Source organism: Colletotrichum tamarilloi (assembly GCF_030869305.1).
Source record: "Colletotrichum tamarilloi strain Tom-12 chromosome Unknown Scaffold_115.1, whole genome shotgun sequence".
NCBI classification, from domain to species: Eukaryota; Fungi; Ascomycota; class Sordariomycetes; order Glomerellales; family Glomerellaceae; genus Colletotrichum; species Colletotrichum tamarilloi.
Window position 1 is genome coordinate 1 of NW_026849498.1, and position 65893 is coordinate 65893.

At 50.9% G+C, this 65893-nt stretch overlaps 29 protein-coding genes across 29 annotated transcripts in view; 14 read left to right on the top strand and 15 right to left on the bottom strand.

The window, feature by feature from the left end:
* Nucleotides 1-446: 446 nt before the first annotated feature.
* Nucleotides 447-2015, top strand: CTAM01_14160 (uncharacterized protein; the record flags this gene model as incomplete). Its single annotated transcript, XM_060530161.1, has 4 exons — nt 447-655; nt 712-832; nt 892-1057; nt 1108-2015. The coding sequence occupies 4 exons, from the start codon at nt 447-449 to the stop codon at nt 2013-2015; spliced, it is 1404 nt and encodes a 467-aa protein (XP_060375218.1).
* A 1167-nt stretch (nt 2016-3182) lies between these two features.
* Nucleotides 3183-4865, bottom strand: CTAM01_14161 (NmrA-like family protein; the record flags this gene model as incomplete). The annotated part of the gene is made up of 5 exons (XM_060530162.1): nt 3183-3475; nt 3563-3854; nt 3928-4009; nt 4063-4272; nt 4831-4865. 5 exons carry the CDS (start codon nt 4863-4865, stop codon nt 3183-3185), a joined length of 912 nt encoding a protein of 303 aa, XP_060375219.1.
* Nucleotides 4866-5033: 168 nt separating this feature from the next.
* Nucleotides 5034-7296, top strand: CTAM01_14162 (uncharacterized protein; the record flags this gene model as incomplete). The annotated part of the gene is made up of 3 exons (XM_060530163.1): nt 5034-5309; nt 5476-5513; nt 5580-7296. The coding sequence occupies 3 exons, from the start codon at nt 5034-5036 to the stop codon at nt 7294-7296; spliced, it is 2031 nt and encodes a 676-aa protein (XP_060375220.1).
* A 181-nt stretch (nt 7297-7477) lies between these two features.
* CTAM01_14163 (uncharacterized protein) lies at nt 7478-8440 on the bottom strand (the record flags this gene model as incomplete). The annotated part of the gene is made up of 1 exon (XM_060530164.1): nt 7478-8440. The coding sequence occupies one exon, from the start codon at nt 8438-8440 to the stop codon at nt 7478-7480; it is 963 nt and encodes a 320-aa protein (XP_060375221.1).
* Nucleotides 8441-10175: 1735 nt separating this feature from the next.
* On the top strand, nt 10176-11380 carry CTAM01_14164 (uncharacterized protein; the record flags this gene model as incomplete). The annotated part of the gene is made up of 3 exons (XM_060530165.1): nt 10176-10359; nt 10423-10787; nt 10841-11380. 3 exons carry the CDS (start codon nt 10176-10178, stop codon nt 11378-11380), a joined length of 1089 nt encoding a protein of 362 aa, XP_060375222.1.
* An 819-nt stretch (nt 11381-12199) lies between these two features.
* On the top strand, nt 12200-13906 carry CTAM01_14165 (uncharacterized protein; the record flags this gene model as incomplete). The annotated part of the gene is made up of 2 exons (XM_060530166.1): nt 12200-12729; nt 12796-13906. The coding sequence occupies 2 exons, from the start codon at nt 12200-12202 to the stop codon at nt 13904-13906; spliced, it is 1641 nt and encodes a 546-aa protein (XP_060375223.1).
* A 254-nt stretch (nt 13907-14160) lies between these two features.
* Nucleotides 14161-15729, bottom strand: CTAM01_14166 (uncharacterized protein; the record flags this gene model as incomplete). Its single annotated transcript, XM_060530167.1, has 1 exon — nt 14161-15729. One exon carries the CDS (start codon nt 15727-15729, stop codon nt 14161-14163), a length of 1569 nt encoding a protein of 522 aa, XP_060375224.1.
* Nucleotides 15730-16421: 692 nt separating this feature from the next.
* On the bottom strand, nt 16422-17505 carry CTAM01_14167 (uncharacterized protein; the record flags this gene model as incomplete). The annotated part of the gene is made up of 6 exons (XM_060530168.1): nt 16422-16471; nt 16534-16559; nt 16655-16709; nt 16997-17089; nt 17288-17341; nt 17397-17505. 6 exons carry the CDS (start codon nt 17503-17505, stop codon nt 16422-16424), a joined length of 387 nt encoding a protein of 128 aa, XP_060375225.1.
* A 757-nt stretch (nt 17506-18262) lies between these two features.
* Nucleotides 18263-18647, bottom strand: CTAM01_14168 (uncharacterized protein; the record flags this gene model as incomplete). The annotated part of the gene is made up of 2 exons (XM_060530169.1): nt 18263-18523; nt 18588-18647. 2 exons carry the CDS (start codon nt 18645-18647, stop codon nt 18263-18265), a joined length of 321 nt encoding a protein of 106 aa, XP_060375226.1.
* A 611-nt stretch (nt 18648-19258) lies between these two features.
* CTAM01_14169 (uncharacterized protein) lies at nt 19259-20202 on the bottom strand (the record flags this gene model as incomplete). Its single annotated transcript, XM_060530170.1, has 2 exons — nt 19259-19610; nt 19664-20202. The coding sequence occupies 2 exons, from the start codon at nt 20200-20202 to the stop codon at nt 19259-19261; spliced, it is 891 nt and encodes a 296-aa protein (XP_060375227.1).
* A 536-nt stretch (nt 20203-20738) lies between these two features.
* On the top strand, nt 20739-21887 carry CTAM01_14170 (uncharacterized protein; the record flags this gene model as incomplete). The annotated part of the gene is made up of 2 exons (XM_060530171.1): nt 20739-21464; nt 21516-21887. The coding sequence occupies 2 exons, from the start codon at nt 20739-20741 to the stop codon at nt 21885-21887; spliced, it is 1098 nt and encodes a 365-aa protein (XP_060375228.1).
* An 89-nt stretch (nt 21888-21976) lies between these two features.
* CTAM01_14171 (uncharacterized protein) lies at nt 21977-22584 on the bottom strand (the record flags this gene model as incomplete). The annotated part of the gene is made up of 2 exons (XM_060530172.1): nt 21977-22474; nt 22534-22584. 2 exons carry the CDS (start codon nt 22582-22584, stop codon nt 21977-21979), a joined length of 549 nt encoding a protein of 182 aa, XP_060375229.1.
* A 1035-nt stretch (nt 22585-23619) lies between these two features.
* Nucleotides 23620-24099, bottom strand: CTAM01_14172 (uncharacterized protein; the record flags this gene model as incomplete). Its single annotated transcript, XM_060530173.1, has 1 exon — nt 23620-24099. One exon carries the CDS (start codon nt 24097-24099, stop codon nt 23620-23622), a length of 480 nt encoding a protein of 159 aa, XP_060375230.1.
* Nucleotides 24100-24600: 501 nt separating this feature from the next.
* Nucleotides 24601-25038, top strand: CTAM01_14173 (uncharacterized protein; the record flags this gene model as incomplete). Its single annotated transcript, XM_060530174.1, has 1 exon — nt 24601-25038. A coding segment is annotated over one exon (438 nt), but the record flags the coding sequence as incomplete, so codon positions are not given.
* A 196-nt stretch (nt 25039-25234) lies between these two features.
* On the top strand, nt 25235-25936 carry CTAM01_14174 (uncharacterized protein; the record flags this gene model as incomplete). The annotated part of the gene is made up of 2 exons (XM_060530175.1): nt 25235-25626; nt 25771-25936. 2 exons carry the CDS (start codon nt 25235-25237, stop codon nt 25934-25936), a joined length of 558 nt encoding a protein of 185 aa, XP_060375232.1.
* A 594-nt stretch (nt 25937-26530) lies between these two features.
* CTAM01_14175 (uncharacterized protein) lies at nt 26531-28033 on the bottom strand (the record flags this gene model as incomplete). The annotated part of the gene is made up of 5 exons (XM_060530176.1): nt 26531-26721; nt 26787-26949; nt 27014-27315; nt 27420-27742; nt 27810-28033. The coding sequence occupies 5 exons, from the start codon at nt 28031-28033 to the stop codon at nt 26531-26533; spliced, it is 1203 nt and encodes a 400-aa protein (XP_060375233.1).
* Nucleotides 28034-30678: 2645 nt separating this feature from the next.
* Nucleotides 30679-31687, top strand: CTAM01_14176 (short chain dehydrogenase; the record flags this gene model as incomplete). The annotated part of the gene is made up of 3 exons (XM_060530177.1): nt 30679-30733; nt 30787-31299; nt 31356-31687. 3 exons carry the CDS (start codon nt 30679-30681, stop codon nt 31685-31687), a joined length of 900 nt encoding a protein of 299 aa, XP_060375234.1.
* Nucleotides 31688-32231: 544 nt separating this feature from the next.
* CTAM01_14177 (uncharacterized protein) lies at nt 32232-33743 on the bottom strand (the record flags this gene model as incomplete). Its single annotated transcript, XM_060530178.1, has 8 exons — nt 32232-32555; nt 32621-32750; nt 32800-32865; nt 32924-32978; nt 33040-33176; nt 33233-33404; nt 33466-33493; nt 33576-33743. The coding sequence occupies 8 exons, from the start codon at nt 33741-33743 to the stop codon at nt 32232-32234; spliced, it is 1080 nt and encodes a 359-aa protein (XP_060375235.1).
* A 1320-nt stretch (nt 33744-35063) lies between these two features.
* CTAM01_14178 (uncharacterized protein) lies at nt 35064-36224 on the bottom strand (the record flags this gene model as incomplete). Its single annotated transcript, XM_060530179.1, has 1 exon — nt 35064-36224. One exon carries the CDS (start codon nt 36222-36224, stop codon nt 35064-35066), a length of 1161 nt encoding a protein of 386 aa, XP_060375236.1.
* A 3628-nt stretch (nt 36225-39852) lies between these two features.
* On the top strand, nt 39853-40407 carry CTAM01_14179 (uncharacterized protein; the record flags this gene model as incomplete). Its single annotated transcript, XM_060530180.1, has 2 exons — nt 39853-40096; nt 40169-40407. 2 exons carry the CDS (start codon nt 39853-39855, stop codon nt 40405-40407), a joined length of 483 nt encoding a protein of 160 aa, XP_060375237.1.
* Nucleotides 40408-40573: 166 nt separating this feature from the next.
* On the bottom strand, nt 40574-41370 carry CTAM01_14180 (glycosyl hydrolase family 61; the record flags this gene model as incomplete). The annotated part of the gene is made up of 2 exons (XM_060530181.1): nt 40574-41248; nt 41305-41370. The coding sequence occupies 2 exons, from the start codon at nt 41368-41370 to the stop codon at nt 40574-40576; spliced, it is 741 nt and encodes a 246-aa protein (XP_060375238.1).
* A 644-nt stretch (nt 41371-42014) lies between these two features.
* CTAM01_14181 (NAD dependent epimerase/dehydratase) lies at nt 42015-43171 on the bottom strand (the record flags this gene model as incomplete). The annotated part of the gene is made up of 3 exons (XM_060530182.1): nt 42015-42779; nt 42845-43085; nt 43158-43171. 3 exons carry the CDS (start codon nt 43169-43171, stop codon nt 42015-42017), a joined length of 1020 nt encoding a protein of 339 aa, XP_060375239.1.
* A 2255-nt stretch (nt 43172-45426) lies between these two features.
* CTAM01_14182 (uncharacterized protein) lies at nt 45427-46122 on the top strand (the record flags this gene model as incomplete). The annotated part of the gene is made up of 2 exons (XM_060530183.1): nt 45427-45657; nt 45751-46122. 2 exons carry the CDS (start codon nt 45427-45429, stop codon nt 46120-46122), a joined length of 603 nt encoding a protein of 200 aa, XP_060375240.1.
* A 449-nt stretch (nt 46123-46571) lies between these two features.
* On the bottom strand, nt 46572-47985 carry CTAM01_14183 (uncharacterized protein; the record flags this gene model as incomplete). Its single annotated transcript, XM_060530184.1, has 2 exons — nt 46572-47475; nt 47534-47985. 2 exons carry the CDS (start codon nt 47983-47985, stop codon nt 46572-46574), a joined length of 1356 nt encoding a protein of 451 aa, XP_060375241.1.
* Nucleotides 47986-49015: 1030 nt separating this feature from the next.
* CTAM01_14184 (uncharacterized protein) lies at nt 49016-49685 on the top strand (the record flags this gene model as incomplete). The annotated part of the gene is made up of 2 exons (XM_060530185.1): nt 49016-49171; nt 49305-49685. The coding sequence occupies 2 exons, from the start codon at nt 49016-49018 to the stop codon at nt 49683-49685; spliced, it is 537 nt and encodes a 178-aa protein (XP_060375242.1).
* Nucleotides 49686-50006: 321 nt separating this feature from the next.
* CTAM01_14185 (uncharacterized protein) lies at nt 50007-51709 on the bottom strand (the record flags this gene model as incomplete). Its single annotated transcript, XM_060530186.1, has 3 exons — nt 50007-50853; nt 50906-50983; nt 51039-51709. The coding sequence occupies 3 exons, from the start codon at nt 51707-51709 to the stop codon at nt 50007-50009; spliced, it is 1596 nt and encodes a 531-aa protein (XP_060375243.1).
* A 1945-nt stretch (nt 51710-53654) lies between these two features.
* CTAM01_14186 (glucose-methanol-choline oxidoreductase) lies at nt 53655-57898 on the top strand (the record flags this gene model as incomplete). Its single annotated transcript, XM_060530187.1, has 8 exons — nt 53655-54264; nt 54327-54882; nt 54936-55273; nt 55327-55513; nt 55565-55803; nt 55867-56127; nt 56184-57399; nt 57451-57898. The coding sequence occupies 8 exons, from the start codon at nt 53655-53657 to the stop codon at nt 57896-57898; spliced, it is 3855 nt and encodes a 1284-aa protein (XP_060375244.1).
* A 1550-nt stretch (nt 57899-59448) lies between these two features.
* On the top strand, nt 59449-60809 carry CTAM01_14187 (fasciclin domain-containing protein; the record flags this gene model as incomplete). The annotated part of the gene is made up of 2 exons (XM_060530188.1): nt 59449-60105; nt 60165-60809. The coding sequence occupies 2 exons, from the start codon at nt 59449-59451 to the stop codon at nt 60807-60809; spliced, it is 1302 nt and encodes a 433-aa protein (XP_060375245.1).
* A 1333-nt stretch (nt 60810-62142) lies between these two features.
* The window catches only part of CTAM01_14188 (uncharacterized protein), a gene marked incomplete at both ends in the record, with an annotated part of 4039 nt that continues 288 nt past the window's right edge, over nt 62143-65893 (top strand). Inside the window, 2 exons of the mRNA XM_060530189.1 lie at nt 62143-65443; nt 65505-65893. The exon at nt 65505-65893 is cut by the window's right edge and continues 288 nt beyond it. Coding sequence (XP_060375246.1) covers nt 62143-65443; nt 65505-65893 — 3690 coding nt within the window. The remainder of the gene's footprint in view (nt 65444-65504) is intronic.

Consider the following 65893-nt stretch of genomic DNA (forward strand, 5'->3'; position numbering starts at 1 on the left):
CGATCCCAATACGAAGTTCGCGAACATCAGGGATATCCATCGGGCTCAAATCGAAGCGGGTGAAAAGGAGGTTATCACGGCTGAATCCAGCGACTCTGAATGCCCTAGTGAGGCTGGCAGCTGTATTGTAGTGGGTGTGGTTGAGGATCAATAGTTAATAGTAATGAGGAGGTTGGGTTGTGATCCCATCGTTTTTGTGGTGCCAGAAACAGGGGGGTGCCAGGAAGTGGGTATGTTGACTTAACATGTCGCGAATGTCGAAGCCAAAGCAACTGTGATACCATCAGCTGAGCCGAATTTAATATTGACCCTCTCGTTGATCACTTTTACAAGAGTTTTTGATACTCTCTCGAACATCTTGTGTGTTGTCGTTTGCTACCGGTCTCGATCCAAAATTCGCTTGGTGACGGTGGATCGAGTAAAGACACCAACCACCCCAGAGAGCCATGACAGGCAAAAGACGAAGAAGCTCGGAGACCACTCCCTCCGCAGCCAACGATTTCAGCTTGCAAAATTTGATTCGAAGAGCTGATCGCGGACTCGCGGGTCGACTACCGGAGCCCGGTCCTCATGCAGACGTCTACTTCCGTAACCTCTACTCGACGGAACCTGACTTTGGGAAGCTAGGCCGCCAAGACCCAAAATTTGGCACTCTGTGCGTAACAACATCACGAGACTCTTCTTTACCTCAGCTGACCGACTGTTACTCAGGCTCAAACGTGGAAATCTTGATTTCAATGATCCATCTGCCGTAATGCAGCTCACAAAGACGCTACTGAAAGCTGACTTTGGGCTGGATATTGAGCTACCCGACGATCGTTTGTGTCCGCCAGTGGGTTCACTCCTCCAAACGTCTGGGACATCTCTTCATCACACTGCTGACAGCAAAAGGTACCAAACCGCCACAATTACCTTCTTTGGCTCAAGACCCTACTAGATAGCACTACCTACAGTGATCCGGATCAGAAAATCCTCGGGCTCGATATCGGCACCGGAGCAAGCTGTATCTACCCGCTTCTGGGATGTACCCAGCGGAAATGGTCCTTCTTCGCAACGGGTATATTACTGTTTCTCGGATGTTTTTGTTGAGATACTGATTAGCAGCAGACATTGACTCAAAGAGTCTGAAATTCGCCGAAAAGAACGTAGAGTTGAATAACCTTCAAAGTCGCATCTCCATCATTGCTCGTGCACCTCAAGATCCCATGATCCCTTTGGCCGCTTTGGGCACAGAGTCGCTCACCTTCGTCATGACGAATCCCCCATTCTACACATCCGAAGACGACCTCCTCAACTCGGCGAAGCAAAAGTCGCGCCCTCCTCTGACGGCATGCACCGGCGCCCCAGTGGAGATGGTGACAGACGGCGGCGAAGTCAAGTTCGTGTCCAAGATCCTTGAGGAATCACTCATCCTGCGCGAGAGGGTCCAATGGTACACGTCCATGTTTGGGAAACAATCGAGCCTCGAGGAGTTTATCGCAATTTTGAAAGAGAAGAGCATCGATAACTACGCAGTGACGGAATTTGTTCAAGGTAACAAAACAAGACGGTGGGCCGTCGCGTGGAGCTTCGGTACGATGAGGCCGTCAGAGGAGACCGCGAGGGGGATGAAGGCTGCAATTTGGAAGAAGCTGCTCCCTCCGAGTGTGGAATCTGAAGTCACTGCATTCCCGCTTGGCACAGAGATAGGGAAGCTGCAAGATAAGATCCAAGAGCTCATGTCTTCATTGGAACTGGTCTCCTGGGAATGGGACCGTCAGAATCTTCTCGGTATCGGCAGGGCGCGAGAGAACGTGTGGAGTCGCGCCTGGAGACGGAAGAAGATGCGGGAGGAACGAGAGGGCAAGGCTGCCGTCGAGGGGTTGTTGAACTCTGAGGTATGCAAGTTTGGTTTCGAGATTGCGCTGGATGTTGGACGAGAGAGAACCATCCTATGGTGCCGGTGGAGGGAGGGGCATGATCAGGCACTCTTTGACAGCTTCGGTGGTTTTCTCAAGACTCGCGTGGCCTTGTGATTGATCAGTCTCATCACTACCCGAACCAAAATTTGCGAGCGACAGGTTGTTTTCTCTTCCAAAACAACATCTATATATTATAGATAAGGTCGTGAGTCAGCGTCTGTACAACCAAGATTCCGTTGAAGCTTTCGGGCTGCTAAAGACTGTGGCAAAAGCCTTGCCCTTAATTGTGATCGATGGCTACACCATCGCCGTGAATAGCTCCTTCTTTGCCTAGTGCCTATGTCGTGCAGATGCCTTCAGCTCCGACTCACCTATAAATGGGAATTTAAATGGGAACAAAACTCTTTCCTCATAAGGGCAGATAGAATGGCTCGTGAGTGTGAATCACAATCTCAATTGATTGCCATATCCAGTATGGGTACCTTAGCTGGCGGCGAACATCAGCTGGTCGGTGAACCGCGGCGGTATTGCATTTATCACATTCACTTCAACACTATGAGCGTTAGGAACACATATAAATACACCCTATCTATCAAGGAGGAAACATGGTGGTACGTCTCCTCATTATCACACTTAACAAGTATCTCTCAAGAAGCTCTCATCTTCCCAACACTTTAGCCGTACTAAAGCAACCTGATCGAGCTTCTTAAAACGCCAAAGGCCAGCCACATTTACATCCCAACACTATCCAGAATGTGCATACCAATAAGGTCAAAGACCTGCCGCCACGGGATTTCCAGGAATAGCTGCCCCGACTGTGCTCCTGCCTTGAGGCTTTGAAAATGGAACACGCCAAAAATTTGGGGACTCAAGGTCGAAACCTTCCTATATACACTACGACAGGTTCTGCCTCGATGGTCTATGTATACTACCGCATCTCGAGTGGCGCAGTCAAATGTAGCGAACCGGTTTCTTAGGTCCATCCGGTACTTTAGTAATGAGATAATCTAATTCTTTTTCACCTGTGCTTTTCCATGTAGTTCTCTATGAGCCCTTTGTCTCATAGTTATGCCCTCAACGTGACCCTCAAGTTTATTTGCATTTCATGTGCTATCCAGGGCGGATTTTGACCTTTCAATCCGCCATACCATAGTCTTTGGTGACTTCTAGGGCCTTGAAGGGCTAGCCGCAAAGACCCGATTGCTGTACCTTATGCTCAGAAGATCGCGAGTACATGTAGTGCTGGCTAAAGATCATGGCTCTCTGAAAATCTCAAATGCACTAGTAGGACATGAACACGGTGGTGGCTCCCGCATCAATCTCCGCCCACGCGGTGGCCAGAAAGTCTTCCGGTTGAGTGAACTCGTACTCAGGCAAGAGCCGGTTCCACTCGTCAGAGCACTCCAGGTTACCAGCCACAATACCCCGCAGCATGCCAGAAAGCAGGCTAGGAGCGATTGCATCTAAAGTTTCGGGGGGTATCGATGGGTGCTCAACCTTGGGGAACCAAGGGGCCTTGACTACCCCTGCTTTGAGGTCGTCGGACTTGAGCTTGGTCACGTCGAAAGGCTCGCCTTTGTTGGCATATCAGTGACTTGTCCACAGAAAAAACAAAATGTCTGAAAGAAAGATGGATCGTGGGTAACGGTTCAGTCACCTACCACGTATCTTCTCGCCTAGCGCAATGAGCTGCGCGACTGATACCTGCGCGCCTTGGACGCCGCCAATGACAGGCCATTCGCCTTCATACTCCACAGCTAAAGCGACAACTCTAGCAAGATCCTGCGCTGTCGTGAAGGTAATAATGGCGTTTTCACCTCCATTAACGATAAGAGCGCGACGTTGATAGAAGTTAAAGGGTGTCTCGAAGAGCTGGACATGCTTGGAGGAGCTGAACGGATATGTCATATAGTTGGTGAACAATCCCGGTTGGAACAGACAGTATTCGAGGACCTAGCGTCTCCAACTTCGATGAGTCACGTGTACCGGGTCAGGGTTGGGGTAGTTAACTTGAGAACGCGAATACCTTCTTGTCTTTGTTGATGGTTGCGAGGTACTTTCGAGTCTCTTCCTTGAAGCCGTACCAGAACATGTACTCCAGTTTGGAACTAGATCAATCAGACACGAAGTAGATGCATGAGACATGATGTAGAAGACTCACGAACCCCACTCGCTTGGAGCAAATCGTCTAACGCCAGCTTTGATGGATGCATCGATCAAATTCTTTTGCGTATCTCTCTGTGCGACGTTTGTTGGATCGACGGGTCCGGCGACAAAAGAGAGAACAGTGTGAACTCCTTCAAGCACTTGAGACAAGTGGGCAACATCGTTGTAGTTTGTCTTGAGGGCCAAAATCGGTGACAGGGACATCCTGCAAAAGTCAGCTAATTGTTGATAAAATATGGCGTGGGGGACAGGATTGAAGCAACTTTTCTAGATAAAATCAAGATTTCGTGCTTGCCTCTAGCTACCAGAGCATCTAGGATCTCTCGTCCAACATCTAACCAAGGTCTTCATTAGTCGGCGCCTAGAAAAACTGAAAAGTTGTCGGAACCTACTGCCAGAGCCGCCAGCAATCGCGATTCGGACCATTTTCAAGCGTTGGTCTACTCGTGGGGGTTGGTTTTCTCAACTTTTGACTCTAGATTGTTGTCCTTCTTTGGATGGTCGATCCTACGCTTATTGGGTCTTTGCAAGATTGAAGGTAGATTGGAGGCAGCATCACAGGGCGAACGGCACGGAATATATATATGTACATCACTCATTACATATCGTTGCAGACGATTCATATCTCCATCCCAAATGTCTTTCTAGGCTCCGCCGCTCATGCGGTCTTCCCGTCCGGCCTCAACACTTGTGAGGACTAGGATGTGTAAGACCGCTAGGTACCAAATCGTAGCTCCAGCCTTCGGTAGTCTATTAGCCCCACCCTCCGCCCGATTCACCGGTGCGGCGGCGGAGCATGGCGGGGGATTACTAATGGACAACGTTCTCTCCTTTGTCAGCTGATCGCCGCTACACTCCGCCGCCAAACCGGCGGTCGAACAAAGATACGCCTGTTGGACTTTCTTACGAGTCACACTTGACAACAATGACCTCAGGCTATATGCTGAGTGTGTCGAATCAAGCATCATGATGGCCGCAACTGAAAGAATCCCGACCGAGGAGCCTCCAGTTGCCGACTCCGCTCCGGCGCCGAAACGGCGAAAGCTGCGCAAGGGGACGCAAAGCTGTTGGGAATGCAAGCGACGCAAAGCCCGCTGTACATTCTCGCCCTCCACGCAGGATATCTGTGATGGCTGTAAGCGTCGCGGAAGTGATTGTGTCAGTCAAGATGTCGCTGATCTGCCTCCACCTCCTGGCAGCAACAAGCACATCGTAGACAGACTTGGCCAAGTTGAGGCGCTGGTGAGGCAGTTGATAAAATCAGGGACCGAGATCGAGCACCGCATTCAAGATCGACCGGTCTCTCCAGCTGGATCTCATAGCCGGATCTGGGATGAAAGGATCACGCCTAGGCGATCCGCTTCCCCCACCGTTCTCTCAACCGCAACCTCCCAACCACATTGCTCAGAATCTCGAAATCAAGATGCTCGAGCTGAAAAAACGGTGGTACGTGGTTGTATTTGCACATTGCATGACACTAAAGCTGATCGTTTAGGAAACACATACTCAAAGGAGCGTCTCGCCTGCGCGCTCCGTAGCGGAGCGACTAGCCCATCCAACTCTCGCTGCATCGTCCACACAAGCAGACGAAATCATCTCCACGCAGCTTCTCGCTGCATGGCCAAGTCCGGAAGACATGGCCATCATCTTGGCGATTCCGGTGGAAACTTCGCAAATTATTCGAGCTGTCATATGCACTAGGATAAGCCCCAACCCATCCACCCTTCCGCTCTCCGCGGCTTTACTACAACTACCGCCCACTGGGTCACATCCGGTGCTCATCGCGAGGAGTCTATTGATCTTAGCCTCGTTTCTCCAGGGTATGCCATATTCCGCGTCCCATCACCTAGAGAAGCTCAGCACCAGCTGGTACAACATGATGTCACGAGCGGTAAAGACGGCCCACGACTTGGTCACATGCAAGGATGATCTAGTCAATTCTCTGGAAGGCATTGAATGCATCATGCTGGAGGGCCTCTATGAGAACTACGCTGGCAATCTGCGTGTTTCATGGCTCGCCGCACGCCGGGGAGTCGCAATTGCGCAGATGCTCGGCCTCAGTCGGGGCATCAAGCCGCGCTCCCTCGTCGGCTCGATCATTGAACCGAATGATCTCTGGTTCCGTCTCGTACAGTTCGATCGCTACCTTTCCCTCATGTTGGGCTTGCCGCAGAGCGCACTCGAGGACGTCTACGCTCGCCCAGATACATTGGAAGGATGTCTTCCATTAGATCGGTTTCTTCGCCTCTGCACTGTCGCTTGCGGACGCTTACTGCAACGGGATCCTTCGGAGGTATTTGACTACGAAAAGGCCCAAAATATTGACAAGTTACTGCAAGAAGCCTCAACCGTAATGCCAGCACAGTGGTGGGTCGCTCCGACCCTCGCCTCGGAGAAGGGCCATCTGGAGAAGATTCGGGAAACGTTACGGTTCAACGACCACTTTATGTACTATCATCTCCTTCTCCAGCTCCATTTCCCCAACATCTTACACCCAATATCAGAGCACGACAGAGCGACAGCCGTGACGGCAAGCCGGGAGATCCTTTCTAGATTCTTGTCCTTTCGCGCGACTAGACCGGCGCGATTCTATTGCCGAGGTGTTGACCTCATAGCATTTCTATCGTGTACCTCATTGTGTCTAGCGCACATTTGCAACGCCCCTCAAGATACAACGGACGGAAGGAATACCTACTTCTCTGCACATCAACGCCTCAGCGATCGGGGCATGGTGGAGCAGGCTCTGGTCGTCATGCAGAAACTTGTGGATCAGTATAACGATGAGATCGCTACGAGAGTCGCTACACTTCTCAAACACCTCTTGCGCATCCAAAACGACATAACATTGGGAGTGAGATACAAGGTCGCATTTTCGCCAGAAACATTCCTGGATGACGATCTTGGGTACCGAGTGAAGCTGACGGATCAAGACACTGTCCTCAACATCTGTCTACCGCACTTTTGGGTCATCAGGATTGAACGGTTGTCTAATGGGACGTTGATACCGACCGGATCGAATTCGCAACCTCTGTACCATCGTCGTCCCCAAGATGAGCGCCCATGCTCAACCGGAAGTCAAGACGCCGTCGTTCCGCTTCCTGGAGATATGGAACTGCAGAATCTGGTACAGTACCCATGTGAGGAAAGTTGGGCACTGAATAATTTGGATTTCACGTTCTTGGACAACTACATGGGGGGTAGCTTGGGTACGGGCACCGAGACTGCTTAGCAGGGGTAGTTTGTGAGATCGCTATTAAGAACAGGAGGAAAAGCAGCTTTTTGGGCTGATCAAAGTTCAGAAAGCAAATGAATCGGGAAGAGATACTCATACACCTGAGTTGGTCAGGATACCATCAGAAGAGCGAAAAAGAACAAGATATCTGGCAAGGAAAGAACATCGGAAAAGAAGGTCAGACCAGACCAAGATGTCTGAGAGCAGTCCAAACTCTGTGCACATTATTTCCCATCCCATTCGCCGCCAACTGCGGTCCCATCATTCCCCTAATGTGTGTCTGGCCAATGACATCCATCGACTCCCACAGCTGCCTTAACAACTCCATTTCAAATATCGATTCGCGAAAGATGCGAGCATATCCCACAAACAGAATCTGCATCGCCGTGGGAGGCAGAAATGCCTCCACGCTCGGCAAAAAGTCGAGGAGGAACTCTGCAATCGGTCTTGCCAGCAAATCGGAGCAGCCAAAGGCCCGGTCCTGGTCCAGCACGCAACAGAGAATGAAGATGTGCCAGAATATCTCCCGTACCGTCACGAATCGATCGCGGGCATTTGCGAGGAGGTAGCGCGGCCGGGCGAACAAGTCAAAGGCGGCGCCGCCGCGACTGCCAGTGCCCACGCCCATACCCGCACCCATGGCCCCGTACGGCGGCGCGTATGCCTGGCTTAGCGCCTCGAGGTGTCTGAAGATGAACGTCGCGCCGCGGGCGAAGGCCTGGTCAAAGTTTTGGGGATCCATCAGGGTTCCCATGAAGCCGTCTTCGTAGCCTCGGAGGAACTCAGGGACGGGGAAGAGGCCCTGCTGCATGAAGTTTCGGGTTCGGGGGAGGTGTTCGTGGAGTAGATCGCGCTCGAGCAGAACCCGCGTGCCATCAGGGAGGAGGACTGTGACTCGGTTGCGGATCCGGCCTGGCTGGTTGGGATGCAGGGGCGTGGGGCCGAAGTTGTTGTTAGTGATGTTGAAGAGTTGCGAAAAGTCGAAGAGGCGGGGTCCTGGATTCGCAAAGGCTGGAGTGGAAGGGCCGCGCGGGTTGGGCCCGAAGTTGTTGAAGTTGACGCCAGGTCTGGTGCCAGTTGCGTTATTGAATCGAAACCAGTTGAAGTCTGGTTGGGGCTGAGTAGGCCACGGGCGAAACATTTCGAATCAGGAGCACAACTGGGTGTGTGAGATTCGAGTAATCCCATCAATAGTTAGGAACGCTACGACAGAAGGGATATAGATTTGGGTTATATTGGAGAAATCTTCATCGGTCTCAATGTTTTAGCCTCATCGCTCTTCGCTACACACGCACAACCGATACAGCAAGCAAGGGCGGGGTCCGGTGTTTGCTGCTCTGACCTATAGCCTGTATGTGCCGAGTTCTTTCTGGCGGTGAGGACCTGTATGCAGCCGAATTACTGTCGATTCGGTGATAATCAGCTGTGTGACGGATGCACACATAGCGGTCAAGGATGCCGCAGGGTACCAATATCAGTGCGTTCAACCTCATGAGGCGGTGGTACATAAGCAGAGTATGAAACTATACATCGTTTCCGTCCACCACAGTGCGGATTTGATCTATGTTAAATTGGGTGGTCGAAGTTACAGCAGAACGGTTTAGGGTGAGGTTTTACAGATGGCCCTTCGTCAGAAACTCAACTTTGCCGCCTTCCTCAGTTTGGAAAATGACCTGGAGGTACCGCAGACTTCAAACTACCTGAGTAGGACGTACCTTGTTCAGTATGTTCAGAGTTGAAAGACACACCAATACAATGGGGATGCTCACGGTAGACTGGCGGAAAGAACTCAGCTGCGGACTGAAGATTAGCAAGACGAATGCATGTTTCAGGCTAAACCACTGCATGTTCTTCTTTCAAAGCAATTAAATCACTGACCTACATTGAACTCATCGTTTATTTGCATCGTGAAATTTGTCGGAATTCTTTTGCTTCATTCCCTCCCTGATAAAGTACTCGTTACACAGCTTCAGATGTGGCTATTTCTGTGGCGAGGCACCCCTAGTGATCACCAAACCCACGGTCTCTGCGGCAACAGTCGATCTAGGAATGAATGCCATCTGGAGACAGAGGGATGGGTGATTCTACGGCCTACTAGTTTCGAAGCAGTTGACATAGGTGAAGTGATGGAGAGATGAGGTATTTCTCACAGCCAACCCTACTACCTACCGAGCCCTTGCTCAAAAATAGAGACGTCGAGGTCATCGAAGATTGCTCTGATACGCCAAGCTTCAAGCGCTTCGGCTGTACAAAAAAACCCGACTTACCGAAGAAGTGGTGCCAAGCGATGAAAGACGTAATGAGAATAGATGGTTGCATCGAATAGACATCCCCATGCGAGTTGCAAACCCTCGGTAGGATATGCGACGAACCAGCTGTAGATACGTCCCGCACGGCATGTAACTCAATATAACTTCCTACAAAACCTAGAAGTTGTGGCTAGCGCACCATGTTCGGAAGTATACATTACCGCAGGAAGAGTTGGGAAGGTGTTTACATGGTTGCCTATCCAGCTGGCACTGCGCAGATCCTACCCCCTTAGTAGAAGCCTGCAGTGAGCCCCTTATTGAACAAGACATGGTGTATCCAGACGTCAAAGACAAGCGGGCCTTGATACTCCCGATATACGCCCGTGTCACGCGAGCTGACTTGACTCCGGACTTAGTAGACAATGAAGCCGAGGTAGTAGCTCGAACAAATGATGAACCAGGCGCGAACTCCTATCAACCGCATCCACTCCCTGCTTCTTGGCGAACTCATTGCACACGGCCCTGGAACTTTAAAAGGCTTCAAGCTACAAAACTTTCTTCTATCTCAAGTTAACCACTCAACCCTTAGTTTTAGCGAGACCTTTGCAACTGGGTCCGAGATTCGAAATGAAGCTTTACACAGTCATACCGGCTTTGTTGCATTTGTCTCTATCCGCCACTTGCTATGCAGCCAAGTCATTCTCCGCCTCGAATCTTTACTATGCTGCTGGCCTAAATGATCAGCAACAGACCACACTTTTCCAAGGCCTCCAGAGCGCTGGTGTCAAGGTTCTACGAGTATGGCTTGATGGTAAGAAACATTTGGCCTAACGACAAAGATGATGCGTGCACACTGATTCATTTCTTGTCGCAGGCCAATCGGGAAGCGAAAAGGGCACAACTTTGGACAACTTCAACAGCCTCCAGGGTGACGGTCCCGATACGTGGGACGACACCGTACTCAACCGCCTCGACAACTTCATGGTTCATGCCCACGACTACGGCATCAAACTGCTCGTTTCCATCCACAGTTACAACGCTCTCGAAGCAAATTCTGACTTTTACGGCAAGTGGTACGGCACCGGCGACTTTTACACGAACAATGAAGCGATGGGGTACTTCAAGACGCGCATTGCGCATGTTCTTGGACATGTGAACCCCAAGAATGGCAAGACCTGGGCTCAAAGCTCTGAGTACATCTTTGCCTTTGAGGCGCAAAACGAAGCTATGCATCCACAGGTAAGACGACATTCCGCCAACGGGCGATATGACTAGACTGACGACGCCTTCAGGGGAACCCATCAGCCCTAGCGTCATGGCAGTGCACGATGGCACAGGCAATTAAGCAAGGCCTCAACGGCGGTACCGATATTCTAGTCACTACCGGAGGCGGTGCCTACGTCGACAACTCTCTACTAGACCCATACTTCAGCTGCAGCGCCCTGGACGTCCTTGCCATCCACGCCTACGGAGTTGACGATTTCGCTACGTCAAAGCTTCAGCCCTACGTCACCAAAGCCAAGAATGCTGGAAAGAAGCTCATCATGCAAGAATGGGGCGCCTGTTACACGGATGCCCCGAACCACAACTGCAACGGCGGCAGTCCCATTGGTACAGGAACCAGAGACTCCAACATTCGTACTTGGGCTGCGAGTATCGACGCTGCCGGGATTCCGTGGTTCTACTGGCAGATCTTGCCCAACCCTGACCCCCACCACGGATGGGACTATGAGGTGGGAATCAACGATGTGAATTGGAACGCGCTCAAGGCGGCTGGTCTCGCCGCAGGCCAAGCAGAATCGGCATTCGACTTTGACCGTTATCTCTTGTGATGGGTGTAAGTCAAAGTACACAAAATGGTTAACCGGTGGAATGTGCGCCAGCCATACAACAAATGAACAGAGAGGTTGATTAATGAGAAGCCAATTCTTGAAGGCTATGTCAGATGAACGTCGATGTGACGCGGAGAATGGAAACAACCAGGCGGAAATCTCCCAACTGTGAATTGGCCCACGTCCAGGCTAGTCCATGCCAATGTGCCTAGCTTAGGGTAGGCAGCAGCATCTTAGCGTATCTAGTATCCTTACTTAGAGCACGTACATATTCACGTATTGCGCAGATGGATGACCGGTAATTGATATTCCCGCATGCAAGCCTGATTCATTCTGTTCTTCAAGTAGCTAAACTATAAAACCTCACACTGGTGCCCATAGCTGGCATCGTTACGATACAGTATTGAAATTGTTTCCTGGAACCACCCAGAATGGATATCACCCGCCAAAGGCACCTTCTCCTGGAGAGACTCAGCCCAGGTGATCGTTCCTCAAGGAAGTTTCAGGAAACTGCTGGTCGACGTGTAGGGACCATTGGTGAATGGGTTTTACAAAACCCACAAGTACAGCATTGGGCCAAGTCTCAGGGACCGCAGTTTCTCTGGGTTCGTGGTGATGGTACGCACAGCTCGATTCCATCAAATTGATGAATTTGCGCATTATGCGCTGCTTTTCAGTCGCTAATTGCACTCCAGCATCGTCCGGAAAGAGTTGCATAAGGTATGGCGCTCAGACTCTTGCCTCTGGCGGACCTGACGATTCATTTCCCACAGTTCGCTCCTCGTCGAACACCTTTCAGCCACCCAGCTCGATTCCAACATGAGGTTCGCCGTCGCTTGTGTACAATTCGAAAACAAAGGAGTCTATCACTCATTGGTAGACTTCGGGGCTGCGATCACTTCCATTACCAGGCAGATTGTAGCCCAACTCCCCGAGTCGTCCGAGACCCTCAAAAGACTCATCTCCGCACCAGCAATTGTGTTCACGTGGTGGTTAGACAACTTCCAGGTAATCTGGGCCGAACTCGAAGCATACTTTGAAAAGATCTACATCGTCTTAGACGGTCTAGACGATCCAAATCCGGCCGCGTTTTGCGACTTTGTGGCCAAGCTTCGCCTCTCGGACAAAGAGTCGTCCGTTCATGTTGTTCTATTGAGCCGCTCAAAGCCCTTTGAGGAGGCCCTTCGAAGGTTTCAAGGAGCGAGCCTAGAGGTATGTGCAAGTCAGAAGGATCTGATTCAATACCTCCAGCAGTCTTTTCAAAGCAACCACGATGTACACGCTGGAGCGCTATCCAAATCTGAGCTGGCACAGACGTTGACGCGATGGGCTGGGCTTTTCGACCACCGGTAGGTGCGCGCACATATTCATGACCACAACCTGTCTGGCATTCGCTCATGATCAACGCTATCAAGTTTTATGCCCATATCTGGTCAAGACTTTCACCAATCAGCATCTCCAACGGGTTTCGGGGTTTTGGAGGCCGTTTCGCAGAAACTCTCTCGGGCGAATGCTTTGCAGAGGGGCGCCACGTTTTGCGAGCTCGCCGTGACTAGCATCACTCAGTCTGCACACGGGGACCTAATCATGACGATTCTCTATCTCCTCATCGCGGCCGAGAAGACTAGACACCATCTGAATGGCGAGGCTATCTTGGATGCATTGCGTATGAGCGATCAGTCGCTTGCAGGTGCCTTGCCAGCAACGACGGGGGATCTTGCCCGCATGTGCTCAGACTTTGTCTTTGTCAGTGAGCAAACACAGGTATGGGTCATCAAGTCTCCTCTTCTAGCAGAGCATCTCGATGAAAGACGTGCGTCACACTGCCCAACGGACACGATTGCCAGCATATTCCTGCGATATTTGTCGAAACAAGAGTTCACAGCCGGCGCGTGTGGATCATCTACAGCGCTCAAACGCCGCTTCAAAGAACATGCACTACTATCGTTTACCGCACGAAACTTGAGCCTATGGATGGCTTATGTTGACGTGGAAAGCATCTCTGCGGCTTTCTTACAATTCTCTTCCAAAGCCGCTTCAATCGATTCCTATTTGCAAGCAGCCGAAGCCTGGGAGTTTAATGAGGAATCAAGCTACGAAGAGCTTGAGGCTGTTGAAGAGCGCTGGAATGTCTACCCAAAGGGATACTCGGCGCTTCATCTCGCCGCCCATTTGGGAGCAGGGAAGACTATTGTAGGTGAACTTGTTCGGCTCGGTGCGGATGTGGAGGGGCTAGACAGGATGTTGCAAACGCCCTTGCATGTTGCAGCCTACGGAGCACAGTTTAAAGAAACGATCCGAGCCCTCTTACAACACGGAAGTGACGTGTCTGCCTTGGACGATGGGGGGCAGGAACCTTTGTCGATCGCTTTGGTTCACGGGAGCGTTGGAACGGTCCGAATACTCATTGACCACGGTGCCAAATTTGATACGAGCGATGAGGATCTTCTGGGAGAATGTCTAGAGGAACAACCGCAAGTCTATGTATATTTGATTGAACGAGGCCTGATCTCTAATCAGAGCTAGGTGTATAATAGAGCATTTCGCATCTTGCGGCGGAAACAAGTCTTGCAATAACTCCTATTCATCCTGGAGTTCCACTTCTCGACTCCTATTTCTTATACGATGAGAATCGTCGACATTTGCCGTCAGATCTTGATAAGGCGCATTCCTCCCGTCGATCGTCTCCATATAATCCAGCGCGGTTTTTTCTTCGAGTCACGCCAGGGTCGTTGGCACCGCTGTTCTGACCGCGCACGTTATGAAGAAGGCGCTCAATCTCAGGCGTCGTGAGGGCCGAGGCCTCTTCTGTACGACTGTTTCCCCCGCGACCATTTGCGGTTCCACTTGCGTAAAGACCACGATCGCCGTTTTTCAATGATCTTCTCGAGATTCCACGCTTCACCTGGATTGAAGTTGCAGGAGATAAGCGAGCTTCCGTTGAGGAGTTTACGCACCGCCTGCGGAAAGTCTTCGAATAGGAAACAACGACTGAGGGGATTCGAACCCGTGAATTCATGATCAGAGTAGGATGAACCCCATGCGCCAACTCTTCTCTCTGCCCAAGACAGCTGTGGCAGAATACCTCGTTCGAAACATTCCTCCCTTGCCTCCTGCCACGCGGCGTCTCGCAAGACGACCTTTTTGAATATTTGCTCACACTCCCAGTCGCCCTCCGAGTCTCCGACAAACATCAACTTGAAGGCGTCTTGAGGCATACCAGCTGCAGGTAAAGCCAAGGCCTCTACCATCCAGGTGGCTATAGAGTAAGAAATCTCGTCTGTCTTCTTCTCCCTCAGAGGCAATTCCTCTTCCCAAGGTTCCATACTAATGGGATCGCCCTGAAGGATAGAGTCCCATACACTGACGCGACGCTCGATGCGTAACAGCGGGTTCTCTTGGCAGAACCGGATCAACCCTAAACCGTGGCATTCCGGGTAAGACAGTGACGGTCGATCTTCTATAAGTTTGATGTAACGAATATCGGCTCGAGAGGATGGAGTCATCGAATCAAGAAAGTGTATAGCGGCGACAGCTGCCGAGTAACAAAACCTGGTCAGATCGACGGGCGGCTCGCGCTTCTCGTACAGGTCCTCGCATTCTATGCTGCAAGTCTCAAGACCGCCAGAGAGAATGCTCATGTCATCGACATTGTTCTGGGTGGGAATCGTCCAATTCTGGGGCCTGAGCTCGAAGAGTTCGCTCATCGGGATACCTCCCTTCATGTTCCATTGTCCACCCGCAAGACAGGCCCGACGCCTATTGATTGACTCCTCATACTTGCGGTTGTCAAATAGACATCGATGGGATTTGATCGTATTGAGAGTGAAGCGGACGAAATCGCGAAACGTCGACGGAGTCTGGCCAAAAGGAGGATGAAAGTTGAGATGTCGCAGTTGTTCTTCCTTCACCACGTCCAAAAGGGGGGCGAAGGACGGGAAAGCGTTCGAAACTTCTTTGACAACTTGATCGGGAAGAAAGCTGGAATCAAGAAATTCGCTAAAGACCCGTTGCAGGTCGCATTCCACCATTTGCGTCATGTTGCTGAAGTGGCCAGCATTGAAGCGATATTGTTGCGACTGAGGACAAAACGCGGAGAAGGTAATAATATTATGCTGAAAGGGTAACCCTCGCATCTCCAAGGCAGCGCACTTGCAAGTGTACAACAAATCGAGAGAGATAGGTTTGTCGTTGCCGGTTCGCAGCTTGTTGGCGTGCGGATTAAGCTTGTATCCTCCGTCAAGCTGAAGATAGTATTTGTAGATCAAGTTGCGCAATTCATTCGGAAATTTGAAGAAAACCAAGCCGCCCTGCGCATCGCAAATGCGTGAACTTGCGATTTGAGCCATTGTGTGTGAGAGTGAGCGAGCGTGTGCGAGTGAATGAGTGTGTGGAAATGACTGTGCGGAAATGACAAGGTAAGTTCAAGAGAAGAAGTTAAAGGTAATTCGGTCTTGATAGAGATCTTTGGTGTGCAGGCAGGCTAGATATATGGCTGCGTGAGCAGGTTGATCAAGGTCCGCATCTGCAGCTTTCTCCGATACGTGATGTGGCTGAACTGTGACTAGCGCGGATCAAGGGGTTTTTAGACCGATCACGTGGCACAGCAAGAGTGGCTGTCAAGAATAGATAGATGTACGGACAATATGGAGAGGAAAACTAAGGTAGACTCACCATTTCGTATGTCAGAGAGGCCTAGAAAAGCGCCATAGTTATAACACACCACGCATCAGAGACGGCCGGAACAAGTTTTTTAAGGACGGAGTATCGCCCAATTTTATTTGTTTTTTTATTCTGCCTTTGCTGGTTGCTCGGGCGGTTCTCGATATCGAGTACACAGTATTAATACACAGTATCAATGGATACTCCCACTATCTCGATAGACTATTTTTTTTAGATTTTCCAACTTTTCAACTTTCCCTCCTGCAAAGTTCACAACCACGGCTGGATGTCGAGTGGGCATTAGCAATACGTTCCATAAATGAGTATAAGACATCCGTTTCAGGGACTGATGGTGAATTGAGATGAATTACCAGGACACTTACATCATTGACGGCGATATTGGGCGCCCGACGCCACCACCTTGTGAGCCTGCTTGTTTTCTGTTAGCATTCTGGGCTGCTGAGACTCCTCACATCCAGACGTTTACATACCGCCCACTTGGCTGAGTTTGCCGCCCCTTATCAGAAGATGTTAGCTTTCTCTATATAGAATAGATCTTTCTGGTCGCCATGGTCTGTGGGGATTAACGTACTCCAGGTGACAGCAGCTCACAATGGTGTGGCATCGGAGATGCCCTCGTCGCCGTCGTTAAGAATGATGCCGACCTCTACAAGCCATGGCGGTGTTAGCTGCGGGCCGTCAATGACGTTGTCGGGTCGTGATCTCACTCTCACCACTGATGTCTGCCCCCAATAACGGAGCCCGTCAGCACAAGTCATGTTCAAAAGGAAGTTTGGATGGCTTTGACGACAAACCTACACGCTTTCAACTTCGACTCGTACACACACACACACATTCGTTACCTCGTTTCCTTTGTCGAAATCGAAAAACGCTGCTGCAATGAATCAGTTATCAATTTGCCATGGCACGCGCTCATGTATATGTGTAACACACCTTCCCTCGCCGTCTGTCGCTGTCGCCCTGTCGCTGTCGCCCTGTCGCTGTCGCTGTCGCTGTCGCTGTCGCTGTCGCTGTCGAATTGTCTACCTACTCTAAGATGATCAGCTCACGATCAAGTGTCCAAATCATCCTACCCATTGCATCAGAACACAGTGCACTGCCTCGCATAGCATGCGATGCATTCCCCGCTGATTGACCTTGAGGTCATGCACCATGGTCCTTGACTAAAAGCAGCAAAACACGAGGATACAGCGCGTCAATTATATTCTCACCTCAAACACATACTGTCGAAATGCCGAGACGCCCAGTTATCGTCGACCCCTGGGACTTCCTCGATGGCTAAAGAGAATAGTTAGAGGATGCAATCCCGTTTTCACTTCACCAGAACACGTACCCAGAAGTTCAATCCCACAAGCATCATACTGGAGGACCCCGAACTGTGGCAAGGTCGTCTCAAGGAATACGGATTGGACACTGTCGACTTGAAGATCCGAAACACGCATGTCGACATGGCTGGTGCGGAACAGATACGAGTTAACATTCGACAACCTTCTCAGTGAAAATGTACGTACGTGTTGCCCTTATTGGCGCCCAACTGATGCAACATGGCAGCCTCGAAATGCCTGACCGACTCCCGAGTATTATTAATACTCTAGAATCGCTACGTGGGAGGAAATTGGGAAGGATTAAAAGGAAAAATCTGGCGCTATTAGAAAAGGCAGAAAGTAGGGGGTGGTTTTCGGCTGTTCGGAGGGCGATTAATGTGCTGCGGCGGCGGGGTCATTCTGATAAACTTGTCAGCTCCCTGTTCTATAACGTGTGACGAGAGTAAATTATAAGATTGCATACAGCATCTTGAGATTGGTCAGTGTCGACAGCTGCTTGCCGCATTAGTATATCCCTGTGGTCCCCGGCGGTGAACTGACCTACTCGGTGACGGCTGCGGCCGGCTGTAGTCAGTTATGAAGTTTTGTAAAGTACGCAATAAAGACACTCGATATTGACCCTAATAGACCAGCTTGCCCGTGAAGGCGAAGATGGCCCCCAATGAGGCGGACCGGACCCCAAAGGGTAAGTGATAATGTGTGTATTTATCACTATCGAGGCATAACTAGGGCTTCTCGCATGATGGATGGGCAAACTATGCATTGTAGTGCCCGAGTACTAAGCAAACCAGTAATGACCTGCAGTTCCACCAAAGGCTGTCTTCCCCCGGCCTCCCTCGTTCCAGTCTCCGAGGCAGAGGCACCAGACACCCCATCACGCTCCATCTCTCTTTTGGAAGATTTTGTCGGGTGTTTGCCGCCCAGTCAAGCCAAATTGTTCAATGGATAGGTAGCGGATAGCCCACGCGGCAGCAGCCTTGGAATCACGCGTCAGCAACTTCTTCAAATCATGGTGACCGACTTGCTGATAGAGCCGTGTCCGCTCAGCCAACAAAGCAGGACAGTGGATGAAGACATGCTCGACGGTGTGCTTGCCCTGCTTGCACGGGCAGAGGTCGTCGACGATGTCGCGAACCTGGTGAAGACACAAGGGTCAGTCAAGGGCAGAGACCGGCAAAGGAGAAGGGAATGCGACGAACATGGATGGAGAAGAGGTAGGACTTGAGTCCCACGACACCAGTCCTAAGGTGGAAGAACATGGTGCTCTCAGCACGCGTGAGCTTGGCATAATTAGTGAAGAGAAATTATTACTGGTGGTAAGTTCGTGAGAAGTGGAGCAAGTCGGAGGGAAGATTGGATAGACGAATATGCGCTAGTGATTGGCGAGTCATCGCTATAAGCAGTACCAGCGTTCATCCTGAACAACACTTCTCCTAAAATTCGCCGTCTACTACGTGTATTATGGAATGTCTTCTCGTAGTCACTCAAATGCAAGGGTTGACGAGTTAGAAGTTTCAGTCATAGCCTTTGTTGAATTTTCTCTGCTTCTAGTCACAGTAAAACCTTTCATGTATCGACTCGGGCCTGGGGTGGCCGACCGAAATAGAGGTAGCACATGAAGGTGGTTCAACTTGTCGAAATGTTCAGAGACCAGACTTGGTGGCTTGGTTGGTGTTTCGAGCTGGTGATACACCGCAAGTGCTATCTTGTGTCGTAAAGTACTGATGACCGCAAACATGTCTGCGTTTGATTCTTTAAATGTACAAAGCTCCGAAAACAAATCGAAACTTGCACGCTTCCATGCTATGCAACGCTGTCATTTTCTCATGTCCGTCATACATGCTCACATATGCATCATGCCTTGCGTAAATCACTGACCCCACATGAGAACTCTCCACCGCCAGCCTTCGAGCAGCTTCATGTCCTGGTCTACAACCTCAACATCGCCTCTCTCGATCTTGGCACTTAGTCGCTTCAATCGCTTGGATACGGTCTTGGCCACCTGCAAAGAAACCTCATTGGTGAAGACGTAGAGTACAGCAAAGACAAAGAAGGCGATGCTGGCGAAGCTGTTGCGGCCCAGGAGACTATCCTTGATGCGGGCTACCAGTGCTTTGCTGCGCCAGAATGCGTACTCGGTGCTGTTAGACGCTTGGACGTCGGTTTCCGTCTTATCAGAAGGGCGGCGGAAGATGCGCTTCACGGCTGGGATAAAGGTTGCTCTATAGGCAGTTGTCAGCGAGGTCCCACGATCTGCCGTGTCATGAGATCTTACACAGCCCCACCGATGAGCCAGTTTCTCCAGCGGTGATTTTCGCCATCTTTGATTAGGGTTCCAACCTCCTTTCGCAAGACCTTAAGATCACCTAGCAGGACACGACCTTGGGCCCTGATCTGATCCTCCAACTCTAACGACATGGCACCATCCAGTCGGCCCCTCTTTCTTTGCAGAGACAAATACTCCCGAAGAGCAAATTGGGTCCCGGTCTTGACCGTTTTCAGGTCCTGCGTCGTCGTAGTAAGAGGGTTCAGGGCAGCTGAAGGGCGCGGACCCTCCACCATGCTAGCCTTTTGAGGGTAAGGATTTGGATAGGCTGCAGGGCCAGACATGTGCTCAACTGGAGCTATACTCGTCGGTCCAGGAGGCGGTCCTCCATAGACTGTCCCAGGGTACGGAGCCGTTGGTGTGGTAGACTGAGGCGGCCGAGAGTACGGGTCGACTGAGACCCCCGGCGGCGCTCCAGACGGTGGTGGAGGGTAGGAACCGGGTCCAGTGTACGGACCAGGCGCCGTTGCAACCGGCCGGCCGTCCATGGTCTCGGGAAGCAGGACACCCTAGGGTTACTTAGCGGCGGTGAGAGATAGTGTCTTTCGGGCTGCGACTAGAGCAGAGCGGATCAGGCGGGAGTGGAGGCGGGTCTCTCAGATCAGAGCACAACCGCAACGAAAGAACAATAGGACAAAAGCAAGGAACAAAGAATGGAAAGTCTATGGACAAGGTATGGGGATAATATGAGCAGCGAGAAATTAATGAGGTGGCGGGGGAGCGAACTTGGAGAAGAGCTGGAAACAACTCAGCTCACTGCAGGGCGAAGGCGGAGGGAAGGTGACGGGAAGGTGAAGGCGGCATAAAGGTGGGGGCTTGCCAGCGAACGGGACCCACTGCGGGATGTGGGTCCATCACACCGTTCCAAGTGTGGCGCTAACTCGAGGCTTCAGCCACACATTGGCAGCTTCGCTTTCTCCCGCGGCGTCACTTTCTGCCAGAGCTCAACCAGGTGTGAAGCCTTTCCAGTCTTTCGCAAAGCCAACACCACCGCGCCGGTGCCAATTCCCTCTACAGATACACAATGCCCGAACCAGCGAGCTCACGGTTTACGCCGTCCAACAAGACAACAACTGAGCGCATCTCAGACAGCACCGTAGGCCTCGTCGCGCTCTCCGACTTTCGCAAGCGACGCGCCGAGGTCCTCGACCAGCAAGACCGCGAACGAGAAGCCGCCCTGTCCGGCACATCCACACCAGACCGATCCAACTCCGCGACCCCAGACCCCGGGAGCGACTCGGCCAGCGGTGCGACCAAATCCAAAAAGAAGAAGAAGAAGCTCGGCGGCAGCAAACTATCTTTTGGCGACGATGAAGAGGAAGAGGAGGGTTCGCTGCCAGTAAAGAAAGGCATGAAAGCAGATGAAGACGAGGATGAGAAAAGCACAACCATAAAGAAGTCCAAAGTCGTTGCCAACTCGTCCGTCGCGTTTGTGCCCAAGGTCATGTCGAAAGCAGCCTTGCGACGCGAGGCGGCCGAGAGAGAGGCGCTGCGCAAGGAGTTCCTCGCGATACAGGAGGCCGTCAAGGCGACGGAAATTGCGATACCATTTGTGTTTTACGATGGATCGAATATACCTGGTGGCACTGTCCGTGTCAAGAAGGGCGACTACATCTGGGTTTTCTTGGACAAGAGTCGAAAAGTTGGCGCCGAGTTAGGCGTAGGAGAGAAGGCCAATGCACGAAGAGAATGGGCGAGAGTTGGTGTGGACGACCTGATGCTCGTCCGGGGGTCCATCATCATTCCACATGTGAGTCAAATATGCTTCTATATTTTCGAGTCTTTCACTAATCCTCTATAGCACTATGAGTTCTATTTCTTCATCATCAACAAGAATGCTGGCCCAGGTGGCCAACAACTGTTCAACTACAAAGCCGACGCGCCGCCCAAGAAAGACGGACCGGAACCAGACGAAGCCCCAGCTGCCCCCTCTGGCGGCCTGACCACCGCAGCTGCTCTCAAGGCGGCTGCAGTCAAGGCCCTGCCTGACATCAACACCCTTGAAGGTGCCACAGACGACCCTACCCTGACGAAAGTGGTGGATCGGCGCTGGTATGAGCGCAATAAGCACATCTATCCAGCGAGCATGTGGCAAGAGTTTGACCCCGAGAAGGACTATGACACGGAGGTGCGGAAGGATGCCGGCGGCAACACGTTCTTCTTTTCGAGGTGAAGCCTGTATCGTCGGCAACATTTGGCGAGCCTGAATCAAAGGACCGCTGAGGGAGAAAGATTTACGCCACGAGCGGTGTCCTTGCGCCTTCATCCCGACAGCGTGCGAAGAGTCAAGACGATACCCAGGATAAACAGCCATCCCGGCCAGAAGACCATGACGATCAGCATGTTGCCTCCCGGGCCCAATATTGTTGTTGCAAACTCCATGAAGACCTTCTTCCTCAACTTCTGGATTCGCCTGGATTCCCATACATGTCTCATGGACGTGCGGAATGCTGTCGTCGTCTTCTTGATGGCAAATAGCGAATGGACGGCGAAGAGTCGGGTTGCTATGACTGCCGATGTGAGGGTTGAGGTGGCAAGAAGGTGTGCGTAGAGGAAAAGCAGCGACGACGCCACGGCCACTACTCTTTGGAAGCGGACCGCGATGTCAAAGGTAGGCCCGAGTGCGGCAACGAGATCCGACCGTTGGCGGATGGTCACGCCAGGCTCGTGTTTGGACGAGGTCAAAAGGGCGACTTTGTTCATGATGGCGACGGCAGAAGAGGTCTCGGCGAAGACGTGATCACGACCTACAGCGGTGCCCTGTTTGTTTTGACGTGCTCCAATGCCATCCGAAGCGTGGCGAGCACGTTGCAACTCACGATATATATCAAGAGGCATCTGAAGAGCAGCGGCAACTGCATGCGGTTCATTCCACCCTATGGACTTTTGGACTCGCGGTAAAAGCGCCTCTGAGGATCTCGATAACACATAAAGTTTGGATGAGCATGAACATCAGATGTGATAGAGCTCGCAGCTGCCGCGGCACTTTATGCCTAACATGAGCGATGTCTAGAATTTTCTACCCCTCCATTGTGTCGAGATTGATGCTGTGACAGCCCCACCGCCGCATCCTTTCCCTGGCGACAAACCATGTCGACACGTGGGGCTGACAGTTCGCCGGATCGGTTCTTGAAGCTCACATCGGGCCTCGAGGCTGGAGTGGAAGATCAGCAACGTGGATTCTTGTCGACTCTTATTCGTGGAATCCTTTAGCCCCCCGTGGGATCTTGCAGGCTAGAATTTCCATCTTTCAACTTTGGAACGGTTGCGTTACCCCTCCATGAACCCTGATCTTTAACGCTTTAGCTTCCATTGGCTGTGCACATCAGTTTGATCTTATCGCTTTTATCGCGCTCGTGATTGAAGAGATACCACCTTAAGTAGGGTAGCTCCGGATTTCCTGACCTCTCGGAGTTGGATATGGAGGCATGTGGCGGACCCGTGTTTCGGCCGCCGACCGTGGAGCAAAGAGGCATTCTGACGGGTTGGCTCATCTGCCGTTTCCGGGATGCGTCCGACTCAAGCGGATTGTTTACTCCGGCATTTTCGGGTCATATCGGCCACAGTTAGGAGATGGGTGCTGATACCGCCACACCTGTGTGCCACACTTAGTCATCACACCTGGTCATACACTCCCAGCTCCTAGCTATGGCTGGTGCTTCAGCCACCTGCACAACCAAGGGGCCACCAACTCTAAAATGCGAATCTCGTCACGATCATTACAGCACAAACAAGAATCGTAGTTTCTTCGCCGTCTAGGTACGGATAGTGACAGACCGCCATCTTCAGCCGCTTTCTCTTTTCTCGGGTGTGCATTGAGCGGTCAGATCCCGGCGGCGATGTGTTCCTGCATTTACCCAAAACACAAAACATCCATCTCGAGAGAGGGTTCATTTACGGGAGAGTCACAAGTCGGAAAAGGACCAAAGATTGTTCGGCGGCCCTGGGGTCCCAGACCCATGAAGTCTGTGAAGACTGAACACAACCGCAGCGAGGTGTAACGTTCCCACGAGGGTTTGAGGCGAAATAAAAACGTTTGAGCGACGATCGAATTCACTGCTTTCCGTCCAGTCCGACAGAGCCACCCGCCAAGATCCTTCGTCTGGGCGGCAGTGGCTGGTTGACAGGCACTTTGATAATAGGCACGACCGGCTTTGTCCGCTCGTCAATGAGTTGAGCGCGCCGCCTGCCCACCGGAGCCGAGGATGGCATGACGAGCATGACAAGCGCCGATCCGACAAGTGGTTCTTCAGTGGAGATGCGGCTGGAAACGAAGTCACTTTAACTATTGCGACTTGACTGCACCGCATGACGGATGGGACCAGAAAAACAAACGCAGCGATATGCATATCTTGCAGCCTGGCTCCATGCAGGTTCCAGGTCATCGATCTTCCTGGTCGTATCTGCCAGCGTTTGCATCACAAGGAGCCACCGAGGAGGGCGCGGTTCATCTATTCTTCCCTCGTAATCCAGAATCTGACCGAGGAAGTCCCATCCGGTCTTTGACAACTGATTGGGATCAGACGAAGAGGAACAACGAGACCCTGGAATCGTCCCATCCGCTACTCAAAACGTCCAAGGTGTAATTACCCGTGACTCTCAGCAAGGTCGTCGCTGCAAGCAAGAGGGACTGTCATTGAGACCATTCATGCATATCCATCCCATCCCACTAGCATCCTCCTTTGCTGTGTTCAACACGAGCCAGGGATCGGCAGTCCGCTCCAGGGCACACGCTGTTCGAAAAAGCTGCTAGCTTGCTAGCTGTCAGCTGCCGAGCCGAGCACTAGGCAGGCCCCAGCTGAGTTTACGTGAAAATATAGTGAAATCATGAGGACGAGAGACAATTCTTCTAATAATACACATTTCGCCCCAACCCGAACCAGAATGGTGCCTGCAGCGACAAGCCGGAATCGGGCAATTTTGATCGCTCTTCCAACCCCCATGCTCCGCTCAGCGCCGTCTTCACCCATTCTACCTACCGTACGAGTGAGCGATGCGACCCCCCCTCACCCCTCTTTTTGTTTCTCCCGCTTGTCTGCCAACGGGCACGATCTACGCCGCGTTTGTGGGGGAAGAGGGGATGGGATGGGATAGGTGAGAAAGGATGTCGCTTGACGGCGACACGGTCCATCCACTTGACTGCGGTCGCAAGAAATACGAGAATGGTACCCTTTGTGCTACGTCATGGTTCAACGGTGCCACCTCTCCGGCCTTACCGACTTTCATGCAATGGATGGCTGGGACTCCCGGGTTTAGGCTCTTTGATGGCATGCTGTGTGGAAAGTCAACTGGCGATCTTTTGTCAATGTCGAGAGGATTGGTAAAAAGTTTGACGATGCGATGTGTACTTATACCTGCGTGATGTTCCTCGTCTTAACTCTTGAGATTTGGCATCACAGCATCACGCTTCTTCCGTCTCATCTCATTTCATCCCACCTAATCCCACTTCATAGTAAACATAAACTCATCCTCTCAAATTAAAGACCCCTCAACCCATCACAACCCTCACCAACCCTCAAAATGCACTTCCTTGCCAGCCTCCTTCTCCTCGCCCCAGCCCTCGCCTCCCCCATCGCCCAGCGCGAGGAGACGTGCGGCCAGAAATCAGGCAAGCTCTCCGAGTGGACGCTCACGGGTTTCGACTACCACGCCAGCTACATCTTCAGCACGCCTTCCCACCAGAACTCGTGGGGCTACATCAGCTTCAACGTCTCCAATCCGGTCCTCGACTACACCGTCGCCTGCTCCGCCGCCAGCAGCCGTCTCAACGACTTCTTCTATGGCGAGCAGGTCTATCAGTGCACCCCGCCCGAGGGCGGGGAGAGCACGGCCACGTCCTTCACGTGGAGCACGCCTGAGAAGGCTGTTGCGTTGAACCAGTCGTGGACTTGTAATGATGATCCCAAGTACCCGTAAGTCACATCCTCTCAACTCCCTACCGGTTTGCCTTCTACCTCGTGGGGTTTCCCCTGGCGATGAAACATTTGCGCCGAAAGCGTCACGGAGTACGGTTTGCCATAAGAAACGCCGAGGCTAATTGGAATGTGAACAACCAGAGCCCGCTACACCGCAAAGGGCGGCGCCGTCGCCGATCTCCAGTGCGAGGAGACGTTCTGGCAAAACGACAACTGGACCATTGGCCAGATTTACTCGACGCGCAACATCAACTGCGGCATCATCACGCTGCCTACCCCGATCAAGGAGATTTCCGCGGTCGCTTAGACGGGACCATTCTAAACCACGGTTCATGGGTAACCAGAGTTCCATCGCGGGGCTCAATTCCATCCGCACATAATTGACGACGCTTTACACGACTTTTACGATGATTTGCCTGTTTTGCTTTCACGACACTCCTTTGAAGGATGCTTCGCACTTTCGCATAGTTCCGGCGCCTAGAAAACCCTTCCCGGCCATTGACCATGATGATGGGGGTTGGGATGCTATTTCGGGATCAAAATGGGACACGGAGCATATAGAAGCATGTTTGGAATAATTCTAATGATCTAATTCTTCTTCATAACTGAGCAGACTCACTGAATGCCCCGTTCGGATGACCGTGGCTTCATTGTTACGTTCAAGGATGTCCATATGTAGTGCCTATGGCTCACCAGACGCCTCTCATCATTCATGATAGACCTCCTGATGAGACACTTGACCAAGCAATTTGAAAGAACGCCTTTGGACCACAACTTCTCAAGAGGCTGGGATCATCGAGACATCAAATCAATGGGGTATCTTCTTCTCCTTCCTATCAACCGTCTTCCTTTCTCTGTTCAAGCCTTTTGGGTCTTCATCCTCATCTAATTAAGTCTCCCTTCAGTCATCAGCCGTCTGCCGACACAGCCACGGGTCCTCCATCAGTTCTCGGGCGGATAACCTATCCTCTGGTTTCCACTGCAGCATCTTCCTCAGAAACACCAAGAACTCGGCTTGCTCCGCTCCCTCGAGATTACACTCTTCCTCCTCGAACGAGGACTCTGGTATCTCGCCGTCGACAACTAGTTTTCCTGTCTCTCGCGCGTCAGTCTCACCCGGCCTACATTGCAAACCCCTCGCACGGTCATCAACAAACCTCCATCGTCAAAAAAGTCTTTCCATGTCGACCCTCTATCCAGAAGATCATCGGGCGGTGGTCCGAGCAAAGACACCGTCCTCGCAAAGTGGGCTGCCCGGGATGCATTCCGATCGCGGTGTCGTGTGTTGTAGAGTAGCTTCCCCTCGAACAAATCCCAAACCTGGCAACGGTGAAAAATCAGCGTCAGCATTTGGTAGGCCCCTCGCCGCAGGCGAGTCTCTCACCATCAATCCCAAAGCCCATATATCAATCTTTTCGTCCCAGGGAATTCCGAGGATGATTTCGGGCGCGCGGTACAGATCTGGCATCACCTCGCCGTCGAAGTCGCCTTCTCCGTATTGCGCATCGCCGAAATCTGAAATGACAGGATCGCCTGGATCATCTGGGATCTCGAGCCCCGTTGATGCGTAGGTGGTACGATCACTCATGACTTTTCTCGCGCTTGGAAGCCTCCATTCTTCGTTCACTAGGACATCCAAGATTGTCGTGTCTGAAATTGAGAGCATAATGTTTCCATCTTGAATATCTGACGTGTGTGTTAGTGAAGCAGATCTATGCCCCGATGCAGAGAACACCTCAGCTTCTGAGGCGCATGATGGTGAAGTGTTGCAGGAGCATAATCATCCTCACCAGTATGGACGACATGTGCAACTGAATGCATATAGTCAATGCCCAGTAACAAGCCGTATATCAACCCTTTTAAGAGATTCTCTGGCAGCTTGCCGCCTGCCAACTCTCGAATGTCGGCCAGGGATAAGCCTAGAGTCTCGAAGACCAGACAAACATGCGGGCCGATTTTCCCCTGCAGCTCAAAACTGTCCTTGATGGAGCGAAGGAGTTTCTGTCCTGGGTGCTCAGACTCGAGGCGTTCCAAGTGGCGAAGGACCACTTCCTCGTTATGAGCCTGCCGATGACCAGTCTCATAGACTTTCAAAGTTACATAGCAATGCTTCCTAAACCACCAGTTAGCAAAGTAGCTCTCGAAATAACAACAAGCATAGGAATAAATCGCGCACATACTCAAGATCACGACACAACCACACCGTCGACGCAGAGCCAAACCCCAATTTCAGCAGCACCTGATATCGCGACTCATAGACCTGGCCAATCTGGATCGGGTACCACTTGTCGGGATTATACCAAGCAAAAACCTCCTCTTCCAGGCGTACCTCTTGGCCGTACAGCTCTTCCGGTTCGGCGTCCGGCAGCTGCCGTGGGGGCGAGGCGTCTCTCTCCGCGGCCATTGGCGTCAAGGAGCCGCGGCGACAATGCGGTTGAAGTAGGCGGTGAGGTGTGGAATCGGAGACATGGCGTTGTTGCGCGCAGGGTTTGCTCAAGGCTCTGGCTATTTTTTGTGGGGTGGAGATGTTAAGTGCCCGTTGTGCTGCGGGCTTCCCCACTAACCAAAGTCTCGTGTGACCAGTTGCAACTTGATTTGGTTCCAGCCACCTCCATTTCTCATTTGCCTTGGAGCTGAGTAAGTGAGCTGATTAAGTAGAAACTATGAGATGATGTATGAATACGGAAAGACCAAACTTTCAGAACCCCTTTGTGGACGACTTTTGTCACGGCTTCAGTCAGGGTTCTTCGTCATGGTAAAGCTCACTGACATAGTGACTTGACTAACTCAACCAGGTAAAACTTAATCCGACACTAGAAGAAGGTATCGTCATCTGATAAACCTCCAATCAAATCTATAATTGCGTGACGAAGCAACAAGTGGCCAGCTACGAACATATCCTACCCTTTTCTAATCATAATCTCTACTTGAACTTACTAAAGTCTGTTACCCGGCTGCGTACAAGCTGTGAAAAAGTAAAAGACAGGCGCTGAACTTGGAAAATAGACTATCTACCCCATTTGAAATCTTCATGCATATCGTCATTTCAGTTCCGCAAGTGCGAATGTCACTTCAAAGCCTGGACACGATGCTCATGTACAGTGGGGTGTCAAAAGTTCGTGTGCAGCGCACAGTATCCCGCAAAAATCCTACTTTTCAATAGCAAACAGAAACTTAAATATAACAGGAAGAAAAGATTAAAAATTACTATATAACTAATTAGCTATTACATTAGTATATATCTAAGTTATATTATATTTTATTTAATTATAAAAGCGTTAAATAAATCTTTAAAAAAATAAGTTTTAAGAGATTTTTATTATAGTAGATTATAGGGCTTTTTAAGTACAAATAGCACTATACTTCTTAGTAAATTCTTTTTTATTTTATATTCTACTTTTATATTATACTATAAAGGACTAATATAAAATATTTTAAAATATATAAAAAATAGTTTTATATACTTTATATACTTAAGTATTTTACTAAATTTTTAAATTATATTACTTATACCTAAGTTAAGAAGATATTTATAGTAATAAAGAGACGTAGTTAGTGGGCTATAGGTGACGCACTGGGAGGGTGTACACGAACTTTTGACACCCTACTGTAGTGCGGATAATATGCAGAAGAGGAAAACAAAGAAATATATTGATGTAGCCTAATCTGAACTTTCGGCCCATGTAGAAATGCCAGAATGGATTCGCATATTTGCTTCCATCAAATAATAATGCCGGTAATTCGCATTCGCAGCTGGAATCATCACCGTATAAACACTAGTCAGAATATTTCTCAAGTCTCACATGCATGCACTTGTGACTCAGTTGAGTCCAGTCCCACGACTTTTTAGCCTTGTCTTTGTCGTGTTCGTCCTTGCTCACAACCCACCAGGCTTCAATAGGCTCGTAGTAATCTCCGCTCCTAGCTTGACCTAAGATGGATGCCCAACGTCGGTCTCTGCGCTTTTTTCGATCTTTTCAACGGAAATGATGGGACGATGATTCGCGAACCATGTCAAGTATTGCATAGCTCTAAATGGGCGGCAAGCCCATCATGCCAGTCGCCGAAATGGTGCTGGATGAACAGACACAACCATGAACTCCGGGTACTCTTTTGTTATCTGTCTCGTCCGCAACACATTTGTAAACTTTGTTTGAGAGTAGGGACGTCTAACCTCAGAGCTCAATCTCGTCCTAAGGTCTTCGCCGTGGCGCGAGTCTACGCCCACTAACAGGCCTTCATCGTCCCAGCTCTATGAGAACTGGCAGAACCTTTATATGACATTACGCCTTGGAGTCGTCTGGAGCTATGTCTCTGGGCCAATGACAACGCTTCATCTGTGGGTTAAGCGTGGCACATCAGACGCGCGTTGTCTGTCAGACGATGTAGGTGGGCCTGCGACGGAGATAATGACACTTCAAAGCTCGACTATTGGGTAAGAATGCAGACGACCAAGTGTTTTCGTATGCTTGCTTGTTCTTGAAAAACTTGGAAGAGCGGAAAACGGATCCTGTTGATTGCTGCATTCCAAAGCTTGACTTCGAAGATGCAATATTGGACATAAATAAAATGGGAGACCAATCAATGCCTAAGGGAATTGTTCGAGTGCGGAAAAAATGCGAGACCAATGTCAATGGGCATAGCCGAGTGCGAGCATTGTTTCCTCAAGTAATCATGTGCTTTGCTGTATGTTGCCAGATGCGAATGCGAATACCGTTGCATTGCAGTCTGACCGATACCGCTTGAGTCACCCGACCGGCACGGTGAGAAGAATCGGGTTTGGGCTGTCAGCACCTTGAATCCTATCTGCGCCACAATTTGGAGCCGAAAAATCAATTGGACCTCAAGTCAACATCGAAATGTGTGAGCCCACGAGTCAGGACTATAAAGCCCAAGAGATCAGATCCGCGACGATGAAGTCGAATCTGGGACAGAGACGTTGAGATTAGAAAAGGATGGCCTCAGCTGGCATACTCTCTCACATCGACCTTTTCTTTACCAGACTCGATCGTAAATAGCATCTCGAAAATTTCAATTTCCAACGTCAATATGAACCCGGTTAACACCAAACCGTACACTCTTCCCCCGGACGCAATCTGGTTGAGTAAGTTGCTATGGTGAGAATCGCTCAGGTTCACACAACTGACACACTACCAGTCACCGGATGTTCGTCGGGTATCGGCCAAGCACTGGCAGCTCTAGTCGCAAGCAAACCGAAACATCGCTTGATCGCAACAGCTCGGAATCCTAAGGACCTGGATTACCTGCCCGATGACAATGTCAACCTCCTCAAACTTGTCCTTGACGTGACATCACCAACCTCGGTGAAAGAGTCATTCAAAGCCGCAACCGAACACTTTGGCAAAGATTTTCATCTCGATGTCTTGGTGAATAATGCCGGGTATTCGTTGTCCGGCGATACTGAGTCTGCGACAGAGGAACAAGCTCACCAGGAAATTGAGACCCTCTTCTTCGGTACGGCTCGGATGACTACTTGTGCCATCGAGAACATGCGACAGTCTGAAACCCGACGAGGCGGTATTATCTTCAACATTTCCTCTCTTGCTGGACAATGCGCCTTTCCGGGTCACGCGTACTACCACGCGGGGAAGTGGGCCGTCGAAGGGTGGACTGAGTCTGTGGCAAAGGAGATGCATCCTGATTGGAACAGTAAGCTGGCATCATATCTCGCATAAAAAATTGCAGGAGTCGCTGACGTATTTCAGTAAACTTTTGTATTGTAGAGCCGAGTGGTGTCCAGACAAATTTCGAGGGGCATAGCAAGGCGCGGACTGAGCCTCATCCAGCTTATGCCGAGAAAGATATGCCGGCACGTGTTCTCGAGAAATACGTGGAGATGGGTATCAAGTCGATGACTCTTACCAAGCCGTCTGCGATTGCAGACGCTATCTTCAGTATTGCGTCTAGCAAGAAACGCATCCCTTTGCGTGTTCCACTCGGTGGACCGGCTTGGGGCTTTATCAAGCAGAAGCATGAGACCTGCTTGAAAGACCTTGAAGACGTCAAGGACCTCAGTCTGCTGGTATCTAAGACATAGTGGGGACTGAGATGCAGCGGCGTATGCAAGGCTTGAAACGATTGCTCGGGGCTCCAAAATGGGATATTCTTGCATTCATGTATTGATACAGTCTGGCGAGGTCTGTAATGACTCGAGAGAGGAGCGCTAGCCGTCCATACACAATGCGTGTTTCCTGACCAAGAGGCTGTTGTTACCTGAGCACCCTGCCCGTGTTGTCAAGATTTGCTAAGGAGTTATGCCGTTTCTTAGCTCTACTCCCTGTCCATACCAACTGCTTGCCCCCACACAAGTGACGATGGCAGATGGATGTCAAATTCTCACGTAGCGTTTGATGACCATGAACTTTCCCAGTCACTCGAGTCTTTCGTTACCAGAACGTCATTAATTCGTACCCAACCGGCCAGCCGTAGGAGGACGGCTCGCAATATGTACATGTATTATACATCTTGACTCTTTTCCACCAGCAGGCACCAGATGGATGGAGTTTAACCGCCAGAGCAGCTCTGTAATCCTGCGTAGAGCTTGCCTCGGAATTCACACATTAGTAGCTCCTACCATCTCATTATCGGCCAACCTCAACGTGGTAATCCTTAGTGACCTGAATACCCGAGTTATAGTTTCCTCCGTCATCGGAACTTCGGTCGTCCGCAAACGCCGTGGTCTGGCTCCTGGCGCCCTTTGGGTTGACAATATGTTCCTGACTGCCAACGGATGTGTCGTCGAGCTTCTGATGGCCATTTCTGACGCGTGACATCTTGTGTGAGCTGCCGGTGCCGCCGAATGTGACCAGGCCGGAGTGGGGAGTACTCGGATTCGTGGAGCCGGTGCGTCGATGGGGAAAAAGCGGCTTGATTGACGGAGCGTTCGTGCAGATAATCGCAACAACCTGATCGGAAATTGATTAGCCAAAATGACGATCAAGACCTAAGAAGCGATGAATTTTGAGCTTACCGTCTCACGGATGGACCAGTTCAATCCCAAGTCAAGTCGTTCGGGGGTGCTCAAGCAGATGATGCACCGCAATAGCGTGCAAATTACGATAAAGAAACCGGCACAGAACATTAGGCCGAATGCAAGTTTTCTACGGCTTGTTAGAATCACAGACCCTTTGTCGTTCAGTTGCAACTTACTTTTGAAGAGTGGTCTGCAACCTCCACAACAACGGGATGGGAATGTACATGATCATGATGTCGGTTCTAGGCACACGCGTCAGCTAAGGAATACGATGAATGTTCCAGATCCATCAGTACTTACACGACGTTTGTAGTCACCAACGCGTAATATTTGGAGGTGTTTTGCGTGCAGTCGTCTACAGGACATTAGATTCTCGCCGTCCAACGCGTTTCGAAACATCACAGTATCTTCCTTACCTCCGGCATAGGGATACACTTGCCAAAGCTTGTGCATAGGACGGCAATGTCCTGTAACAACCGCAAGTGTGGCCAAGTAGGCAAAGACGGTAATGACGGACACCACCTTGACCAGGCGTTCCTCTGGCAGAGTTTTTCTGCCCAATCGTTGTTTAGCGTCTGTTCCGCAGGAAAACGATGAACAGCAACTTACGTGACTCTGGAGAAGAAGAAGAGCATGATGCCCTTCAGACTCCAAATCATGCTAACGTAGACATACCACGCAGCGAAAAGCCATTTCGCTCCCGTTTCGTGGCTCTTGTATTGTTCTGGCGTGAGGCTCAACGCGATCTCGTCGGTCATACCCGTGATGCTTCCCTTCTCAACTAGAACGTGGTCGTTAGAACAAAAGTAAAGTTTTCTTGGCATACAAGAGTCTGTTCTTACCGATGATTTGACACATCATAACCTCCAACTAAGGTTCATGGTGTTGTCAGCGGAGCCCGCTCCGTGGTGTGGTTGGGAATAGGGGTTCCCGATTGAGACAACAAACTAACCGTGAAGAATATAATGGCCGCCACGGCCAAATAGTCGTCGCCTTGCCATTTGAAACCCACCACCTTCTTACATCTCGTGAAGATTCGTAGAAAAAGAACCAAAATTCCAATGGCATATTCCACCCACATCTCAATCACCGCCGGCATCAACGCTTCAGCGACCGCCATTGTTGCGGGTTGTCGGAGTTGACCGCAAATGCACGCACACACACACACTCGTTCTTAATCGGGGATAGGCAAAAACAAAGCGCTTCCAAAAAGTTGAAGGAGTAGACCTGCGGGTAATGCTGAACCGGCTAGACAGACGCCAGTTTTGGGCAGCTCGTGCTTAAGAATCGGGTCGCGAAAAGGTTGCAGAGTCTGCCGCCTGCAGGACCCATCTGCAGGTTACTTCCAACCTGCAATCGGCAGTTAGGATCGACCAAACCCTCGTTCATTAGGTCCAGGGGAACGACTGGAAGACATAAAGATAGTGAACCGTGATTGTGGACTCAGGTAGTAATTCTACGTTACAGGAAAGCGTTCTCAGGGTTGGAGGAGACAACATAGGTCCACAGTGCTGAATCGGTAATGACGAGAGAACCCCCTTTTCTCTCTTCCTCTCTGAACGTATCTGGCCGAAGTAGATTGTTTGAGAGGTCAGGGTGTGGAGATCGGCAAGCACATTTCCACATTAGAAAGTTCTGCTCATGGGACATGACTTAGCAAGCTGGCAGACAAGGACTGCATTGGCCCGCGGAAGGGAACGTCAAACTGACTTGGCAGCAGAAAGCAAGGGCTCCTGAGGCATTTGCGTGGCATCGGAGAAAACGACATAACATGACTTTCGTCCCATGCGGGATTCGTAATAATGGAGAGTTTGGCCAGTAGCTGGTTATATGAACTAGAAGTTGTAATGATGGGTCATAGGATGCTTGTTAAAACCGTTGGATCATCAGAAACGGGAACCACTAGGGACCAAATTCTCAACCACAATCAGCGGATGGGCAGGTTAGATCTCGGCGACGGTCGCACATCCCCCAAAACCAGACCATTTCTGGTAAGACAACAGATCCCTCCCGTGGTCTCGCCTTCTGGCCCGTTGGGCCGCGACGAGGTTGCCGGCCGGCGGACCCCATGCACGTTGCATTTCTATTAGTCGTTGCTGAAGAACGGTCCCGTCCGGGGAACTGGGCCGACTTGGAACAGGGGCCCCTGTGAACTCTATTCTCAACCACTGACTCAATCCTGGCCCGCCCCCACTCGGAAACACTTGCTGATTGTGAATGTGCAGTTCCTGATTGAGCGAAATTTTGGCCTCGTAATATACCGGATGAACGTGGAGCACGGAGCAGCGAGCACCCAAGACGGAATGCTTCTCTGCTATCTGTGCCCACCGGCTGCTAGAGGAGGCTCTTCGTCTGTTTATCGTGAAAGGTCACCTACAAAGGAGGGTTACGTGGACGATTTTGACACAAACATGAGATGACACATTATTACTATTACGCTTTACCACTCAATGGGCTGGGACTTGATCGGCGCGTCGAAAAACGCTGGCAGCTTGGCGATGTCCACCTTTTCGCTCGCGAACGCGGGGTGGTCGTCGTATGCAAGAAATCCTGTTCCATCATAGCACCCAACATACTCCGCGTCCATCTCTTCACCCTTCAGAACTGCCACATCAACCCAAAGCAGCAAATCACCACCCTCCATAACTCCACCAGGCCCGTATGCAGCGAAAAAGTCGCGTCTGAGCTTGACGTGAACCTTATCCGTTCTGCCGATGTGTTCCATTTTGGAAAGGTCAAGCCAAAAGAGGATCTGGGCCTGACGAATGTAGTCCAAGCCGGGGAAGATTCCGTTGCCGTGTCCATTTGTCAAAGTTCCGTTGGTACCATTTGTACCATTAGTGCCGTTGGTTGAGGCGCCGTTGACAGCGCTTTTCGTGGCACCAGGTTGCTTATCACCCGCGAAGGCGTGGCAGGCCCTTGAAGAAACCATCCCACCGGCGGGACCAGCGTTCATGACATTGGTGACCCATTGCTTGGTCAGACCGTCGAAGTTCTCGTTCCAGTGTTCGCGCTCGTTATCATTCATGGCACTGTAGTCTTGGCCCTCGACAACAAAGGAGATGTTGTCAGGGAACTTGGACACTCTGACCCTTCCAGGGCGGATCTTGTCCGTCAAAGGACGAGCCTCGGGTACCGCAGGCAGAGGAGACTCGAACTTGTCTTCCGGGCCATCAGGGGTCATACGCGAGCGGTAGGCGCCCCAGTATCCCGTTTTCGAAGTGAGGGGGATCAGCTCTCCGCAGTGGCCGAAACCAGAAGGTTGCTCCTTGTTGGATTCGTACATTGATCTCGTGGCGGGCAAGCTCACGGTCTCTCTCCAGAAACCAGCGTTCTCAGGCAGAGCGGCCCAGAAGGCAGAAGTTTCTGGGCTCTCCCACCATGCCTTGAAAACCTGGGGAGACTTCCAGTAGCTCATCCAGACCTTGGAGGGGAGGTCATTTTGCTCGAGCTCTTCGACATGAATCGCGGCGGCCTTGATGAGTCCGTCAAACTTGTTGATGAGAGATAGTTTCTCAGGTGAGGGTGAGTCGGCATGATACTGGCATCCGAAGATTGACACAGTGAAGTGATGAGCTGATGGGAAACGAGATCGAAGCATTTTGAAATTCTGCACAACGATATGCTAATGACTGGGGAGAAAATGAGGCGGCAATGAAGCCGAATGAAGGACCCTCGAGACTTTATAGCGTAGCATAGCAATCCTACTCTCCCCCACCACAACAAGGACGGACAATTCGTAATGCAGATGTTCTCTCTGGGCAGCCTCTGGCTCTACCAGCTCTGACGAGCTCCAGCCAACCATGCTTCGAACACCCCCCTTCTCATTTCTAATACGCGCAGCCCAAATGCATGGCCATACTCAAGATGGACCAAGATGGGGGTATTCGTCTTGACATATGCAGGGTCGCAGTGTGGGCGGAGAGCGGAGGCCAATGGCAAGGGCAGAGGGAGGGGAGACGGAAGAGCTAGCCAAGGTCCTGGAACATCTTCACCGCCGATCAATAGCGGTGCAACATCTTCAAAATGAGAAGCGGAGATGCGGGGCCCAGCCAGACTCTGACAGCTGGGGTGTCCCGAGTTCTGCATTTTTCTCCATCTCAAAGAAATTCCATCATCGAGCGTCCTAGTTGCCGACCATTCAACCCCAGGACAGGGTTATATTAGGCGACGCTCGGATCTCACTTCCTATAGGGGATTTCCCTGCAACGTTTTCTGTCAAGTTACGACATTTCATCAAAACAGCCTCACTTGACCGGGAAACAGAACCCGCCTAATCATTCGGTCTCCGACAAGATGATAAGCTTGTCAACCTTACGAAATGCGAGAAAGCGGTTCTGCGGAGACGATCTATCCAACAAACTACGCATATCTTAATTGCAATTCCAAATCTCTCCTTCGGCTAAGTAGTCGAGCGCTTACCGCGTTATCTCACCATCTCGACGCCCCACTTCCCAGGACATGACAAGGATTTCGAATCCGAAACCGCATCAACTTGGAGTCTTGAACAAGTGAATCCCTTGTCAACGCTTCGTATGAGCAACATAAGAGCAATAGATGCTCTCCTATACTGGCGTTGATCCGAGATGTGACTAGTGTTGAACATCGTGAGTGTCTTTGCAGGTTGTTCGTCAGATCGGGTACTCTAGACAATTAGGTAATCTGACGACTCCAGCCGGGACAAGGAATTAGGTGATGGTGTTTGATGCTTGTGATCTACGTTGCTAGTTCGTACTGCTTTGTCAAGTATGATCTCGGGGAGGGTGTAAGCCCGATTCGCAGCATATCTAGAAACAGTGACTCGACAGGGCCGGGTCGCAGAAGAAACGGGGAAGCCCTATTGACTCAAAGTATTCAATTCGTTGATCGTTCTGGGTTCCATGAGGTTGTATAAGAGGCTGGCGGTGCTCGCGTCTTAGTTTTCACCTCTTCCTTTTCCTGCTGGATAGAACTTTGGAGTACTCTTCTAATGGGGAATCAGATAGACAAACATCTTGGGCAGTAGCATTGGAGTATCTTCCCTGGGCTCTATACTAATACGATTTGTTGTTACGTTCCGAGGTCTTTAAGCTCGTAACTAGTAGATCTAGTACATACCACACTGATTCTCGACAACAGGGCGACAACGAATGTTTCCTGGTGCTGCCTTTTCTTCATGCTCTTGTTTGGATTGAGATATGATGCTGTAATTAAGTACCGTCCTACGTGCAAACAGTATGTGTCTTCCAGTGCAAGATGGACAGAGATCACTTGCCACTGCCAACCGATTGTACTAATCTTGAACTATCGAATGATCACGAATTAAGATAGTTAAGCTCACTGAGGAGGAAGAAACTGTACAGAAAGCCCTAATAAACAGCCAATAATATACTTGGGCCCTTCAAAAGGCAGGATTAAGTTCGATAAAACCGTCTCAGCACTTTTCGCTGAAATAAAAGAAAAAAAAGATCAAAAGAAAAAAAGCGATGGACCGAAGATAACGTTTGGTAGACATACTTCTAATGCAATCACAAATCTTGGGTCAATGACGACTACCTACCTCATGATCCTAACCGCCAAATGACAATACCTAGAGAGAGGTTTGCCCTCAGCTCTACGTTTCTAAAAGTTCAAACGACTGCTCTCTATCTCAAACTCTACAGGTTGAGGTTCTATAGCCGTAATTAGAATCTTATCACAGCCTACATTTTTGAGCATGGACAATGATTTAAACAATGAGTTGGAAGATTTAGCCAGAGGATGGGTTCTACAACAGTCATATAAGTGAGAACTAGACAAGACATAGCAAGCAATTGGAGATGACATAGACGTCAATGGTGGAGTGTATTCCCTTGAGCAGTGCTCCAAGAGGCTCTAGCGGACTCAAACGTCACAAGTACCTTAGATAACTTATGTTTTAGAAACTTCATTTCTTTCTAGAAGTCTATTCGCTGTAGCCCAGAAGTCGAGAACTGTCCAGGAAATCAGGAGATTTAGGTCAATGGCTAGTGAGAATCGGTTCAGAAATTCCTTCACGGGAGTTCCTACGTAGAAACCAAAGAGTAAGGTAAGTGATGGAGTCGAAGGGCAGTGATGCTTGGGTCAACCACTGTCAATTGGGGGCCATTGCTTCATAAGGAAGCCTATAGGAACTACCTGAGGGCCTTTCCATACATTTTCTGGTTCTTTTTCCCATGGGAAAGTAGCTTACAAGGATCGAAGAAGTCTATAGATGTCTGCAAGTGTCTCGGTTCGCTCAATTAGATCAAACAGTTTGTGGAATGCTGCGTATTAGCCTGGGCAGCAGCCAAACTAAAAGATGACTGGTCCAGAAGAATACCGCAGGCATCTCAGCAAAGTTCACAGACATCGGTGTCATTTGTATGGTATTGGTTGCTCGAACAGAATTGCCACCAGTTGCCCTTTTGATAAGAGCTCATAGCTCCAAGAGACAACAGATAAACCGCAGCACGAAATGCGGGCAGAACTCTTGAGGCATCCTTCAATTCTTTCGTGTTTTGGCTCTCAGAGCCTTTACGTCTGGAGCAGTGTTCACTTGCTGGGCTCGTAAAGGTACAGAAGAGCTCTTAGGGGATTTGAAGTGACGTATTTCGGAAGGAACGCATGTGAAACGCGATGTTGGAGGCCTTCGTAAATGCCCCCCGTGATGGCGTAGCATTCAACCGCACCGCCTCTACTAATACCAATTGCCGTCGGTATGCCCGGATGCCTCATTTGCCGGTCATTCACGTGGTTTCAGTCCGCCAAGGATGAGTGAGAATAGTAGTGGTCTTCCATCTTCGCCCGCGGTAAATATGTGAGCACACGGCGAATCACCTTCCAAACCTCACCTCCAGAATGCCTTCTAAGAATAGCTGCCGACAAATCTGGTTCTATCCATCATTATACTTGATATTTAGTGCTGTATTTGCAGTTGTATTGAAATGCCGATACAGTATCTTCATCCGAAGAGGGCTGTGAAGCTTGAGGAGTGCAATATTTCAGGCTTGGCAAGGGAAGCCCAATGGACAACAAGACCAATTTTAGCTTGCTTATCGTTTCAGTAGAAGAATGTGGCATCGGTCTAGCGATGAGAACGCTCAAGGAGTTATGTCTCTGACGACATTCTGCAAGTTGGCTAAGCTTAAAATCAACCACATACCAGCCTTGATGACAATCTTTTTGGCAAGCAGCGAAACTCAATCAGCGTACTTCAGCCCAGCGCACCACTCTGGAGCGAGCAGGCCATCATGTTCATCAGCCTACGAATCTGCCTGATGGCGGTTCTCGCCCTGTGCGCCGCGACGACACACTGCCTACCCTTCCAGTTTAGCCTCACCCCAATCACCAAACACCTACCCACTATATCGCCGCGTCAAGTAGGCAATGGCGTGAACGGCAACCAGACTGGCAACTCGGGGTCAATCAGCTCTGGAGGAATCGGCGACGGAAACGGCGTTGGGTTCGCCGGCACAGGAAATGACATAGACACAGGTACGAAGTCGGGTGATGATAGTATCTCAAGTACCCTGTGAAAGCTTCTGCTAACGCTTCCGGTCTGTGCAGGCGACGACTTTGATATCGGAGATGGTAACAACACCATCGGCGATGGAAACACGATTGAGATCGGCGACCGCATTACAGAAGTAACAAACATCAATGTGGGATCTGGCAACCTCTCTGACATCGGCATAGGCTCCGGGAAAGGCGCTAGGAACTCTGCGGGGAACGCGACGGAGATGAGCATCAACATTAACTTGCGTGTCATGGTTGAAGACGGTCGTGTGAGTGTAGGAGTTGTGTAATGTGATCAATGAGAAACTCGGGCGGATGACTTCCATTCAAACAAACTCCGAACCACTCTGTAAAAACAAAGGATACTCCATGTCCCATATGATATTGCATTGATACCAGCAGCTATATAGTCGCAGTCAACCTATCCGGGAACTTCCATGCCATCTTCTCCAATCTCTAGCATGTAATCGGTCTCGGTCCAGGGGCGGAGTACGCCTTGCCCCCATTGTTTGGAAGACCACCAGTACCATAGATGTTGATGTAGATCGAAGGGTCGCTTTGCTGGTACACGCCCGGAAAGCTCGCAGTCGAGCTAGGTGAAAAGCTTCCAGAGCCCGTGACCTTAATATTCGCACACGAAATGTAGAACTGCGCACCCTTCAACTGATGAGCAGAATGGAGAGCCAGCAACTCAACACGCAGCAGGTACTCCCCCGGAGCAATGCACTGCGGCAAGTTGAAGTAGCTCCAGCCACCGTTGTTGATCATCTTATCGACGCCCCATAACCCAGAGCTCGTGTCCAGATTATCCTCGGCGACCTTGAACCATTGCAGCCCTGTGATCCCGGTGCTGGAAGCGCTGGGGACTTTGGCGAGCCAGGCGGTGATGGGGCCCTTGTGAGACTTTGCGATTGGGTTGTCTGGGTCGCCGGGGTACTGGGCGCCTCCGATGACGTGTTGCCACCAGGAGCCGATCTTGTCTCCGGGGGCGACGGTGATGACTTCCTGGGAGGATGTTGCGACTTTTCCGCAAATGATGTCTTGGGAAGTCACATCTTCAGTTGGGTTGTTTTGGTTGGGTGCTCGGAGACCTGCGAGGGAGCCGTACTCTTTGCCGTTTACGGAGACTTTCTGCGAGGAAGTTGACGGTCAGCTGGGGCTCTGATGAAGGTTTGAAGAAGGCTTACCTGGAAGATGCAATGTCCTTGAACAAGAGCAGCGCAGGCCGCTAGCAAGACCACTGATACCTTCATGGCGACAGCCTGTGCGCAGAAAACGGAAGATATCGAACAAGATGTGTATGAGATTAGCACAATATGGAATAGAGCCGGTGGCTGAAAGAAGATATAACACTAGCAGCACATTATGGAAGTCGTGCAGATGTCGCTTGTTTTTGTATAGGACCATTCGTAGGTATCAGCTCATCTTCCCTTTCCACGGAGACACTTCCGAAGCTAAGAAGACGACACGGCCCGATACCATCACCACGGTAATTCAAACTCGGAGAAGCAGAAATAGGTTCCGGAGACTAGTTAGTCATTGATCTACCAGCCGTGTTGCGCAGGTGGATGGATCACACTCTGTGTTGTTCGCTTACCTGTCGCAACGGAGGGCTCGTTCCGCTCAAGAGTAACATCAATTTAGGCAGAAAGTGTCCCGGCCGTGGCTTAATCAGGGATAGATGGCTTGTAGGCCGAGTCAACGATATGTGTTTCTCACATTAAAAAGCGCGGTCGACCTTCACAAACGGATTTGCCCGGGGACCGATAGTCCAGATCTTTGTTGGGCCCTTGACCACAAACTGAGAGAATCTTGCTTAGGTAGTCTGAGGTGGCTGTCTTATTAATTGCCCCTAAGAACCAGCCCTTTGGTAAATGGAATACTATTTCTTCCGAAGTCATACTGTCCCGCCTTCCATTTTCGTAACCTGGTCAATGAGGTCGACGACCGTTTGATCAAAAGTTCGGTACTCGACGCCAAGCTCTCTCGCGACCGTCTCCCCATCCAGCCCATGCGAAGTGTCGATCGCTTGTTCTTCCCGCGCGACCTTGCCCTTGGCCCAATCAAAGTTGCCTTCAATGATCTTGGCAGCCAGACCATACGAAAAGCGATCCTTAGCGGCCGGAAGAAACCTCCTGTTACCCACCTCCGGTCTAAAGAGCGCTTCCACGTGCGCCACCGCAAGATCTCTGACATCAATCCAGAATGGGACCCGAGCAACAGGCAGGGGCTTCTGTCCGCTTGCAATCTTCCACAGCATTGCGTTCGATTCGTTCAGTTTGTCGGCGCTGCTTACGGGGTGAACCACGGGACCAAACGTCATTGGCGGACACAGCGTCACGATGTCGAAGCGGGGGTTGTGCTCCTGTATGAAATTCCACGCTGCTTTTTCTGCGAATTTCTTGGAACCTCGGTATGCAACTACGGCGCTTGTTTCCGGAGATGCGGCTTCTTCGTAGGTCAGGGGGTTCCAATCTTCCCCCGTGTATGTAAAGTATGGTGGTGCCTTGCGGTTGACGTCGAGAACTGAGGCGAAGGAGGAAGTAATGACCACTCGAGTGATCTTGGGATTGGTGACGGCTGCTTCAAGGATAGAGCGGACACCGTTGATGGCTGGTATAATCAATTCCTTCTCGTTGTCTTTGGTGTCGTAGGTAAACGGCTGCATGAAACAATTAACAAAATTTCAAGCGATGTTGGCCTCTATAGCGTCAGGAGAATCCTCACACTGGCGACGTGAACCACGGTGTCGACATCTTTGATGGCTTCAGAGAAGACACCAAGTTTCTCAAAATCACCAATTTGGACAAACTCGAGCTTGCCGGCGTACTCGGGCCGATCCTTGATCATGGCATTCCCTTTGGCGAGAGATCGGGTGGCTCCGCGGACCCTGAGCCCTCGGGACAGGAGAACATCTACGACGTGCGCGCCAATGAATCCTGTAGCGCCAGTGACTAAGACATGGCTCCTGAGAGCGTGATGTGGTGAGCTTGGGCGCTTCATACTCTTGGCGGGACCTAGAGCAAGTACATGCACTCACGGTGTGCGCGACATGTTGGATGCCAAGAAATTCGCAGCTGAGAGCCAAGGGCCTGTCGAGGGGAGAAAGAGGCCGGCGATTTGGTTTCAGGTGTGGGATTATTCGTAAACCGTAACCTTAAGGCAAACCTGGCAAGGCGGTTGATGGAAATCGAGCACCTAGGTAAGAGTTGGTGAGATGAGTGGTCGCCTAATTTCCACAGCGCAAAGCAAAATGCCCCTCACTCTTCGGCCAGCTTTACCCCGACTTGGCGTCGGCCTTTGCAGTGGGGCCTGGGGTGCCTGGAATCATTTGTCGCATCGGATTTCGCATGCTCCTCTTATTGAAGTCAGAATGTGTAGGCTGAACGATCAAGTGATGGTAAAATGTTGTCGCTTTGGATTGGAAGAGAAATGGTTGGAATTTTCCCTTCCTTCCTTTCCGATGACCAGCGTCACCATGGGAAGGAAAGGGCACTCGCCGTGGGCCCACAGTACCTGCCAGCTGCCAGTCTTGTCCTCAACTGCCTACGTAACGTCACCAAGTCTCCGTAACATACCTTACCTTCAGACGCAAATTATTAAACACCACAGAATGGCGAGAGAAAAACTTCGAGCAAAGGGTCTTCTGAATCTGGGAAGGGTTCCCTGGGCTAGAAACTCCAGGTCGTTGGAATTACCTTTAGGCGGCCGGAGGCATCTGAAGATGGAAAGGTACGATCGATCCTCCAGAAGCACGAAGTACGCAGTACAAAGTGCAGGTACAGCGTGGGGTGCCCCACCACATGCAGCTCTGACCAACCAGAATCGACGAGTGACAGTCAACCCAACGTCTGGCAAACACTAAAATGCACTTGGGCGAATATCTCGAGAGCGGTGCGCGATTCACCTGTAGGATATTAACCGCGGAATGTCACTCAGGGTTTGTGTGAGACGATTCTTTTTTGATGTTTGCCTGTTCTCCTCAAGAAAATTACAGTAGCTGTTTAGAAGGGTGAAATAGGATACCTCAGGTAAATTTCTTGTCGTAAAGAAAATCCACTCAATTCCGGGCCAAATGAAAAGAAAAAGAAAAATCACAAAGTGGCCTTGATAAAGAATTTGCCTCATATTCGTATCAGAGTCCGTATGTAAGATTCTATCGTCAAACTCACCATCGCATCTTACGGTATTCTCTTCAATGGAAGCGAGGAGGTTACTGAGGACCACGCCGGCGCCGAGATGTGTTTCCGTGGGGTCAGTAACGTATTTATGGTCGAGGCTTCAAGACTGCCATGGTGGGATCAAGGCTTTCTGGCAAGTTTAGGTAATGAGAAGAAGAAGTACGGCCTTCAACTTCCACGGCAAGGCATCTACATTGAGCACTAGAGGTACGGCGTGTGAGGTGGTCGTTTAGGTGGGTCCATCCGAGAAAATGTTTTGTGGGAAGGAGGCACCTCGATAGCTCCGTGTCAGCGCCTTCCCACCCTCGCACCTGAGGATCCATGGATACGTACCAGCAGACTCTCATCCGATGGATTGAGACCTTCATATACACCCTCAACTCTGTTTCTGTCACCAGCGCAGCAGGCGACCCCTAGGCCGGGGTTCAGGTCAAACTGTGGCGTGGTGGTGGAACGGTTCATGGTCAACAATCAATTCGCCAACCAGCCTACTCGACGACAGGCTTAGCGCATACGAGAGCACACGAGTTCGAATCCCAGCATGAGCACTAGAGATGTAGCCCCCAGTTCAGCACCGGGGGGGGTGAACTCTTTTGTTGATTAGACCTTTGGGCCCTTGATTATTTGTATATATTTTGCTTCATAATTAATTAAGGTACCGACCTTAGAGTAGTGGATAATAGCAGGCTGCGGATAGTTCTGGCCAGCATTTTACCTTACGTTCAATCGTATAAGCTATGCCCACTGAAATGAGACAGCTTCGTGGACAAGTTGTAGGTAGGTAGGGCATGCTTATACTCTCCTCTTTTTGCTTCCTTCCCTTTCCCGACAGCTACTTCCCTAGGCAGCTCCTTCCCACCTTTTCATTGAAATCCTGCGTCACGTGCAGCAGTCCAGCGTACCTCTGACCTTTTCTTGGGAGCCGGCAAAGTGATGCCCCACATCTTTTCCACCGAAGATGGAATGATCACAACCTTCGCCTCATCCATATCCCACCAATGCACTCATCGCGCACACTTTCCACTACAACATACCAGCATTTCCTCACTTTCATCCCAATTACTATTACAGCTCCTCTGCATTTCAACTTGAGCAAGCAACGCATTTCCTTCGCATCAACTGCGCAAAATGGCATCCAAGAACAAGACCATGTCCGACACACACAATGATCTCGCCCCTCAGCCTTGCACGAAAAAGGCCCGAGTCCACAGCCCCGAGAAGACCTCAAACGGCCATACTGGAAATTCAAATGACCCAGAGTCTCTAGCCAAGACCACTCAGAATACTTTGCCCCGTCAGACCAGGGACCACCCCAAGCAGGGCTGCAAGAGAGATGACTCCAAGATCCCAGAGAACCAAGTATGATGATATTCCCATTCCTTTCTCACTAAAGTTATCAGAGATTCAAAGAATTACACTGTGGCTTGAGCTGACCGGCTGGAAACTCACTAGGACCAGCTCGAATTCACCACCTGGGGTTCATCCACGCCCAACAAGGAGATTTTGCCAAGCATCGTCGACGATATTGCCTACGACGCAGATGATGAGAGTAACATCAAGTTCATGGATGCCGAGACTTACTACCAGACCGAGAGGGCTCAGCGCATGATGATGTACCGCTGCAACCAGGTCGAGATCGATGCTAGCCACGATTCTCCTTCGACAGATACCTCTGGCTCGTCTATGGAGTGGGAGCCTCTCTGCAGCCATCTGGAGACCATTCCAGAAGAAAACTCGGAGCTTTCTGAATCTTCTGTGGCCGACGACTGGGTCTGGCCCGAACGCGTGGACATATCCGAGGGTCTCGATTTTCACTTCAACTAACTGGGCCTTCCATTCGCCAACCGTGAGCCCTATTAACGTTACTGTGCGCTAAGCCCAGATGCACTCAACGGGCAATGCTGCAGGATGGTGCCTTCACTTTGGGAATGCAAGATAAGGGTTCACATACGGCAGGCCTTTGGGATGGGGAAACGAGATACTCTGGTTTCCGGCCATTGTGCTAGAAGAGTCATTGTTCTGATTGGAGATATTCACGAGCACTTGCGTATGCCTTCTTGGCACTGAGACTGTGTACAAATGCAGCGTTGCATTCATTGTCTTCTCAAAGGAGAGGTAAAAAGCTTGTATCTACTAGAGAACGGGCCGCTTTGGCCCTTGGTCTTGCCAATAGAACATGAAGAGTTACTTTGCTAGCCAAATCATCGAGGTAATTCAGGCACTCGGGTCAATAGGTGAGTGCTGAACCATGGAAGGCAAACTACCAATTGAAGCTAGACAATCCCTCCAAGCTCTCTCATGTCCCCGGATCCAACCACACCCCAACACCACTGACTTGCCTTCTCTGCCTTTTCCGCACCAACTTGAAGGGTTGCCTGCGTGATGAACTTTTCCGTCAGCTGGTCATCAGACATGGGCACCTCAACGCTTCCAAGGGCATGGTCGACGTGCCTCTCAATCGGTTCCTGGACACCGCGCAGCTTGACCACCAAATGACACTCATCGGCCTTCATAGACTCGTCAACTGTAGCTTTGAAACGGTCTCTCAAGCTAACAACAGGCGCGCTGGTGACAAGCCCGTCCTCGTACTCCACTACAGTCGCCCTCCCATACAACAAGCCCACCGCGCCGCCGTGGTAAACGCTGAACTTGGCTTCAAGACCATCCTTTGGTGTTTTCTTACCAGTGAGCTCGAGCACAAGATAATGAACCGTCACGTCGACGCTCGCGACCTCCTCCGTGGAGATGCCTCGTCTCTTCAGTTCATGATGCAACCATACAGCGCCCGTAATAACCGGATGGATAACGATGCCACACGGAAAAGGCTTGAACGAATTCTTCTCAATCTCCCACTTCCCCGGTCCTCCCTGTCCAAGACTCTGAACAAGCTCATTCAAGTTTTCCTTTGTACTGACGACCTTGGCCCAGCCCCGCTCAGCTTCCAGCACCTTGGGTGAACTCGTGAATCCTTCTGCAGCTAAGACGGCAGCAAGAAGCCCATTCTGAGCGGCGCGTCCGACGTGAAAGGATTTCGTGTCAGAGCCAAACATCTCGCGTAGGCCAGTGACTTGCGTTGCGGCGATGCCGATGGCGTGGGCTGTTTTGTCTGCCGGGAGGGCGAGGAGTTTTGCGATGGCGGCGGCGGCGCCGATGGAGCCTGTTGTGCTTGTGATGTGCCTTGAAGAAGTGTTAGCCGCCGCAATTATGTGAACTGGGAAGAGTGAGAGGAGGGTACCATCCGATATCATAGTGCTCTGGGTATACGGCCAAGGCTAGCTTGCACTCAACCTCGATGCCGGCGACCAATGCCGTGATGAATTCCTCCCCCGTGACCGGGCGCTGCAGCGTCTCTGCGTAACTCAGCAGCGCGGACGCGACGCATCCAGTCGGATGAACAATCGTCTCGAGATGCGTGTCATCGTAATCGTGGACATGCGACGCGATACCGTTGATGAGAGCAGCGTGTTGCGCATCGATGCGACGATCGAATCCAAGTACTGAAGAAGTTTCCTTTCCGAAAAAGGGCGAGAGGGCTTTGGTTGCCGTCAGGGTTGTCGGATGAGAGCTTCCGCCGATGGCGCAGCCGACCCAGTTGTAGAAGGAGCGTACGGCTGCTTCTTTAACGCCCTGAGGGAGGTCGTTGTAGGTGAGTGAGGCTATCCACGTTGCGGTGCTGAGGGTTGCCATGATGACGTCATTTGGCTTGGGAGGAGTGTATGTTGCAGCTTGATGTGCTCTGGTTGATGTTTGATGTTTTTTATGATCTTATACATGGTAATTGGAGGGTCGTTCGTCGGAGCGAAGTCGGCGATGCTGGAGAGCCGGTAATCATGGCGCCGATGTGTATGCCGCGTTATTGCCGGCTACGACACCGCAACATTACATGGTCGCAAGATGGAGAATTGCGACGTGAGTTGAAGTATTGACACACACGAACCGCAGAAGTAGTCGATGTTTTTGCAATACATTGGTACTGTTGCGGATAGGACTCTACCTACCTCATCATCGATTGGAACCCATCGTTATACTCGTTACTCGGTTGTGCTACAGGATAGTATCTTGGCGGTGTCGCCATAAGCGATGGAGTCGTGCAACCCTCGCTTGTTGGCGGGTATCGCTCCAATGAGGATGAAGCTGCCGCCTCACAGCCATCTCGAATACGATTCGAAGACCTCATTGTCGGAACTTGGTCCTTTGTTAAAGAAAAGTGTGACATGCTTCCCCCTTGATCATGGAAAGTCTGGTTGGCACTCAAAGCCGGACTTTCTGTTTGTCGGTACACTGTGTTTGTTCTTTTGGGCTTGATGTACTTCACCGCCCACCACACTGTGATCAGTTTCGCTTTATTATTAGCCAAAGAAATTGGAAAGTTGAATAGTCACCTCACGGGTGTAAAAAACGAGCTGACGGCAGAACTGATCAAAGGCTCTGCCTCGCGAGTCCAGCGCTTGGCCGGGCGGTAAGATCGTGAAAGGACTCATTTTTGAAAGAAGACTGTTTGCACGTAGCTGAGAGTCCAAAGGTCGGGTATCGCAGTAGGATTCCAAGCATAGAGTAGTGCAGGTGTTTATGGCAACATGTATAAGAACTCGCTGCGAGCGATGGCTTCGTATCAGTCCAGTATCGGATACGGGTGTCTCGTAGGTATACTGAGGCAGGAAACCAAACATCCGGAACGTCGACTTCACTATCGAGAAGCGGTAATTGGACCATAAATATGAGTGGCAATCACGGTGCTTCGGGATCTACGGGGACCTCCGACCCCACAAGGGTTCGTGGACCGTTCGATGTTGAGACTCCTCAATTATCTCCAGAGCAGAGGGCTCGGCTTCGGAGGGAGTCTGACGCTTTGAGAAACACGGTCACCTTGGTTGTGAGTTGTTCTATCCTCCCATTCCCGTCGCAGCGATCCCATCCCAGACATAAAGTATATTGGAGGGCATTCTGTCTCCAGTATGTGTTCGAGAGTGTGTTGCCCTGAATGGTGGCTACTGACTGTCTAGCAGGCCGGCGAGAGTGCGATGCAGGCAAGGTTGATGAGCCAGATCTCTCCGCATGCGATAAGAGATGAGAGCGGGTCGGAAGGAGAGTCGACGGCCAAAGCCATGGTGAAGACACGTGTCGAGCAAGAGGTAACGGAAGCACAGCAGCAGCAGCAGCAGAGTCAAGAGCCTCAACAAGATCAAACATCTGAAGAGGTTTCAGTTACATCCGACTCGGAGGATTACGAGTCCTTCAGCAATGAGGAGAAGAGCAAAGGATCCGGGTCTGGGTCTGGATCCGGTGGCGAAGAGACTGGTGGCCAGGAGAGCAGCAATAAGAGAGCAGCCGGGTCCGATGTCGATGATTCGGATGACCATAAGCGGCAAAGAGCTTCGTCACAATGATCATATGCCGTGAGGCAGGGTGCAAGACCGTGGCAGGCAACGCGCAAGTGGAATCGAGAAGGTCTCCTACCTTAGATAGTCAGCGAAAGACTCTGGGACTTCGTGTTAGATATCAACTGTGCATAGTCGGGTCATAGCGACCGGCCAAATATCAACCACTATTTTGCTATTAAAGATTTACATATCTGAATAGGTCTACAGAAGCGTTCCAATTACTTAAATATTATCGGTAGTTATCCGAAACTACCTTACTTAACGCTAGTCTGACCGACATGTACCTAATAAGCTGCTCTTCTCTGGGGTAACAGCTCACGGGTCTTCTCAAGAGTAGTCCTCTGGTCGTCGGCCGTTGACAAACTTCCAAAGCCGGCTGATCTCATACACCTTGGGTCCTTCAACCACACCGTTGAGGTAATGGTGAGCAGTACCATCAACCCCGTTCGTGAGATTGCGCTGCTCATCAATCTTCCAAGGATCATTGTGAACCTTGGTGCGGGACGCCATGAAGGTGCCCGGGAGGGGCGAACCATCTCCATTTGTTTGAACCTTGCTCAAATTAGTGTCAAGAGGAAAGATGTTGTCAAGATAGTGCTGGTTGAACTGATGACCTGAACCAGGTCGCTCAATAAGCGCACCCTCAAACTCGTTCCAGTCAGGACTTAGGTGGTTCGCCTGCTTCGGCTCAGTCTTGCCCACGGCCTTGATGACTTCTGTCTTCTTATTGACGGAGATGAGACCGGCAATCTCACCAAGACCGAGGAAGCGTCCATCTCGTTTGGCAGTCTGCTTCTTGAAATGCAGGACACCCCACCGAGAGACAAAGTCTTTCGAGTTGGCGTAGTGCTCGATGTGGCGGATGGCACGACCCTTGGGTCTGGGAATGCCGTGGTCCCTCTTGGTGCGGGGGTTGTTGAAGTGGTTCGCGGCGTTGCCGAAGGTGTAGATCTCAAGCTTTTGCAGGACTTCACGGGGGTGTTGGTTGATGAGCCAGTCCAGGATGATGCTTCCTTCCAGTCCACCTTGAGAGTGGAGAATGAGGATGACTTTCTTCTTGTCTTGGTTGAGCAGGGCGGTGGAAATGTGCGAGAAACAGACTCGGGTATCGGTGGTACCGAAATAGAGGCAGCGCTCTAGGAGGCATTGGATCACATCAAAGATGATGCCAGCACTGGTAAACAATGTCAGTGTGTGTCCCGATAGCATAGAATCTTCTAACTTACGTCTTGTTGTGAACACCTTTCACTCTTCGATGGAAAGTAACGGAAATTCGGTCAATGTTGCTCTGGAGCCAGTTCTTGCTGTAGAGGTATGCTTAGTTCATGCAATGAGTGTTTTGAGGCCAAAAGTCCTTACCCAACAGCAACACCGTTGAGGAAAATCCACTCTTCCTCGGGGTGATTCAGTTCCCACTCTCGCGCTGCGAGAGTGTCGGCCGACCAGATAAATCCTTCAGGCATCCAGCCATTGAGCCCGATGCCCGCCAAATAGTTGATGCCGATGAAAAGACCCACGTAGGCAACAAAGATGTTAAAGGAGAAGAAGGAGAGGAAAGGAAGGGAGATCAAGAAGGCTGATTGAGTGACGATGAGAATGGAGTGGAAAATGATGTCACGAATGTTGTTCCAAGAGGGGTACAGCTCGTCCATGGGTCCAGAGTGGAAGTAGCGTTGAGCCCATGCTTCGAAGCGTCGGTGGAGCTGGCTCACGAGAAATCGAGGCTGCTCTTTGAATCGGTTGTCGACTCCGAGGTTGAAGGAGCGAGCCGGGGGCTGCGACCAGAGTGGTAGGACAATGCATGGTAGGAAAGCAATGTTCTTGCAGAACAGGAGCAAGTCGCTTGCGAGAAGGGTCCAGGGAGCACCTGTGTAGTAGTAAGGCTGCTTAAGGAAGGGGTCGGTGCCGTTCCATGTTACGTCTGCTCCGCGGTTCTCTTTACGGAGGCGAATGTCCGAGCCGGTCCGGACCTCTAGCTTCTTCTCGTTGACATCCTTCGGAAGAGAGTAGGTGACTTCGACTGCCGCCATCTTTAGAGGCACGTGCGGCTAATAGTCTCGATGGAATAAGTTGTTACTAGAAATGACATCGAGTAGCCGCGATGCTGCCGGGTAGCTGGATCAAATACTACTTTTAATTCCCTTGAAATGTGATCTGAAGTCTGGAGAGGCTTCAACGTTTAGGACTGTTGAGGCTTTCCTGATGCCCTAAAATGCCAAATGTGATGGCCACCAGGGAGGAACTTCAGGCAATCCTTGGTGTCTTACTATCACATGCTGATAGTAACAAGTGTTTTCACATGCCGCGCCGTAACTTGAATGCTTTCTATAGTGATCGAATGATTGAGGCTTGAAAGTGAAGTTTCCGTGGTCCCAGTGGTTTTGCTCTTATGATTGCAGGGCAGGATCAGAGTTTCCACTACATTTCTCCCCGCGACGATTCCCAACAACTGGAGCAGTGTTAGACTGAAGACGGCACAGATGGCTTTCTGACCCTGAACTCGCTACAGATCCGAACGCCTCAGGGCTGAGTGTGAGATTTGGTATGTCAGACATCCCTTGACATGGCCCCTCAAGACAATTGCAAAGCTAGCACTGACAAGCTGAAAGCTAGTCGGACGATCACCAATGTCTTGTCTGAGACATTATCGGAGCTGTGAAGCTCGGAGTTATCCCCACCTGCATGCTGTCCTGTTTACGCACGCTTTACGCATGCTTTCTGAAGAATGGCTACCCCAAATCCGCTTTCGACCCGGTTGCGGGCCGCTAGACTTTCCGTCCGTCTGCATGCGTTCTCACATTCTGGATTGTCTACTAAGGCAAGATGATAAGCATCCCGAGCCAATAGGGTGAAGGCAAGAGCATGCAATATTTCGCCGGTTTATCGCGACCTTCTACCCTCCAAATGGAAAAGAAGCAGCTGGTCAGTCTCAGTTGCCCGTCTAGCACTCCGGCATCTAGTGAGACTCCTGGTGGGAAGCCGACCAATCATCAGACCTTTTGGGCTACAGTCACATCACACTGGGGACTAGCTTGACTAGCTTGACTAGCATGAATCGAAAAGCAGAGCCCTCGTTGAAATGCGATCTTCTGCCGGTATGCCCTATCACGGCTGCGCCCTCCCGGTGGAGATTGCCCTGCATGTGGTGGTATTGAACTAGTGTGCAAATAGTCTCAGCGCCCGTTAGGAAATGCAAGTTCGCAGAACTCTCGCAAAAAGCCAGCGGCAAACACCTAATCATTCTGAATTCAACGTCGTCTTTCAGATTTAGTGAACATAAGTGCCCAACCTCCAATCGCCACGACTCAATTTCAAGAGCTACCAGTCCTCAACCTTTGAGACTTTCACCGATAGAATTGGGGTTCTCGACTGGTTTACATGCTCGATGAAGTTGTCGCTCGGCTTACTTTTGCCTTCAGCAAGCACATGCCACCTCTGATGAGTGTCTTGCAAAAACATATTCAAGCAAGCCACATTGAGAGACGTTGTGTAATTGTTTACACCCTCAACGACAATTCCTACTCCAACCACATGGAGGCATAAGGCTAGTTACCCCATCAACAACCACAACGAAGTGTCTCTCGGATGATTGCGAACATTCTTCCGTCGCAGCCGAGTGAGACTATCAGGATCCGGTCATATCATGGGAAGATGAAGCAGTCAACATTTTGAATGTCAGGAAAGCATGTGAAAGTCGCGAGGACCCTGTCTACCGTTGAGAGGAAGTTTTGCACACAGGCTGTCGTCGATAGGAATGCGTTGACTGACCTTGTCCGTCTGGGGGAGCCGCTGCGGACCGTAGATACTTGCCGGCGCTTGACCTTATAAGACTAAGCCATCATCCACCAGACGGCCAGGAAGATCGAGTGTATACGTAAGGTATCCGACTCTTCCTTCTGTCATTTAGAAGAGCGGCACTTGGAAGTCCTTAGCGCTCTTTGACGACAAGAAGCTACTACTAAGAACAAAATCGTGATGGAGGGCACAGCGGAGCTCAACGGTTACGACCATCAACAGACTAACGGTCTCAACGGCGAGTCCAACGGTCGAATCGAGCCTGACTACACAGAGTCCTTCGACACCCCCTATCCAGCCACGGAGCCCCGCGAGGGATACCGTCAGGCCGGCGACACATTCGACCCTGTGACTGGCGCATACCCGCGTATCTCCCGCCCCGTTGAGCTGATCCGCCCGTCTTATGACGTTGTTGTCATCGGCTCCGGATATGGTGGCGCCGTCGCCGCCAGCCGCATGGCGCGTGGCAACAAGAAGGTTTGCTTGCTCGAGCGCGGTAAGGAGAAGTGGCCCGGAGAGTTCCCTTCCGAGATCATCCCAGCCGTGAAGGAGCTTCACACTACGAACGCGGCGACGGATGGTCTTCTCGGTGCTCTTGGAAAGTTGGGCACCGGTGGTGATCCGACTGGCCTTTACCATCTCATTGTTGGAGATGGTCAAAACGCCTTCGTCGGCAATGGCTTGGGCGGCACAAGTTTGCTCAACGCCAACGTCTTCCTCGAAGCAGACGAAGGGGTTCTCAACCTGCCTATTTGGCCCAAGGAGATAGATGCAGGAGAATTGAAGAAATGTGACTTTTAGCCTCCCTGTCATACAGAAACTTCGTAAAGACGCTAACTTTCTGCAACACAGATTACAAGCGCGCCGCCGGTGTCTTGGAGCCTAAGAAGTACCCAAAGGATTTCCCCAAGCTACACAAGCTGGAGACACTCGAGAAGCAGGCCAAGCTCATGGGTTGGAGCGAGAAGTTCGACCGTGTACCCCAGACCACCCGCTTCGAGGATGGCGAGAACAGCACCGGTGTCTACATGCGAGCCTCTACGCTCAGTGGCCAAGACACTACCGGTCTCAACGACGGCAGCAAGTCTACAACGCTGGTAAACTATCTCAGTGACGCCTGGAACTGGGGTACCGAAATGTTCTGTCAGTGTGAGGTCCGTTATGTCACCAAGGCGAAGGATCGCGAGGGTTACATCGTGCACTTTGCATGGCACGGTGGAAAGCGCGCCAATTTTAAGGACCTCTTTTACGAGGATCTGATGTGGGTTCATGCCAAAGAGCTGGTTTTCTTCGGCGCTGGTAGCATCGGAACTACCGAGATCCTGCTCCGCAGCAAACAGTTTGGCTTGGACATGAGCCCGGATGTCGGACACGGCATGAGTGGCAATGGTGATATCCTTGCATTCGGGTAGGTGGAAGATGCCTTCTTCGAGAGTGCAGTCTACTAATTCCATCGTAAAGCTACAACACTAGCGAGTATGTCAACGGCATGGGACGCGAAGACCCTCCTCCAAACCGTCCCGTCGGACCGTGTATCACCGGTATTATCGACTGCCGGAAGGGCCTGGACAACCCACTTGATGGCTTCGTCGTTGAGGAGGGTGCTATTCCTGCCGCCCTCGCGCCCTTCTACCAGGCAATGCTCACATATTTGCCCGGCAGAGTGTTCCCTGATAACATCTCCATTAAGGGTGCAGTCGGCCATGTAACTGCAGCCGTTGGCAGCCGCTTCTTCGGTCCCTATTTCCCCGATGGAAGCACCGAGAAGACGCAGTGCTATCTCATCATGTCCCACGACAGTAAGTCTTTCTGACCGCATTTCGCAGTAACTGGTCTAATTAGGTCATTTCAGGTAGTCAAGCAACCATGCAGCTTGACAAGGACAGACCCCTCATCAACTTCTCTGGTGTTGGCAAGTCGCACAGAGCCAAGAAGCTGGCGGGCTACTTGGCCAAGCTGACCAACCTGATCGGCGGAATCTACGTCGACAGTCCATTCTATGCCGCATTTGGCGAGAAGGAGATCACTGTCCATGCCATGTAAGATGAAATGTTTTTTACAAGTTGAAATGCTGGCTAATATCTGGCTAGTGGTGGTGCTCGTATCAGCAGCGACGGAACTGGCGCCAGCGGTGGCGTGAACCACAAAGGCCAGCTGTTCAAGGGCACTGAAGGTGAGGTCCATGAGGGCTTGGTCGTTTGCGATGGAACCATTGTTCCTGCGGCTCTTGGTGTCAATCCTTTCGCGACAATTACAGCCCTCGCAGAGAGATCTGTTGAGAAGATCGCGGATGACTTCCATATTAAAGTCGATCTTAAGACAAAGAACGGTAAGTATCTTTGGTTCCTCAATCCAAGGTTCAATCTGTCTGACTTGTGCTGAACAACCCCAGGCTCTCTAAACCTATTTGGGAAGCCGGCACATGACCCCTTCGAGGGCGAACACCCGCCTGTGGCCAGAGTGCAAGAAATCATCAACACAGCCAGAGATGACATGACTCCTGGTATCGCCTTCACCGAGACCATGGACGGATGGATCCACTTTGGAGAGGATTCCAAGACATTAGATTTCCAAAGGGCTACCTTGACTGCTAAAAGCCGGGGCGAATATGCCCGTTTCTTCCTCAGCGCCAGGTCATGGAACACTCACAGCCGTAAGTCTTCATCTATACTTGCGAGGACTTTCCAGCGCTTACAGAAGTACATTTAGTCGTCCACGACAAGGAACACGAGGCCAATCTAACCGGTACCTTTACGTGCCCCGCTCTTGGTGGTACGTCTATGGTTCAGGGTGGCAAGTTCAACTTGTTTAACGACGACCCGAGATCGCCTGATACCACCAACCTGACTTACAACTTCCTGATCTCACAAAAGGATGGCAAGAAGTTGCATTTCAACGGCTACAAGGTTGTTAACTCGGACGTCGTATTCAACCCCCTCAACCTCTGGAAGGCCACGACCACTCTCTATTGCACTATTACTGAGGTTGACGAGCATGACCAACCCATTCACGAAGAGGTTCGCGGTAAGGGCGTCATCCATATCCGCCCCACGGCCTTCCTTCAAGAATGCACAACCATGGAAGCAACCGGATCTAGCCTCTACGCCAAGGTTTCTTCAACCGCCAACTTCCTCGGATACTTCACTGCCAAGGCAGCAGGAGCCTTCCTCACACCTTTCATCCCTCAAATCTGGCCCAGCCTACCTTTCAACAGCTACCAGAACCCCACACCCTGGTCGGAAGAGATCACAGTTGAGGCCAACGACCGCGTTAAGACCAAGCTCTACATGTGGGAGCCGCAGACTATCGGTGGCGACGCAAGCAGGGCGCCGATTCTTTTGTTCATCCCTGGTGCTGCTGTCGACCACCAGATCTTTGCTTTGCCCACCATTGAGAAGAATGCGGTGAACTACTTCCGGGCTAAGGGGTACCGCGTGTACTCCATGGTACACCGCGTCGGCAAGACTATTGTTGCTCAACAGAACTGGACCACGTACGACGCGCGCCGTGATATCCAGGCGGCTCTCAGGAAGATTCGCAAGAGGCATGCCATCATTGATAGGCTGGACGGTAGCGGCCCCTCGTCACCGACATATGTCGTAGCACACTGCGCTGGGTCTATTGCTCTCGCTTCAGGCTTGCTTGACGGAAGCATCCCTCGGCAATGGCTTAGCGGTGTCACCGCGTCCCAGGTGTTCATGAACCCCAAGTTCCCCAAGGTCAACAACCTAAAGGCTAGCCTCCCCATCTCCATGGCCAACATCTACAACCTCATCCAGGGCAAGTGGTTTGACTGCACCAGCACACCTCGCGATGGATACATCCAGCAGGCTATCAACCAGTTGCTTCGCTTCTACCCCGTCGGTCACCGCAATGAGATCTGTAACTCCGTTGTCTGCCATCGCAGCTCTCTTGCTTTCGGCCGGTTAGTATATCCCAGCCCTTTTCAACCTCCTCTGTGATTAACATTTTCCAGGCTCTGGTCACACAAGGGACTCAACGAGGCCACTCACTCACAATTAGAGAACTTTGTTGGTGGTGCCTCAATGGCGAACTTGAACCACTTGATGTACCAAGGCACCCACGAAGTAGTCACGGACTCGCAGAACGAGAGCCTCGTCACACCGCAAAACATCGCCCGCCTCAAGGGTCTGCCCATTTTCCTCTTCTCTGGATCCGAGGACGAGGTGTACGCGCCCGAGAACACCGACACATCCTTCACTCTCCTCACAGAGGCTAACGGCGGCGTCTGCTATGAGAGGCAGGTGTTCCAGAACCGCGGCCACTTGGACGCCTGGATGAGCCCTACCGCCCATAAGGATATCTTCCCGCGGGTGGAGCAGCACATCCAGAATGTCCTGAACGACAAGTATTCGCGACTTGAAAAATTTGCATCAGGCAACCCATTGGGATTGAAGAAGTGATGCACAATAAGTTGATACATGTACCTTTCGAAGCCATCAAGCTGGCATTGAGGGGCATATTTATAGTTTTGTTTCTTGGAGGGGCTCGCAAGTTCGCCAAACGTTTCGAAACTTATCTCCCAAATCCGGGCAATTTTCTTTGTCAGCCCAGATAGCCACATGTACCATAGTTCAGGTACAAGATGTAATCCACGCTAATACCACAGTGCCTTGTGCACCATAACCAGGACTTAAGGTACTCCGGCCCCGTCACTGCCTCTGTTGCTGCTCCGCGGAGCAGTTGAACACGACCTTTCAGATGTGTGACTATCACCTGTCAAATCAAGCATCCTCGGGTTTCCGAGCCGTAGTTTGGAAATTCCGGAACCGGAATTGAAGAACAAAGTAAGTCTTTGAGATGCCGGGGCAAGTCATCTCCAGACTGCAGCAGATTGCGAAAGTCAAATATACACCAGATAAGATTGGTCATCCCACACAGCCGTTTGCTCGTTCGTAGTCCCGATGAACGTTCCATGTGAGAATGAGCGTTATGTCTTGCCCTTTTCGGTGTCACCTTGGCACCGAAACTTCTCAGCTCTCATCGTATTGTCAAACATGAACTGCTGTTTCTTGTTTGTGGGGAAATGCAGCCAAGAAGTCAATGGTGCAGGCTTTGCTTGACTTCTGCGTGTCGGCACCGAATCGTGAGTTGAGGTTAGGCCGGTAAACAGAAGCTTCAGAGATATGTATACGTATCCAATGGTTATTTTGTTACAATATCTTCGGAATCCGGTAACAATACTCGCCTAGAACCCGGCCGGAGGTGATCCGGGAAGCATTAGCCTAGAGACAGCGGAGTAGCGGAGTGGGGCCGTGCATGGTCGGAGGCGGGCAGAAATCAGGCCGATGGATGGAGACCCGTAAACCCCGAGAGCCCGATGGCCTTGAGGATGAAAGCGGTTTCATAGGTGGGATGAATGACGCATTGGATGTAGCTGAGAGCTGTAGTGGTTGTGTGGCTTTCTGTTAGCTTTGTCCATAGCTCAAGCTCGTACACACCGACTTAGCTCGATTTTAGTTTTGCATAACTCTGCATAGCTTGCGAGCTCCCACACCCAAATCACCTCATTCATTATGCGACAAGTCGATGATGAGGTGAAGTTCTAGAAGAGAACTGATGGTGCTTGAGGCCGTGGCGACAGCTTGAGCTGCTATTTGTTCCCGCATGGAACGAGTTCCCACCGTCTGGTCGTTCCTTCGGCTCGTTCGGGGATTCGAGTTCCATTGGGTGGGATGGGCGGGGGAGAGTTTCACTTCGCTGCTGTTGTCCGATCCCGTTGACGTCAGCTTACCATTGGACCTCTAGCTGTTGGCGTCGTCCCTAGTGTCTCTGCCTACAGCCATTCCGCGTACGCAAAGTGCGTGGTGTTCGCCTTCCGGTGCCGAAGAGTCGAACAAAAGGTTCCTTATCTGCATTTCCCCCGGCATAGTCGCTTTCTGACATTTCCTTCTCCCTTATCAACCTTTTTCCAGAACTAAGGTAGCATTCTTATCTGGAAAATCAATCCAACATGAAAGCTGTTGCAGCCCTCTCATGCGTGGCCGTTGCCAACGCATTTATCCTTCCCGATCCTAAGATCTTCGAGCAAGCGGCCATCAAGAACGATGACCACGCTAATCGAGGTTCCTGGTGGGACCGCGTCCCCTCCAAGGACTCCATCGTGAGCACTGTGGAAGATGGCATCGATTCCTTGTCCGCACACATTGAGGGTGCACTACACTCATTCGAAGAGACAGTCGAGAACAAATTCGACCACCTTTTCGAGGAGGAGATTTTTAATGAACCCAAGGTTTCCGATAAAACTATATACGAGCTCATTTCGAAGAGCGAGCACACGACCGAGTTTGCCAAGCTCGTCAACGAATATGAGGACATTGTCAATGTTTTGAAGAGCACAGAGGCGAATCACACACTTTTCGTGCCGACGAACCGCGCCTTCGAGCATCTGCCCAAGCACAAGAAGCCGAGCAAGGAGGTTATTGAAGCCATCTTGAAGTACCACGTTGGTATTGGTGACTACGATGCGAAGAGGGTCCTTCGTACCCACACTCTCCCCACGCTGCTCAATGAGAAGTTCCTCGGCGACAAGCCCCAGCGTCTTCGCACCAGCGTCGGCCTCGGTGGCGTGCGCATCAACTTTTACGCCAAGGTCGTTGCCGTCAACATTGTGAGCACTCAAAGTCCCCATGGTTCATCAATCCTACAAATCTGACTTGCCATCTATAGCGCGCCAAGAATGGAATTATTCACGCTGTCAATAGCCTGATCATCCCGCCACCCATGGTCGGCCGAGAGCTCACCCTTCTCCCCAGTCAATTCTCCACGCTGTTGCTCGCATACGAGAAGACCGACTTCGTCAAGTATATTCACGGCGTCAAGTCCACCGGCACCACCGTTTTCGCCCCTTCCAACAACGCTTTCGCTCGCCTTGGACCCAAGGCAAATGCGTTCCTGTTCAACACCGACCTCGGTCTCAAGTACCTTAGAGCATTGCTCAAGTACCAGATCGTCGGCAATGCGACTCTGTATAGCGACGCGCTGTACCGCCCCGATGACAAGAAGGATGTCAACACCATGGAGCACTACCACGTTGATCTTCCCACTTTGCTGGGCAAGAACATCGCCGTCGATGTCGCCACCTGGGGCGGCTGGACCAAGGTCAAGCTTAACGGCTACATCCCCATTGTCGTCGCCGATGGAATCGCCAAGAACGGTGTCATTCACGTCCCCGGCCGCGTCCCCATTCCTCCTCACAAGCACAAGGTCGATTACGTCGACGGCGAGATTGAAGTCGAGGACTTGAAGGAGAGACTCTCCGAGTACGTCGATGAGAAGGAGAATGATACTAATTGGCTTGGCGAGGAATTGTAAAGACTTGTGTACATTTACCATTCAGATCAGCAAATAGCCGCCTGCCTTCAGTAATTTCAATAACAAAAGCCACCTTGTAGGATGTTAGCAATACAAATGTGCCTTGGCGAACTCCATCTAGTATGCTCCGACCGACTATCGCCATGCCTCTTCGACCTTCATGCTAGTGGTACCATGGAGATATTGTGGTACTATGTCGCCGTAATTAGTCCAAGATACATGACTTAGAAACAACATGATCTACCTCTGGGAGGTATTTCTCAGTGCAATAGCTTTGGTCTCGGCCACGGGCCGGTCTCAAAGAGTATGTCAGCCATTCGGTAGAGATGTCTCGCCCTCCGAAGCATCGTCTTCACAGCCTCAACTACCGGAAATGCGAGGCTAGATTAGGAGTCCTAACTCGTTGTAGCACAATCCCGACTTCTGCGGCATTCAGCCCTACGTACGTGGAGCCCCGGCAATACAGCCTAGTGTCCCTAGCCACCCTCAATGCTTTGGCGTGTCTGAGCGAATCTAGATAGTCCCATGCTGCCGACCCACCGAGTCAATGCTGCGCCCAACGTGCTTCGAAATCGCCTCTCGACAAGTTGTTTTCTACGGCTGTCAGACCTGCAAGTTAGACCATGGAAATCGTCGATTGAGCCTACATTAAGTACCTACTTCATCGAATGTTACCAAACGCATCAAAGCATTCTCGGCATTAGTACATGAGAAATGGCAAAATACCACAGAAAGAAAAGCCATGTTTTAGGTCCTTCGTGCTCCCTGACCTTGGAGCGAATCAGCCTTCCCAACCAGAATTGCCATGGCTCAGCCCGCATATACTTACCGGTACTCACCAGTCCGGAATGTGACTAGCACCGGACTTCAGCTCAGGGTAGCGGGCGCCTTCCAGGACAACCACACATGATCATTGGCTTCAACCTTCGCCCATGAAATGCTGTTGATGCAGACTGCAAGCGGTCAAGCGGCCTCACTGGCACTAGATGAGGCTGGTACAGTAGTGCACCAGAAAGACGATGGACCACTCGCGGAGCTGAGCTGCTACAGCTGCCTGGATGTCTCAAAGCCACCACAACAAGATGGTGGCTTTGCTTTGGTGTGCGCGACCCAAGGACTCAGGGCTTTCTTCATGTTGTACATTGGCGAATTCCTGGCTCGGCGAACTCTGTTTTCATGACCAGGCCTATTCTGAATTATTCGAAAGCTGCATGTGGACAATCGTTGACGTCTCCTTCTGGTCTGAATAAGAATATCAACCAGCGAGAAACAAGACCTCGACTCAACAGGTGTTCAACGATTAATCATGCCGTGATACAGGCTAGTAGCAAACATGCATCAACACCCACCAGCGATACAGCCCACTTTTGACTCGCAAACGCAGTATAATCTGCAAGCTACTGAGGACATCGACGAGTACCACGATGAGCTAGGCAAGAAGAATCGTCCACCTCCAATACCGACGCGTCCAGACTATCGACCGAAACCACTGCAATGGCCTTTCATCGTATGCATGATTCTCGTCCTCTCCATCTTGGTGGGGTTGGTGATATATGCTCAGAATACGATGCCAAATTCAGACAGCACAGCAGTTATTGAGCCGCGCCATTACCTGGATTCACGGCAGGAGTCCAGTTCTATCAGCGAGAAGTCCTCAAGTCCAAGTGGTTCAGCACAGGACCTATTGTCTTCAGACTCTGGTCCGTCTTCTGGTATACAGCTGTCGACGATCATCCAAACTAGTAATGCCGATCTCCCGACGACTTCTGGGCCTGGGAGATCTCCTGCTTCGAAGTCAACTTCAGCGGCTCCTGTTACTATATCGTCGTCAGAAAAAGCATCTATTGTAGCTTTTGTAGTATCAACGCAGCAAGAACAATCTCCCACTGGTCGACAAGAGAAGGCACAAGTCACAACCACCACCACCTCGGCATCAGGAAGTGAGGCACAGAGCCCGACCGTCTCCAGTCCGCCCTCATCTGCGCCATCTGACGAACTTCCTACCGGGACTACTACGGCTACAGATGATCCAAATTCAGTGGCAACATCATCATCATCACCAGGCACTTTGAGATCTAATGATGTTCAGAGTAAAGAACATAATCCAACTTCAGGGCCAACATCGTCACCATCACCAGGCACTACGAGATTTAACGATGTTCAGAGTAAAGAAGTTGACTCTATTCTGTCTTCACCGTTAACAACCAGAAGACCGGAAAGTTCAGACAAGATTAAAGACATAACGGATTCGACAGTAAGCGGCAAAGAAGCCAGCTTGATTTCCTCCTCTGGCGGTTCGAACCATCCCAAAGCTCCTGTCACTAGTGCCGCATCATCTTCAAGCTCATCATCGTTGGAGCCCATCGGAAACGACAAGGTGTTTTCCATCATCAAGTCCGAGTTCACTTCTACAGTCACAAGACCTGGATCTACTTTCCAGTACACAACATCCATCGTAGGCAGTACTCTGTGGAGCTATTCGACGACTGTTGAAACAACAATTCCCGGAAGTACTGGCGAGAACACGTATACACGAGTGATCACAACTGCGACGCAGAGGTCGGTCACGAGAACCTTGGCAAGTAGCAACGTGGTTATGACCACGACAATACCTGTGCAAACCACCCAAACAGATGTTATCAGCGACGACAAAACAACCTACTACCAGACGACAACCAAGACAATTGGTCGTGTGACAACCTCAACCTCGGCTGCACCAGCCTCGACAATCGTCGAAGTCACAAATGAAGTGGGAGAGGCGACCATAACCTCAACGGCCCAGTTCACATCGCCGGCAAGGGTCAGCACCTACAGCTCTGTTGTTGTTTCTGCCGTGCCGACGACTATTGCAAGTGTAGCTACCTCGACTGCGGCGGGGGTAGTGTACGTATCCGTAGGAACAACCGAAATTACCAAAGTTGTTACCATTCCTGGAGGGTCGCGAGGCCAGCAGAGCGAGCAGCCTAACCCAGTCACACAACTCATCACCAGTGTGTTTGACGGGAAGGTTGTGACAGTTGTGGAAACGGGGAAACCTCAGGTTTTGGTGACCAATGCTGGAGGTGTTTTCACTGGCGTTTATACGCCACCTGCGGAGACGGTCGAGACGAGGATAGGGGGCGAAGAGACGCAGATGGTAGTCACAGTCACTCCGTCTCTGGATGTAGGCCTGTTTGCAGTCCAGACGACCATCTCTGGAAAGCCTACGGTGGTGCTGATTCAGTCTACAAACGCCGCAGGCTTCAAGCCGGTGTCTTTGACTCTTGTGTCCCAAATCGGCGGCAGTACTGGCGTCTTCACAACCACCGACGCCCCAGAGATCATCAGGACAACCATTGATGGTAAGGAGACTTTGACAACTAGAACACCGGCTCCGAGGGAGTTTACTTCTGTAATTGGAGGAACGCCAACCACAATCGCGATGGTGACGACGCCGACTGGGAGCACACCTTTATCGTTTACAGTGATCACGACGATCGGAGGCTCTTTGAGCACGGTCATATCAACTCCAAGCCCCACCACATTCGTCACTTCAATATCGGGCAAGCTCAGTACGATCACATCCACTCCGAAGCCTAGTACACGAGTGTCCACTATTGGCCCCTCCACGGCGGTATTCACCTCAGTTTCCCATCCAGGGTCGACGAGCAAACCCGATACCGTCATAACCAAAGTCGAGAAGTTCGCCTTCACCGATGGCGATTACTTCCTCGGCAAGTTCCTTCCGGTGATTCTGGCCGTCATGATTGCAATTCCTCTCCGAATTATTGACCTCAACGCGAAGTTATATCAGCCTTTCCACGCATTATCTCAAGAAGGAGGTGCACTCGGGAAGAATAGCATGACCATTCAGTTCGAAGGCTGGAATGGGTTTTTGGCTCCTTTCAAGGTTCTCAGGCAAGGTCATTCGGTCCCTTTCATCACGACACTGATGGTATGGTCATCGTCTCTCCTGGCACCCTTGGCAACTGAGGCGATTGGGATGAAACTACATGGCAAATGCAAAATCACCGCCATCGACGGCTGCGGCATTCAGCTAGGCGTCTCCCCAAAATCATCCTATATCTTGATCGCATTGCTCGTTCTCATCGTCGCTCTTCTGCTGGTTCTCCTGTACCTCCTTCGCAGCTGGAAGACTGGACTTCACGCAAATCCTTGGAGCATCGGGGGGATATCGTCACTTTCTCTGAACGCAGAAATTCGGCCACATCACGTCAAATTCAAAGCTAACGAAAGAACAATGGCAGACAAGAACTACATGCTGGGTTTCTTTAAGAATAGACACGGTCGAGACGAATATGGCTTCATCTACTATGACGAATCGGCCGACAACTTGCAATCGGCAGGGTCAGGAGCGCTATCGACCGATGATGAGTCGAGAATTATCAAACATCCACACGACAGTGCGAACAATGACCGGAAACCAAACCCTTTCATCGCGCTTACGAACTGGTGGCGTATTGTGTTCGTATGCTTTTTGCTTGCTTTGTTCATCATCATACTTTACTATCATGTTACGCTTGGTCTTCGTACTTATTTCAAAGACTTCATGGACAGTCAAACATTCGGACTCCGTTTCTTCCTTGCTGCATTGGGTGTCATTATTATTTTCTGCTGGGAATCAATTTTCATGAGTGAGTAGCCCCGATCCCAGCATCAGCCAGGATCGAGGAGCCTGACTAATACAGATTGCAGGTATTGCTATTGTCAGTCCGTATTATCACTTGGGCCGGCGTTCGCAACGACCAGAATCATCCATCCTTTTTACACGCCCCACGAATGGATTTTACGGCATTTACGCCGCGATTATCAATGGCGACATAGCGCTGATGCTGGCAGCTTTCATGTCCATAACAGCCGAATTTCTTCCGATGCTGTTGGCCAATGTACCGTACAACCTAACTCAGACGCTCAATTCCCACAAAATCTGCTCAATTATCAGTCTGACGATCTTGGCGCTGATGATCGTGGCTGTGGGGGCAAGTTTATTCATCAAGTGGCCCGAGATGCCAGTCGATCCCCGGAGCATTGCCGGCGCAATGTATTACATCAACGAAAGCCAAATGTTGGATGACTTTGAAGGT